We start from the raw sequence: 69,934 nt of genomic DNA, 5'->3' as shown, positions 1-69,934 counted from the left end.
CCCCGTAGCGTCCCTCTCCCTCCACCCGCCCCATCGCTCTCCCTTCCCTCCCAATCCACCCACAGCTCTGCCCCTCCCCAGCGGGCAGCACCACCAGACCACTACCCGCTGTTATAGTCAAAAATTCACCTAGGACCCTTCCCGCGCAGATCCCAGTCAGCACCACCAGCAGCAGCGGCAGCTCCATCACAGCAGAGGACAGCCTGGGTGTGTCTTGGCCTGATCTGGAGCATGCAGCTGGGACAGCGAGGTCCCCTGTGCCTCGCTCTCTGTCCTGGGCACTACTGTGAAGAGCATGGCAGAGGGGAAAGATCTCCCCCCACCACTTCCCCGCCCCCCCCAGTTCCGATATGTCCCTGCCCCCAGGGTCTCTGCTGTGCCCTCCGCCCTCCAGTTCCCAGCCACCTGCATTCCTCGCTGGGGGATCGAGGCCCAGATAGCAAACAGGTCGGGCCGGTTCTTCCGCAAAGCTCCAGGGCCCCGAAGGCTGGCAATGAAAATGCAGTAGCGGAGCTGGGAATGAGGACAATTCCCTCTGACCGGGGCGGAGAGAGCCCAAGACTCGCGGCCGTGCCCCTCTGAAGGCTGGGCCGGGCTCGCCCAGGGCCTGCAACCTTCCGTTCAAGCCCAGTCAGGCTCGCAAGAGTGGAGTGAACGTCCCCATGGCCGGGTTTCCTTGCGCGTTGCCTTGCTCCACCCGGCCCTCAGCTGCTGAGCTGACTCCCAGGGCCTTGTTGTTGCTCCCCAGGGGCCTGGAGCTGAACCCCACTCACCTGGGAAGGCAAGAGGCCGAGCTCCGGGCAAGGATCCCTGGCCTTTGTTCTGCGGGAGCATCACAATGGCCCCGTCTGGTCTTAAAAGCCCTGAAGTTGAGGGGGGGTTTGGCAGTGTCTTCATAGCCCCCCGTCCGCTCACACCCATTAAATGACCCTCGGCGATAGGAGGGTATCGCTGGTGGAGACACAGGGAGGTGTAGGACCAGCATGGTCAGAAGGACTCAGCACCCACCCCCGGGCCAGATTTTCAGCCCATCGGCTGCTCAGACCTTTCCGACATCTGTCCCCTCGTTAGGTGCCTGCAGTGGAGCGGGGCTCTTTGAACCCCTAGCCCATTGCGGGGGCGTGAACGTCTGCGCCCAGGTGCATTGTCCTCCGTCACCCAGCAGGGCGGCTGCGGAGGTAGACGTTGAACGCGCATCTCCCGAGTCCCAGTCCAACGTCTGGGCTGCCAGGCCACCTGTCCTGAACCCACTCCAGCTTCAGCCTTATTCGATTGGGGTTAATCTCTAGAGTGGACAGACCCAAACCCACCCATCCTTCCACGCCAGGTCCGGTTCAACTCCAGCTCCGAGCGTTATGCCTCAGGCCTCTGATTACAAACAGAACCGGGGTGATTAGTGGATGGAGAGCGCTCTTCATTCATGCATTTCACAGTGTTTTACACAGATGGGTCAACAGCGTTATGCCCATTTTATAGATGGGGAAACTGAGGCACAGAGCCTTCCAGAGCTGACGTTCCCAAAGTGGGCTCTAACTCTGAGTGGCTCAGTATTTGAGCCTCATGGCTTCGAGTGGGCACCTCTGCAAGCCAGGCCCTCTACGTGTCCAACACTGGGACCCCAAATTGGAGGCACCTACATTTAAAGGCCACTTTTGAAAACTTTGGCCCCCCCATGACTTACCCAAGGTCACACAGTGAGCAAGTAGCAGAGCCTAGGTGGTGCCTTTATCCACTGCATCGTGCTGCCTTATGGGCTTTAGAGCTGTACTGTGCCCGCGTCGGCGACAGGCTGATTCCTATCTTGTCCCACTCCCTTCTGGGCGTGTTTGCCTTCCCCCTCAGCTTCCACACAGCATTCCTGCCATTCCAGAGAGCGCAGAAATCACTCCTCCAGAACGCGGTGTGAGGGCCACTGCCCCCAGTTCCGGCACTGAGGTGATTACCTAGAGACAGGTGGATCTGTTTGAAGGGTAATTAGGAGCGAGGAGTGTACAAATCACCAGGGAAAGGAAGCTCTCTGGGCCAGACTGCATTTTCAGTGACTGGAGAGTAAAGCGGGGCTGGGGGCGGGGTTTCCGATGACATCAAAATGTTCCCTAAGGAAAATCCTGCCCCACAGAGATCTTTGGGAATTTTGCCCCTGACTTCAGTGGGGCCAGGATTTCACCCTAGATGTATAAATTGGGGCCACTCATTTAATCCCAGATATTTTGGGTGGGGTTTTTGGGGAGCATTTTTGTCAGAGAGAGGGATTTATGGGGCCAAAGGAACCAGTATCTGCTCCTCTCTTTAGAAGGCCCCGTCCTTGCACTGTTCATTCAATAACTACCGTGGCTAGAAGCCAGGCCTTGCCCCTTGTGCGCAGAACCCGGGCAGATGCACACTGCCCATGCAATAAGACATGAATGCACTCAATATAGACAGCAGGTTTCCAGACAGCAAAGCCAGATCTCTTGACACGTCTCTATTTCCACTGAAACGTCATTTCAACACGCTAAACCACTTAGTCCTTAATTCCAATAAGCAACTTTAAGATCTCCGGCGGGTTTCCATTTTTTGTCCCCCGAATTCACCTTTCTTGCCATTAGATTTGCCTCCAGCTTACAAACTGTACCTCGTTCTTTGCTGTTCCTCGTTACGGGACTGCAGGGCCCAATTGGCAATGGGCTCTGCCCCCATTGACTTCCGCTGTAAAATGGGGCTAATGCTACCGCCCGCCTTTGGAAGGTGCTTTGGGCTTTACTGATGGAAAGTGCTAGCTGAGAGCGCGGTGCTATTATCACAATCAGGCAGTGGGACTCTGTGCAGGAGGAAGGTGAAAATCAGCATAGCTTCAATATGGCGATTTACACCAAGTGATCATCTGGCCCCTTGCCTCCGTTTGGGATCTAGGGGTAACTTGGATTCCTGTTACCTTAGCCCCAGGAGAAGCACATAGGCTAGCAGACCCATGCAGTGTGCATGAGGCCAGCTCCCACTCTACAGCTCCCACACTGGTTGTCTAGGACCAGTTGTTTTCCTAACAGAACGCTGGGTCCCGTCTGCTCTCTATAGTAATGGTTGCTGGGTTAGCTCCAGCCTCAGACCACAGGCTGGTGTCCACCTAGAAACATCTGATAGCAGTCTTCAACTACCTGAAGGGGGGTTCCAAAGAGGATGGATCTAGACTGTTCTCAGTGGTGGCAGATGACAGAACAAGGAGCAATGGTCTCAAGTTGCAGTGGGGGAGGTCTAGGTTGGATATTAGGAAACACTTTCACTAGGAGGGTGGTGAGGCACTGGAACGGGTTCCCTAGGGAGGTGGTGGAATCTCCTTCCTTAGAGGTTTTTAAGGTCAGGCTTGACAAAGCCCTGGCTGGGATGATTTAGTTGGTGTTTGTCCTGCTTCGAGCAGGGGGTTGGACTAGATACCTCCTGAGGTCCCTTCCAACCCTGATAGTCTATGATTCTATGTACATGCTGGGCTCCCCCATTCACATTCACAACCATAACCCCCTCAGCCAACACCCCCCCACCCCAAGCACTAACCAGGCGGGGGCAGCCAGGCAGAGCTAAGCAGCAAGGTGATGGCAAGAGATGTAGGGAAGAATCAGCTCTACCAGCAGCTCTAAGACCCATTTCCCATAGGAAACAATAAAGAGCCGTGGGTCGTACACAGCCTGGTTGGGGACACAGCTAGGGCATGCCAGACGGCTGCACGGGGCGACCATGGTGTCCTCTGCTACTCATCATCACAGCGCAGCAGAAGGACCCTCCGGCAAGGAGCACCGCGGACTTGGTGGGACTCAGCAGCGCAGTGTCCTGCTGCCAAGGGCTGCTCCCAGGCAAGGCCGGGGGAGCTCTGCCAGTGAGCTTGCTGGCATTGGGCAGTGGCCCGCCTTTGCCACGTGATACATTTGTGTGCCACGAGTCACTGCTTGAAGGACCCCTGAGCGCCGTTCAGAGGCTTGGCTGACATATATACAGGGTCAGTCCCCAGCTAATAACAAACCATCGGCCCTGGCCTGGGCACTATAGATAATTGGAGAGAACCTGGATTCTCTGCCGCACGGCCAATCCAGCTAATACCAGGCTCACCCCAAAGGGCTCCCAGCGCCGGCCGGGTCCAGCTGCAAGCTGTACAGGCGTCCAACCCCCCTTTCCCTGCCAGTGGTGCTGCTCCAGTCCTGGGCCCCCATCCAGGCCTGCCACTGCACCATGCTAATGACTTGCATCATTCCCTGCTCTCATCAGTCTCCCCGGCTTTGCAGGGAAGGTTTGGGGTCAGTTCTTATTGTATTCAAGCCGCCTCTTGCCCCCTCGGGTGGGATCGGGATGCACAGGGCTCAGAAAGGCTGCCGCGGCTGTAGGAGGAGATCGCATTGTATTTGAAAACACGGCCTGTGCTGTTATAAATTGGCCCCTCACTGCCCAAGGCTCAGATCCCTCAGCTTCAGCAGGGGTCTGGCTGGTCTTTTCGACTGTAAGCGCCTCAGGGCAGAGACTGTCCTCGGTTCTGGGTACGTACAGCACGTGGCCCAAGGGGGCCGAGGCCTGAGGCGCTGCCGCTACACCAATCATCAATAAAAACGAGTCACCTCCAGCATTAAAGAAACAAAATCTCTCCTCCGCCGGTTCCGCCCCCTTGTAACCAGCATCATAAGGCCTCTGGGCTCTAGCATTGGGCCCCGATTCCCAGCAGGCACTGCAGAACCGCTCCCGCCACTAACCCCCACGTGTTCCGTTCAAAGACACCGCGAGTGACGTGCAAAGGAGGAAGCTCAGGGCAACAGGAAATGCAGCGGGTGGGGGTGAGCAAGAGGGACTCTGCTAGGGCCAGACAAAAGACAATGGAGGTTTCGGTCAGGCCTGTCCTGCCACATTACAAGAGCTCCTCCGCTCTCCTCACCCCTTGTCTGCTTTCAGCTCAGACAGGTACTGCAGCATTGGAGGAGTTTCTCTGCTTTGCCCCCCCTCCAGCTCAGACCTATACTGTCACTGTGGGAGTTAATCTATCTTATCTCCCCCACGTTGGGCTCCCCAGCTCAGACCTGTCCTGCGGCATTACACGAGTGCCTGGCCGTCTTCATCTCCCATTCGGCGGCAGGGCAGGGCCCCCATTTTACAGACAGGGGAAACCGGAGCATCAGGCTAAGCAGTGATTTGCCCAAAGACCTCCCAGCTAATCCGGGGCAGGGCAGGGCTGGGGAGAGCTGCCATGGTGGCTGATTGCCCGGTGCCGGGATCTAACCGCAAACCCATCCCCGAGCGAAGGCTGCTGTAGCATCGGTGCTCAGCACCTGAGCCTTTCACACGGGCTCCCCCCACCCTCCAGCCCGCAGCCCTCGGTGGTTTGCAGCCTAGTGCTGGTCACTAGCGTCTGGCTGCACAATGTCCAGTGGAGGCCAGCCCCACGCTGAGCGGGTGGGGGAGAGCCCCCAGGCTGTTCCACACACGCTAAATACCGTCGCATTCATGCACAATAGCCCAGAGCACGGCTGGAAGCGCAAGATGCCGTCCCCACGGTAATTATTGACCCAGCTGGTCTCACAACCCAGTGCGTCAGGAAAGCATCATCTACGGGGATTGTCACCTTGCCCGGAGGCGCTGCGGCTGGATGAACTCTGCCCGGGTTTCCGTTCTTTAGCGTGCTGGGGGCTATTCCCCTGCGGCCACGGACCTGCTCTGCGACCGTGGGCAAGTCGCTCTCCCTGGTCCGTGCCTCAGTTTCCCCAGCTGTAAAGCAGAGAGGACGCTAGCACCCTCCTCTGTAAAGCGCTTTGAGATCTACGGGTGAGAAATGCCACATAGTGTCACTGTCCTCTGCTGTGCTGTTCTGTTCCCCCTCCCTCTTCCAGCTGAGGACTTCCACCCCTTGAGAAAGATTTTACCCTGGCCTTAGCCCATCTCAGCAGACTTGTCAGAGCTCAGAACGGACTCCAGTCGCTCTCCTCCCTTGACTCGGTCCCTAGCAGCTGCCCCTCAACCCCTGGGGCAAGCTTCAGGAGTCCCACTGCTAAGTCAACTCCTCCCCCTAGTCTCTGCTGCCAGCGATCTCTCCAGCACAGAGGTGGAGCGTGTGCCAGGGAATAACACTGGTTTCATCTCTGTTCTGCCCGTCCCATACTGGTCCCCAGAGCAGGGCAGGGAGCCAGGAAGGAGGAACGTGGTAGGGGGGGAAGGAGGGACAGGGCTGGCTCCAGCTATCATTCCCTCTTCCCCCCACAAATCCCTTCCCCACAACGCCCCCCTAGCAGCTCCCTCATAATCCAGTCGTGGTGGTGCAAGGACAGGGCAGGGCTCTGAGGGTTAACATAGGTTCTCTCACCCAGTTAACCCAAGAACGAGGCAGGATGTGAGCAAGACCCTTAGCCTCAGTAAATCTAAAGCCCCGGTCCTGCAACCACTTACACACATGCTCAGCCGAGCTCAGGAGTTGTCCCGTAACTGGCTCAGACCAGTGGTCCATCTCGCCCGCTCTCCCGTCTGGGATCACTCCAGGGTAAGCACAGGCACGGCGGCAGGCGTGGGGTACTCGCCAAGCCAGGAGGAAACAGGTTAAGAGCTGGATTACCTCTGAGCTGAGCTGCCCTGGGCCTATCCCCAACTCTCATGGAATCTAGGAGCCATCAGCTGGGAGGAGACGTCAGTTGCATTGCGGTAGCAGTGAGGAGGCCCAGTTGTGGACGGTGCTAGGCCCTGTACAAACACGGAGCAAAGAGCTTATCGTCCCCTGCATCATTTGTGCAAACAATTGCCTGGAGCTGCGCAGAGCCTGCTGCTCTCAGAGGACGTACGCCAGCCCTCACTTGGCTGCACCCTGACCCCCCTACGGGGACAGGAGGTTGGAACAACACACACAGTACTTGGTGAACTTGCTGCTTGGTTAGTTCCTTGTTCCCTCGCACTGACCTTTTAAAACGCCCCCAGCGTGTTTATACCGAAACGGGCCACCCTGGTGCCTGGCCCTGGTTTACCTTTAGCCACCAGGCCGTTGCTGGTTTGCTGCTTCTCTCTCCCTGGCGTCCTTTCGCCACATTCCTCCAAACTGGTCTCTGATGAAATTCAAACCGAGCTAAGACCGATGGCCCAGCTCCCCAGAGGTAGTTAGACGCCTGGCCCCATTGATTGCAACGAGAGCGAGGCATCTAAATCTCTTTGAGTATCTGGGCCATCTGCACTAGGGGGTGGCCTGGATTTAGTTACATTGGTACAACTTTTGGGTGTGGACGAGGCTGTGCACAGGCTCCCGCCCAGACACGAGGCCGTAACTTTAGGTCAGTTACAACCATGGTCTGAACTCAACCCAGCTCCCCAAAAGCCAGGCAGTGTGTATCCTACTGAGCCACCCACTGCTTCTTCCAAGCTCGTGAAGTATTGAATCGATGTCTCCAACGGATTCATGATTCAGCAGCTTGGACAAGCACCAGCCCAGCTCCCTACGAGTGAGAAATCAGACTTGTTCACACTTGATTCAATGCCCAGTCACAACTCTACTTCTCGCAGCACCAGAGAGAGCAATGCCAGGCAGCCTTCTCAGTGGGGAGCCGCTCTGAAGGCCCACGCTGTGTAAGGACGTCACCAGTGCCCACGCAGTTTCAAGGAGAAGCAAACCCAAGTGCCTGGTCCCAGAGCAGGCTTAATTTCCTGCAGCTTTACTGCTCTTCTTGGGTGAACATCCTGGAGGAGGCTTCATAGTAGTTGGAGTCTTCTCTGCTCCAGCTAGAGCAGGGCTAATGGCCGAGAGGGAAGGGGCGTCCAAGTTAGGACATGAGCTTGCTTGGATGCTTAAGAACGAGGAAGTGCTCCAGCTCTCTTCAGGGCATTCGGGACTTTTGAGGGTTGAAGAAACAATTCAACCATCTGCATTTTTCTGCGCTTGTCCGAACAGTTCATCTGGGAGCCTGCTACACTGAAGACCTGGGCACCACTACAGGTGCTGACCTAAGACAAACTATTCCCATGGTGCTTAGGGAACTGCAGCGACAGGGTTGATGGCCACCGGCTGCACAGATGGGGCCTTTCATGCTCGACAAGACCCTGAGCCCCTGGGTTACATAAGGCACAATTAGAGCTTTGGTCTACACTGGAAACGTACAGCGGCACAGCTGTGTCTGTGGAAAAATCCACACCTCTGCCGACCGAACCCCCAGTGGAGACAGACGAATTCTTCCATAGACCTAGTTACTGCCTCTGGGGGAGGGGGGTTAAGTATAGCACCGGGTAGCAGCTGAAGTGTAGACATAGGGCACGTCAACACCACTACAAAATTAAGTCGACCTAACATACAGCCGCCGCAGTAATTACATCGCTTCTGAGCGTCCACACTTCGCCCCTCGTGTTGGCCACGTGTGTCCTTGCACCGACTGAACTATGTGGGACGGCATCTGAAAGCTAGCACCAGTCAACGTAAGCAAGGCCGTGTCCACACGGACACTGCATCGACCTTGTCTCCATGCCTCTCGGGGAAGTGGAGTTATTAAGGGGGCAAGTGACATTTTAGTGTAGACATAGTTAGGTTGATGTAAGCTGCCTTGTGTAGCCCAGAGCTTAGCCTTACTAACTTGACTAAGCCCTGGCTGGGATGATTTAGTTGGTGTTTGTCCTGCTTTGAGCAGGGGGTTGGACTAGATGACCTCCTGAGGTCCCTTCCAATCCTAATCTTCTATGGGCTGGTCTACACCCAGCCGCTAGTTTGGCGGCTGGGGATCGAAGTTCTGGGTTCGACTTATCGCGTCTGGTCTGGACGCGATAAGTCGAACCAGGAAGTGCTCGCCGTCGACTGCGGTACTCCAGCTCGGCGAGAGGAGTACCGCGGAGTCAACGGGGAGCCTGCCTGGCGCGTGTGGACCGCGTCTGAACCGCGGTAAGTTCGAACTAAGGTATGTCGACTTCAGCTACGTTATTCACGTAGCTGAAGTTGCGTACCTTACTTCGACTTGGAGGGTTAGTGTAGACCAGGCCTATGATTCTAACTTACTCCTGCCTGGAAGGGAAGACACTTACTCCTCCTCAATTAACACGTTAATGCCTGCCCGGCCCCATTGCTGGAGTTGAAGGGAGGATGCTGGGAGGACTAAGTACAGGAGAGCATGCTGTAGTAATACCACCTAGGCGCCAGCACTTCCCTTCTTTTGATCACTGTTGAGTGTTTCACCTAGTCTGGTGGGCCAAACCACTTCAAGCCAGCGTTCAGGTCACTACATCACTCCCTGAAGGCTCAAGCTGTGTTTCGCTTCATACCTCCCTTCCTACCCAACTTTAGAGCCTGCTATGTTCCTTATGCAGGGGCAGGGCCCCTGGTTTTGTTCAACCAGAAGCTGCAGGTGGGGAGGGGTTTTCTGGCTGTCACGTGCTACCCTGTCTCACCTGGGGACTGCTGCCGCTCCTGTTGGACAGCTCTGTAATGCTGTAGGACGGCACAAATCTAAACAGATCCGAGGAGGGTGGGGAATTGACCACAGCTCCTAGACTCTGCTGCTGGGGAATGACACGCCCCTCTCTTTCCTCGAGACCTGCGGCACTATCTGCAAAGCCTCCACCAGGAAAGGCACAGCTTGCATTGTGCAGCAGACAACCTCGCTACTCCGAATTAGACAACAGCACCATGAAAGGGAGGTCCCAATGACCAGAGCCCATCCACGGACTCCAGGAACTGTCCTTCCCCTTGGCAGGATTGCTTCTGCGGTATCCCTGCCACACTGGCTCGCAGCTGGCCCTGCTGTGGCAGGACAGGTAGCCACCACCATCTTTAGCAGAAGAACAGTAGGCTTGGCTCTCTCCAGCGTTAGCCAAGCTCCAGTGAAGGACCACGTATCAGAACAAAAAAAGACTAAAGCATCAGACACAAGAGATTCCTTCAAGGCTAATGACAACTCTCCATAGCAATGCAGCGTTTATTAGGAGCACAGCACATGTATTAAATCAGCTACCCGGGGACGTGGGGGAGAAAGGACGCACTCGGAAGTGTCTGAGCAGAGCCTCGGTGGATTAGCCAGAGGAGGACAGACATTTCTGGCCACTCGTTGCTGATCCAGAGCCAGCAAGCCGTCCCTCTACGCAGCGAGGGAGCAGGACTGGGACTGCCCCAGTGCTTCGAAAGCGAGTTGATCAGCCACCTAGGGAACACATCCCGAGCATGCCCTGGCTGCAGCAGGAGCGCTCCGGCGTCACGCCCGAGACCCCAGCATCAGGACCCTTTGCTTATACAAAAATAACCTGCTCTCCAGAAAACAGACTGTACAGAGCACGTGACCCCCAAATCCAATGTTATTGCTCAGAACACGACAAGTGATTAGAGACAGGAACTTAAGGCAACAGGAATAAGTGCACTAGCCGCCCGCCAGAGGCCTGAGTGGGCATTCGCCGTGCATTGCACAGCCGGAACGCGGAGCCGGGACCGAGGCGAGTTACTGTCTCAAGCAGGCCTCGGTGACGCCCTGAGCCGCCAGCTCCGCCAGCACGTTGTCCAGGTAGTTGGGGTCGGGGTAGCCGTGGCCGCTGAGGTTGGTGTCCATCTCCGTCTTGTGGTGGATCTCGTTCCACACCACCGTGTTGCTCTCGCCGGTCGTGCTGGAAGTGCCCACGGTGAAAATCAGCCGCCTCTTCCAGGCCACCCTCAATAGATCCAGGACCTAGAGACGGCAAAGAGGAAAGCTCGATTATCTACCCAAGTCCAGGGCCCATTTCCCTCCCTGCAGTTCCCTCCTTTCCCAGGCTCTACGGCCACATGGTGGGAGCGCTGCCCAAGTGGTGAAGGCAGCATGGCCTAGTGGTTGGGGCACCAGGTTGTGAGTCGGGAGCCCTGGGCTCTATTCCTGACCTAGCTGGCGCAGATCACGTCCCCTCTCTGGTCCCGAGTTTCCTGGCTGTACAATGCGGGGAAATGACACTTAACCCCTTTCGCCTGAGGATCTCAAAGCACTCTGCAAAGGTGGGTAAGTATCAGTATTAATGACCCGCAGCACCAGCAGGCCGACTTCCTTCCCTCCCAGAGAGGCAGGAGACGCAAGCCCTGCTCCCTCTGGATCTATGCAATATCCTCCATTTCTAGACAGGTGTCAATCCTCAACAGTTACCCGTAGAGGAGACAAGGAGGGGGCGGCGTCTGGATGAACTCCAGGGGGCAGATTTCTCCAGTGACATAGCCGGTTAAAATCTAACTGGCTGGAGCCCTGCAGTCCCACGAGGGAACCCCGGGTATTCAGGTTGGAAGGAATGCTCCTAGTCCATCCCCGGTATGGGTACAAGCTAGCACCAGGGTATTAACCAAGGAGACATGGAGATTCCAGCGCCTCCCTTATCAAACTGCTCCCTTTACCCAACTGTCCTTGCAGTTACCAATGGGACCCACCCTGCCAGATACTGTGTGCCAACACCCATTTAACTCAGTGGAAGTCCAAGGCACTCAGCCCCTTGCAGAAAACACTTCATGCCTCCTACGATCAGGACTAGCCACGGACTAAGATTGCAAGTCGCTTGTGGTTTGCAAACTTAAGAGCCACCACATGAATTCAGTTACTGCACCGACAGGGAGTGAGGGCATGGCTCTTGTAAGACTTGAATTAAGTCCATTCAGCCCCACTGGAAAAAGGCCAGACTCCGGTCAAGTGCCGGTTACTGGCAAGTCCTGATCCAAGCGGTGTCTTGGCATTACCTTTCTGCCCTTCTCGTTATCGGGAAGGTAACAGTACCGGGGAAAGCCTCTGGCAGTGTATGGCATCCCTGGGTTGGGGTGCTCCGGCCCCTGCAACAGATAAAGGCAATCAATCAATTCTGTACCAATGCCGGCTCCTTTCACAGGCTGACGGCACTGACTGATTTTTCCAACAAGGTGTGTGCAGGAGAACAGAACTGTGTAGACCTGCCCCCTCCCTGCTGCACCAAGTCCTGGGGGGGGGGGTTACCCCCACCACGATCCTCCTCCTGTTGCACCCCCAAGACTTGGGGAAAATGGGGCATAACCCCCACCCCCCCACCTGATCCTCCAAGTCCCTCTTGCTGCTCTGAGTCCTGGGATGAATGGGGCTGTTTTCCCGCATCCACCCTCTTCCCAGGCTTGGAGGAGAATGGGGCACGAGCCCCTCCCTGACATACTGACCTGTGCCTGTCCCCCATCTCCACCTGCCTTATGCTACCCTGCCATCTCGGCCCTGCACTTCAAATCTACACCCGCACCCTGCCGTTGGCTGCCGACCGGCCAGCCGCACCGCTCTGGCACTCCCACTGACAGAGCAGAGGGCAACTACATTCCCAGGATCTGTGCGCCAGCCACACGTCGGGCTCACTCGGCGACTCACAGCGAGAGAGGGGTGGATTCTGGGCACTGCCGTTTTCAGGCAGGATAGTATTATGAAATCAGGGGCTGGAGTTATTGGAGTTGGAAACAGGAGTCTCCCTGACATACCAGGAGACGTGGGTCACTCTGACCTCAACACACCGCTGCTTGGGGAAAAATAGGGGCTTGGCTACATTTTGGACGATTCCGGGAGTGGGATTTCTAATGCCCGATAACGTGTTGCGCATTAGTCCATGCAGACCCCGCTGGAGTGCACTACAAAGTTCCCGTAGCTTGTAGCGCGCACCAGCAGGATCTACATGGACCAGCTAACGTGCAACGTGCTTTAGAGATCACATCCCTGTAGTCCGCATTAGGGACCGGTGAAGACAAGCCCTAAGGATCTGAATCCAACCGTTGCAGCTCGGCCAGGTCTGGTTTACAAACCGAACCACCTGAAGTGTGCGCAGGGATCGATTCTCCCCAGCATGACCCTTGGGAGAGCAGTCACACCTGTGGAGAGTGGGAGGAAAGCCTATTTTGCACAGACGTTAATGGCTACATAAGGGGAAAGGCAGTTGGGGAAGTGCGGGGGGGGGGAAGGGGAGGGCCTGCCTGGAGATCCATTTTTGGGGGGGGGGAAAATTTAAGTCCAAGATAGGCAGCTTACGAAGCCGCCCCACAATGCCGTTTGCATGACATTAAGAGTTTCCATTGTCCACCTGGTTATTCAGGCCCGCCAGCCAAAACACCGGTTTGCGGGTGTCTCATCTGTACAGCGTCAACGGCTCAGCACACCAGGTGGCCTCTCTGCTGCGAGTGAGAGCACAGGCTGACCACCTGGGAGACCTGGGTCCAGCCAAGCTTGGTTACTTGCTCAGCTATGTGACCTCGGGCAAGCCGTGCCTCAGTTTCCCCATCTGGGAAAGAAGGGTTCATCTCTTCTCAACATCCTTCCATTGAGGGTTTTTCTATTCTCACTCGTCACCGTAATATCTGAGCACCTAAATTAGCAGCGATGGCTAAGTCTCCGGTGGACTTCCTGGAATCTCCGGTGTTTCTCCCTTTTCAAGGTGAAAAAGCCCAACGCTGCTGCTTAGGGCAGGACGCAAGACAGGTGAAAATAGTTCCTGGCTACACAAATGCCACATGTCAACCAGGCTAAGCAGCCCCCACAAGGTATAGTCTCTCAACGGATCATTATGGGAGTCCGAGTGATGAAGGGAGCCTTGTCAGTGCATTCTTAACCGTAAGTGTATGAATCGAATGCCCCACACAGCACAGAGGTAGTTAGTACATAGATGGATTTACAAGTGTGTTAACAAGCTCTTTGGAAAAAATGTAGCGCCCAGATCCCCTGGGATCTTCCATTAGATAAACCCAAAATTGGGGTAGGTAAGAGGAGTTAAGGACATAGGACTAGAAGGGACCTCCTGGGTCAGAGGCTAGTCTCCTGCTATCAACCCCCATCATATAATCCCAGGCAGAAATTTATCAAGATCCAGCTTAAAATAAGTTCTGTTTCTGGCCTCCACTAATCCTACGGGGAGGCTGTTCCGGAACCTCACTCCTCCGATGGTTCAAAACCTCCTAATTTCCACCCTAAGCTTAGTCATGTTCAGTTTATCCCCATTTGCTCCTCTAGCTTCAATCTCTCTCCTCCTCCCTCCCTGTGGTCCATGAGGATCTGAAGTGGTCTAATCCAGGGGTGGGCAAACTTTTTGGCCTGAGGGCCACATCGGGGTTCCAAAACTGTATGGAGGACCGGGTAGGGAAGGCTGTGTCTCCCCAAACAGCCTGGCTTCCGCCCCCTATCCACCCCCTCCCACGTTCCACCCCCTGAATGCCCCCCTCAGAACCTCGGACCCATCCAACTCCCCTGCTCCTTGTCCCCTGATCGCCCCCTCCTGGGACCCCTGGCCCCTAACCGCCCCCCCGGGACCCCACCCCCATCCAACCCCCCCTTCTCCCTGTCCCCTGACTGCCCCGCCCCCTGACAGGCGCCCCGGGACCTCCTACCCCATATCCAATACCCCCTGCTCCCCACCCCCTTACCATGCCGCTCAGAGCGCCAGGGCTGGCAGCCGCGCCACCTGGCTGGAGCCAGCCACGCTGCCGCGTAGTCTAGAGCACTGGAGCGGGCCGGCGGCTCTCGCAGCCTCACTGCCCGGTAGGAGCTCGCAGCCCGGCTGCCCAGAGTGCTGGCGGCACGGCGAGCTGAGGCTGCAGGGGAGGGGGGACAGCAAGGGAGGGGCTGGGGCTAGCCTCCCTGGCCGGGAGCTCAAAGACCGGGCAGGATGGTCCCGTTGGCCGGATGTGGCCCACGGGCTGTAGTTTGCCCACCTCTGGTCTAATCCTTTGGAGCCCAATCCAATCTCTCTCTCTCTTTTTTTTTATTACCACAAGCGTTGTGACACGAGTTCCACCGCGGCAGACATTAGCTTTAGCTCATGGTTCTGTTTGTTAGGCGCATGACGACAGAACCTAGGTGTCTCAGCCAAGGAGCAGGGCCTGTACAGACAGAACCGGAGCTGACAGCCGCCCACGTACCTGAATTCCCCTGCTAATGGAGTACACGATCTGTATCGTCCCACAGTCCTGGTGGCCGGGAAGGGACTGAGTGAAAGTTGAAACCTCCATCTTCCCTTTCGGCTGAGTGCCGGTCTTTTCGCCATAGATGGTTTTACAGGAGGGGCACTGCAGACTGCCATCCTGTGGGTGAAAAAGGGCCCCCGTGAGCGGGATTTCATGACAGCCGTGAGGACACTGGCATTAGTATCTGTATTGCCGTCCCGGGCCCTACTCATGGGTCAGGACCCCGCCGTGCTAGGTCTCGTAGGGAAGAGTGGGCCGGGCCGGCGCAGTACCTTGTTCCCGTTGGCGTACATGGCCAGCACACAGAGCAGGTGGAAAGCGTGCTGGCATTTGGTCAGTTGCCCCACCGCTTCCGGCTTGATTGTCTTGCACTCACAGGCATCGCTGTAGCCAGAGGGCGACGCCAGCTTTTCCATACAGATGATACAGTCCTTGAAACAGAGCAAGAGGAGACGCCATTTACCGTCAGCATCGAACATTAGCTTTGTTGATGCATCAGCTTGCCAGAGAGAGACCATTTAGAAATTATCTTCAGTGGCATTAAAACCCCACTTTGAAGTCTGAGGAAGTCTCTGCTCCCCCCACCCCCCGAGCTTTTACCTGTTGTGAAAACACTGATTCTTCTAGTTTATTTGACTTGTCTATCAGTGTGATCTCTAGAGGCCTGTCCCTATAATCTAATAATAAAAGTATTTCTACAACTCCTCCCATCCTGAAGGATCCCAAAGTCCTATACAGTAACTCCCCACTTAACGTCCTCTCGCTTAACGTTGTTTCGATGTTACGTCCCTGCTCCATTACAGAACATGCTTGTTGAAAGTTGTGCTTTGTCCACGGCTGGCAGCCACCCCCCCACCCCACCCCCATCAGCTCCCCTACGCCCTCGACCCCCAGCACCTCCCGCCTGCCAGCAGACTCCGTGGATCAGCGCCTTCCCCCTCCTCCCCCCGCCTCCTGCCCGCGGCAATCAGCTGGTTTGCGGTGTTCAGGAGGCAGGGGAGGGAGGGGGGAGGCTGCGCACCGCATCCTTGCTCCTCCCCCCAGCCTCCTGAATGCCACCAGACAGCTGAGTGCTGCATGCAGGAGGTGGGGGGAGGAGGGGGAAGGCGCTGATCTGCGGGGTCCGCTGGCAGGCGGGAGGTGCTGGGGGGGGGGGGGGGAGGGGGGACATAGGGGGGCTGGTAGGGGGAGCTGCCAGCCGGTTTAATACTGGTTTTAAATTGCATGTTTAAAATGTATATAATGCCTTTTGTCTGACCAAAAAAATGTCCCTGGAACCTACCGCCCCCCGCCATATTTACATTAATTCTTATGGGGAAATTGGATTCACTTAACATCGTTTTGCTTAAAGTCGCATTTTCAGGAACAGAACTACAACGTTAAGTGCGGGGTTACCGTACATACACCCTGAAATCCTACCAACTAACGAGTGCCCAGCCCAAGCGGGGCTAGCATCGAAAGGTTACACCCTGGAGTTGTTGGTGAAAGGTGGAAGTGGGGGGACGAGACAGTTTTTGTAGCTACGGGATGAGAGCGCCCTGGAAAGCTGGGCCAGCCCAATCTGAGAGCGGGGTTTGCTAGTTGGTCTCTGTCCATGAGCAGCCTACTCCTTTACAGATTAGAAGAAGCCAAACCTCTTCGTACTTGAGTATTAGGCTAAATAAGGAGGCAGCCTTGTATAAACTTCCTATCTCAAGAAGCAGCGTGTATCCCTCCTCAGAGCTCCTGGAGCCAAAGCGGACTCGGGGGCACTGAAATGTATTTTGTTAGCTGCTGAGCAAGGCAGTTTTCCCCGTGAGATCTCTGCAGGCAACATGCATTTGAGATGCAAATATTCTGCAGAGAGGTCCTATTGCAGCTGTCTCCTCCGAGCATTAGAGTCTGCACATGGGACCCTCTAAATAAATGTCCCAGCCTTTTGGGGCACTTTTACCAGCCTAAGGTCCCAAAGTCAGCACCCACCACTGCCTCCCATTCGTTTGGGTGCTTCCTAACAGACAGGGAGGTTTGGGCTGCTTCAAACTCTGGCTGTGGTGGAGTCTCGCTCCAGTTCTCTCTCTCTCTCTCTCTCTCTCACACACACCCCGTGGTGTCCCAGGGTAGGAACAGGGACCCTGGAGTGTCACTCACATGCATTTTTTGGTACTGTCTGAGAGCTCAAGGCAGCTTACAGGCCTTGCAGATACAAGATATTCCAACCAACAGGCCTTTATTGTTGACAAGACTGTTAACAGGGGGTCCATTGGGAAGTCATCTATGGGCCAGTTCCTCAGCTGGTGTGTGTGTGTGAGCGTAGTGTCCGTGACGTGACCAGCTGAGGATCTGGCGAACAGTCTAAAGAACTGTGTAGGTTTCACACGAGCCTTTCCCAATATGCAGTAAGGTGGCCTCTTATCCAGCCCACAACTGCTTTCGTTTCTTCCGTTCTTCCCCCCTTTGGGGGAAAACGCTGTGGTCAGAGACTCCTGTGATTCCTCGCACTCACCTCATCAGCGGGGGCTCCTCTCAGCTCTTCCAAGTATTTCCTCACCACCTGCTCAGGCTCGCTGGGGGTCACTGAAGAAGGGGAGGGAAAAAAAAAAAAAAAAGCCCATAGGGAAATAAAGATTCCAGAAGGTACAACATGAGCGAGAGACGGCTGAGGAGGGAGGAAAGCGAAGCAGTGGCAGGCCGGCCTGCCGAGGAAAACGGTTAAGGGTTAGAGTTGGAGCAAGTTAGTTCAGCAGGGGCCATTCTGACTGGTCAGCGCTACTCTACTGAGGGCTCAGATGCTACGGGTGCAGGAAATGTGTCGATCTTAAGGCCAAAACAAGGGACCAGTGCTCACATAGTCAGACGTCCTGCAAAACACAGGCCAGAAAATGTCACCCGGTAAATGCCAAAGAGATAAAGAATCGGGTTGTAAAAGCTACCACTGCACGGGGCGAACAGCCGCTGCTCCATCTGAAGTCAATGGGAGCTGCGGATGCTCAGTCAATCTGAAGCAGACCTCAGGATCCTCTCTAGTCTGCCGATACTTTGCTGTCCTATGCTCTCCCCTCATACTAGACACTGGCTCCTTTCAAATACCAGTATTTTGCTGCCCGGTGTCTCAAGGACCATACACACTGCAATGGTGGAAGAGTGTCATGGATCCTACATCATTAAAAAAAAGCAGCACACGGACACATACTATATAGATCGTACATATTTAGTCTGAAAACCATTATCTATATGCACTAGGGCTCTCATACCAAAGAGAGCCAGGCAAAAATCTTAAGTGAAGACACAACCAAGGTCAGATCCAGCAATTGTCAAGGTGTTCTCCTTATGCCACGAAGCAGCACAAGAGTGTAATAAGCGTCACTGCTGGAGATTGCATTCCTAGCAGGAAAGCAAACCCTTCTTCGGAAAGGAAAGGGCCTTTTCTTGTGAACGTCTCATGGCTGATCTTGGCCAGCACCTCCCATGGAACACAAGTCACTGGGGTTTCTAAAATAAGCGGGTTTCTGAATAAAATGAACGCAAGTCTCCAGAATTATTAACTGGGCAGAGGCCCAGATCCACAAAGGTACTGAGGCATCCCACTGATTCCATGTAAGTTGTGCCCAGGTACCTTTGAGGATCAGGGCCTGAAATCCTTATATTGACCGGAGTTCTCCTCAAGCCAAGAGCCGGTGCAAGCGCGTATGCCCCACTGCTGCCCAGGGCTTGCCCTTCAGCACAGGAATGGATTTCCTCCCTGCTGGTACCTCAGGGCATCCCTCCCTCCCCACCCACCGCCCTACCCGGACTTTGGTCTGGGACCACCCCGGGGCTGGGGCGGTCCAGCGCTCTTCACTGAGCTCACCTACGTGGCAAAGAACACATAGTGCCACAATGGTGGGCACTGGTCCATGAGGCTCTGAATGGAGACTTCTAGCCCCCCTCAGGTAGGACATCAAACAGCTGTCAAAGACCAGCTTCTTGCCATTCCCGGCATGGGCCGTGGGGCCAGCCACTCCAGACCAGCATGGTTATGGTGGCATTTCACCACACTCCTTCCCACAGGTGAAAACCCCCCGGGAGGCTCCCCCACCCGCCCTGAACATCATAATAAAATAAAATAATAATAATATATGGAGATATATCTATCTCCTAGAACTGGAAGGGACCCTGAAAGGTCATCGAGTCCAGCCCCCTGCCTTCACTAGCAGGACCAAGTACTGATTTTGCCCCAGATCCCTAAGTGGCCCCCTCAAGGATTGAACTCACAACCCTAGGTTTAGCAGGCCAATGCTCAAACCACTGAGCTATCCCTCCCCATGGGGAGAAGGAGGAGGAATCCCAAGTCATGGTCCTGACCCAGCCCATGTGTAGGAAGAGAATGAACTCCTCCCTTTGAACCCAGGAGATGGGATGAACCACCCTCTCCCCCAACGGCAATGTCCCCCCCAAACACGCACACAAAGCTCAGGTGGCATTTCGCAGACCACCCCGTGAGCTGCCTGCTGAATCGGTTTGGCAGAGGGACCTAGGGGCATCCACTGAAATGCAGCTCAAGGGGTCACCTGCTCTAGCAGACACCTTGACCCTGCGATGCAGCACTCAGGGGGCCATAAAGGACAAGGGGGCTCCATTAAGCAGCTCACTTGTCACCCAAATGAGTTAGACTGGGATTGCTCCTTGCGGGACGGGGGCGCTCAGGAAGCCCCCACCACACAGCTGGGAGCCAAGAACCTGTGACGGGTCCCACAAGCCAGGGGAACGTGGGCCGGTGCCCCTCGCGCTATCACCAGGTGCCACGCGACCCGACGGCAGGGCGACAAAGCTCCTTACCAGTAACCGTGTCCATCATAGACGCGATCAGGCTCTTCCACCAGCCTGTAAAGGGAAACATTTGCACAATCGACGTTATGACTCCACCTAGCAGAGGGCAAAAGAGAGGGCTAGTCACTCAGCTGGTCTAGAGCCCTCGGCCACTCCCTCCCCACTCAGCCCTTCTGTAAAGCCGAACAGACCTACGGACGAGAGAGGGGCCGGAGGGGTGCAGGGTGGGGGAAGAGGAGTGCCATGACAAATGCTATTACCAGTAAGTAATTCTTCCTTGCCCCTTCTCCTCTTCCTCCATCCCAGCCAGCAAAGCTAGAGGGGCCCACAGGACCGGGCAAAGGCAGCCTTCAGTGAGGAACTCAGGCCTACCACCAGGCAGAGGAGTTTCAGTGGCTGACGCTCCAGGCCCCTCCACCCAAGAGGACACCACGTTCTCAGTGTCCCTGGAAGGGGAGTCTGGGGATCTACGTTGGCTGGCTCGGAGCGTCCCGGGGTCAGGTTTCCTCAGTTTACCACTCCAAAAGGCATTTCCCTAAGCACCGCAAACATGCCCTGTGCACCTCCTGCAGGGTCCCCAAGAGTGAAGGCTCAATACGGCAGTTCCACCTGGGTGACCCTGTCTTCTTCCAATTCTACCACCCTGTTAACCCCACCACTGTGGAGCGGGATGCCGGCTCTTGGGCTCAGGTGTGGCCAAGAGCAGTATCTCTAAAGGCAACTCAAACGACCCTACCGCCGATGAACAGGCCAGACTAGGTTCCAGCACTCTCCCCGACAGCTCGGAAACGCTCGCAGGAAAACACAGGAGATACAACTTATTTTGGTCACTGAGGAGAGCAGTTGTGGTTACACAGGGATTGGGTCTGACGGGCACCATTCCTGCAGAGTCACTTTCAGAGTAGAAAGTAGTTTTAGGAAGCGGACAGAAAGGACCATCCACTTTTATGCAAAGGTGACATTCCTTGATCAAGTGGGCAAAGGTTCTGCTGCCTCAGGTCCCTCCCTTCGCTCCGGATGTCAGACAAATTGGTCTCTTCAGTTCTTGAAGACCTGGTTTTGGGTCACAAAGAACTCCAGGGGCGCTCGACAGCCAGGACAGCTTTCACCCAGAAGACGTGGCCAGATTCAAGGCTACATACTGACGAATAGGAAAGCGTGAATGAATAACCCTTCTGGACAGTGAGAGGGGAGATGAAAAGCTACCTTGTCCGGTAAGAAAGATCAACGTGTAACGATTCCATTGCATCTGCCTTCCGGGATTAAGAAAGAGCAATTGAAAGGCTGCTTTGAGGGCTAATTCTGACTTGCATTGAAGTCAATGGCTAAACTCCCACTAATATCAAAGGGACCAAGATAAAGCCCAAGGCCTGTAGCTCCAGGGAAACCAGCCCCATCAAGACAAGAGACCCCCCACCCCTGCAGCAGAGTTATGCTAGCAACAAAGAGTTTCTAGCGGATGGTCTGGAACAGAGATTCCTAGATTTTAAAGGCCACAAGGGGCCATGATGACCCTCTCGTCTGACCTCCTGAAGAGCACAGCACGGAGAACCTCACCCAGTGATCACTGCAGCAAGCCCATAACTTCGGACATGAAGGAATAAGCACAAGAAACTAAGGTCCAGCCAGGCTCAGGATCCCCACTAGCACGAATGGCTGCTGTTAACACCCCCACAAGGCTAGTCCATGAGGAGCCTGGTCTTAAGGAAACCCCACTGCACGTTGTGAGACGGGATTGGGGACCAGGAGCTCGGGCCTGTGCCAAGAAATCCCATCCTCACGCTGCCAGCCATCAGATTCCCTGAAGTGGAATGCTTGGGGGGGGGGGGGGGGGGGGGGGGGGGGGGGGGGGGGAGAGAAGAAGTGGGGGAGATCTTCCTGACTGACCTGACAAGTAGGCTCAGGGCCAGAAAATAGGGTTACCATATTTCAACAATCAAAAAAGAGGACACGGGGGGAGCCCCACCCTAGCCCCCATCCACTCCCTCCCACTTCCCACCCCCTGACTTCCCCCCTCAGAATCCCCAACCCACCCCGCTTCTTGTCCCCTGACTGCCCCCTCCTGAGAACCCCCCACCCTAACTGCCCCCCTAGGACCCTACCTGTCCCCTGACTGCCCATGGGTGGCAGGTTTGTAGAAATTTTGGTGGTGCCCAGAACCCCCCCCCCCCCACCTGCCTAAGGCTCTGGGAGGGGGGTTGGGTGGGGGGAGGAAGTCTGGGGTGCAGGTCCTGGGCTGGGGATTAGGGTGCAGGAGGGGTGCAGGGTGCAGGCTCTGGGATAGAGTTTGGGTGCTGTGTGCAGGCTCCAGGCTGGGGCAGGGGGTGGGTGTGCAGGAGGGGGTGAGGGGTGCAGGCTCTGCGATGGAGTTTGGGGGTGGGAGGCAGTGCAAAGGGAGGGAGTGCAGGCTTTGGGAGGGAGCTTGAGGGCAGGAGGGGTGTGTGGGAAGGGGGAGGGGGTTTGGGACGGAGTTTGGGGATAGGAGAGGGTGCAGGGGTGAGGGCTGTGGGTCTGAGGATGAGGGGTTCATGATGCAGGAGGGGGCTCAGGGATGGAGCAGAGGATTAGGGTGTGGGGGGATGAGGGCTGGGGCTGAGGGGTTTGGGGCATTGGAGAGGCTCAGGGCTAGGGTGGAAGGGCAGGGTAAGGGCAGCCTGTCTTCCCATTAGTGGATGGGGGGCACTAGAACCCGGGGGCAGCAGACAGCAGTTGCTGCATGGAGCAGGGTAGAAATGTGCACAAGCAGGCAGGGGAGAGGGGCCCACTGCTTTCTTTCGGCCAGAGACAGGGGGAGACCCGCGGGGGCGGGGGGTGGCAGGTGGAGGCCGGGGCCCACTCCAGGCAGGGCTGGGGGAGAGACCCAGCTCCAAATATTGCTGGAGCAGAGCCCCCGGCCCTGAATATTGCTGGAGCTCGGGCACCACAAAAGAATATAACCTGCCGCCCCCCCACCCCATATTCACCCCCCGACCCTCAGACAGGCCCATCCAACCCTCCCGCTGCTCCCTGACTGCCCCCGGGACTCCCCTTCCCATGCCCATGCCGGTTCCACGTGTAGGCAAAACACACGGCAGGTGGGGCTGTTTGTGTAGTTGCATGGCAGGTGGGGGGGGCAGGGGAGGGACTCTGGCTGCTGGAGGCCAATGGGAGCGGCGCAACCAGGCCCAGCCGCCCAATCACCACGCCGCACTCTGCACGGAAGGGAGGGAGGGAGAAAAATCCCGGACCTTTTAACCTTGTTACCAATTGCTCCCGGACGGCTATTTAAAGACACAAAAGCCGGACATGTCCAGGGAAATACGGACGGATGGTAACCCTACAGAAAACCATGATGGCCAGAGCCAGCCTGGGACTGAGCAGATGGCAAGGGCCCTGCCTCAGTTTGCTTCTTACCCTCAGAACAGTAGGAGGTAGCAGGAGGCTGTTCCCAAGGACCCCACTCAGAGAATGGCTTAAAGGGTCTGGCGAAGATGCTTAAAGCATCTCTGCTTGGCCAGTACAGATGCGATCTAGCTGGGCAGTTTCTGGGCTCATCCCAGAATTAGACCTTGACAAACTTCGCACCCCTCTCCAGGGGAGCACAGACAGTCCCATGGACAGGAAGTAGCGGCTTGGCACAGCCACAAGAACTGGGGAATCCCAGGAATTCCCCCCTCCAGCTGTGGGGCTAACTGCCTGTCTCAACAAGCCAAGCCACCATGACCACATAGGGAAGCCTCGGTGGCCAGGCTAAAGCTCACGCTCCTAGAAGGCTGAGACACCCCACAGAACCCTCAAAGATCCTCATTGAGGAAAGCAGCTCTAGGAGCTCGCACTTATCAGCTGGGCCTAGAGGAACCAGAAACCCACCGCAGCACAAACTGATACCAAGGTCCCCTCTCTAGGCAAGTCCATACCTGAGATGGCATCAGGAGCCTGTGAAACAGACACTTCAGATGATTTCAATACAAATAGCTCAGAGGCACCTCCCCAGAAGCCTGCCTGCGTTAAGGAGCCCTTTTGAAAGAAGGCTCTGCCCCCTCCCGTAGATCGCAGCTGGACCCAATTTCTGAAAGGAAGCTGCTTGCACCGCCCTTTGAGGGAGCTATTAAGAGGAAGAAGCTTCACCTGTGGGAGAGGCCATCCCTGATTGGGGAGGAGCCATGGGAGATTATAGGGAGGAGTGTGTTTGGGGGAGCAGACCAGGGTTACTCAGAGAGTAAACACTCTCCTTGTCTTAACTGATAACGCCACTCTTGTATTCAGCTTTGCTGAGGGGAGCCAGGGGCTGGACTGGCTCAGCGAGGGTTGTGTGGTGGAGGAAAGATGTGTTCCTTCTTCATGGAGTTGGTCAGTCGGGATCTTCATGAAGCTCCTAAAGATGCCAACCCAAAGGTGGGGGATACAAGTGACCAGCTGCCAATCACTTGGCTAGGTGGAGAGGGGCGAATACACATCCTTCAAATGAAGCAAACAAAAGTAATCCTTAGGGTACCGACCTTGTGTCTATTCCCAGCTCCACCATAGGCTCATCTGTGTGACTCTAGGCAAGTTCCTAGCTCATTCTCTGAGTCCCTAACTCCTCCCCCCTCCCACGGACCTTTGGGCTCTCCGGGCTGAACGGCTCTCTCGGTATGAAGGATCACTGTTCAGGGTCTGGATATTCCTGTGCAGGACGGCCCTGACCCCAAGTGTTGGTGGACTGTGAGGTTTATCCTGGCCGTGTCCTGGGACAGAGCATGGCAAGAGAGAGAGAGGAGACAGAGATGCAGGCAAGGACGAGACCCTGACGTTTCTCAGTCTTCTCCACTACAGCTCGGTTCTTTAGGGACGGGCCGTGCCTTGGCTCTTCCGGTGGGCCTGAGCTCCAGCCCTTTAACCGTAGGTGGGGTGACATACACAGCAAGTGTGAGCCCAGGGGACTCGGAAGGGGTCAGCGAGAGGATCTACCCCATGCCCAACGGACTGGTAAAGCAGCGCGTGTATCTTCAGGTCTCTCTTTCCAGCCCGCTGAGATTAGATTCGGCTGCCTGTGCTTCTGCTGTCCTAGAGAGGGCATAGTTGCCTCTATGGCAGCTGAGACTCTCCTTTACTTTCTAGCTCCCACCAAACGTGAGAGCAAGACGGCACCATTCATGGAGCCTTCACTGCGATTCTGCTGCCCTCTGAACGTTCGTAGCCTTGCGCTTGTCCAGAGGAGATAGAGGTAGGGGGTGCTGGGCTCCTGGCACCAGGAGCACTGTGAAAATCTTACCCAGCAGCTTATTTGATGGCTGTAGACTTGGGTTCTTCCCCCAACCAAGCGACACCTCGCCAGGGCTAAGACAAGCTCCCAGCAGGACTGATGGGATGGGGCAGGGGAAGGAACTCTGCCCAGCCATGCTGTCAAAACCATCCCCCTGCACATCTGGACTGGTCTAGCCCCAGGGACATGATGGAGTCTAGCCTCTCGGAGCCAAAGGGAGGTCCGTGGGCCCTCGGGCGGCAGGAAAATCTCAGCTTCAGCCATGGGGGAGACGCTGGGGGTGGGGGGGGCGTGTTTCCAGCTGCTTGGTACCAGCTGGCAGGAGCGGGAAGGTTGAGTTACCCTGCGTGGGTCCAGGAGTGTTTCCAAGCAACTCCCCCCCCCCCCCAATTCACAGGGGCAGCGCCTGCACCCGGAACAGGCTGACTCTCTTTGGTGCCAGAAGGGGGAGACCCGGAGCCGAGCAGCGCTCGCTACGGCATGTGCTGTCAGTCCCCTCTGCCAGTCCCAGGGTGAAGGGAGGGGTCCCAGTTCCCCCTGCCCAGCACTTACCCTGCCAGAAGATCCCCGGGGGGGGGGGGGGAGGGGGGAGAGGAGGATCTTAGAAGGCAACTGCCACTTTAGCCTAACAGCTGTAGAATGCAGGGGCTGGAGGAGCTGGGGAGGGGATTGGGTTCCATGCACGGCTGGCAGGTGGGACCAGCCGAGCAAGGGCAGTAAATCTCTCAGGTGGTTGTGGTCGCTGCGAAGACAGCGACTCCAGCTTTCCTTGCAGGGAAACAAGCCTGCTCTGCAGGTTCTGGGCCGGCCTGGAGGCAGACAACCGGCCCACAGGCTTGGGAAGCGCTTTGAGATCTATGGCTGGAGAGCACAGGCTGAGCCCTAAGCAGTAGATCAGCTACGTGCCTGGCTGCAGGCGATGTCAACACTGCCCACTTCTTCCAAGGTGGCCCAGTCTGATAGCACGTCAACGCCAGTCTCAGGCCCGTGGCTGGGATCTTGAGCTCTGACTGCGGGATCAGGCACCAGATACCTCACCCTGGAACGTTTCCTTCTGGGCTGTTCCTTTTTAAGATTCTTCTTGTCCTCTGGGCTGGGAGCTGGAGAGGGAAAGGAGGCCGACACGGAGGAGGCGGCAAAAGGACAGAGGGAAGCAGATGGCTGGAGTTATGCCAGCAGCGAGGTCTGCTTAGGAGGCAGCATAACACCATCGCCCCGTGTGTCCCTTTCTACAGCACAAGACAAACGAAAGCTGTTTGTGAGATTCACCCACGTGCAGAAATACTGAGGACGCTCCTTGCTCAAACCTTCCGCTGCCCAGACGCATAAACCCTGGGTTCTCCCGAATGATTTATGGAGCACCACACCGGAGAGTGGGCTTTTACAGAGCAAATAAGGAGAGATTCCCCGCCCAGAAGAACCCCCAGTCTCTGTTAAAACGAGGACAGGAAGAGGAGGCAAACGCTACGGAGAGGGGCTAGGACAATGGGGTCATGCAGAGACTTCGATAGCTAGGATGTGTCTTGCTGGTTACAGTGGCTGGAACCCCCACCTCAGAATACTGATGGTTTTGCCATCTCACAAGCTGAAGGCTAGTTCCTACGGTGACTCCTCTGAGCCTGGGGTATAAAATGATCATACACTCCTGTGCTGCTGGCCCTCTGACGCCTGTTGCTACAAATGACACCAGCTGAATTCGTAGCCTCCCGCCGGCTCTTTTCGCTTTGCAGCTCTGCGCCAATGGAGGGGAGCAGGGTTTTTGCTGGCCACAATGCTGCACAGACCTGAGGGCCCCGTAGGAACGGGTATGTATAAAGGCATCACAATTTGGCAGGATGTAACCTAGTGTCCATAGGGAGGAGCGGCTTGGGTCACCCTAGGCAATCCCCTCGGGCACTGCGCCAACCCACAGCACCAAGAGGAAGATGCCAACAGGGGAGTGTTTGAGAGCAAGGGGCCCCCCATAGGTTCTGTCTCCTGCTCTGAGCAGGATGGATTCATTCACTAGAGGACTGGCTGGTTTTCTACCAAAGAGGCACCAGATTTTGGCACAATATCCCCATCCATTAGTAGTATGCCAGTAATTCCCATGAGACGCTACAAGAGCCCTGTCAAGCCCTGAGAAGCTCCCTGCAAAGCTAGAGCATCGGGTTCAAGGCAGCTGGAGACAGGTTTTCAAAGCTCTCTGCCCCCATAGAGGCACCACGGTAGGTGACCAGGTTCTCCAGGAGATATTAGTGTGCCAATGCAGGCCAGCTGCTCAGCGCTTTTGAAAATTCAGCCCCAATAGTGGGTGCTGAGCATTTGGGAATTTGGGAATTTTGAAAGAGAGCGAAAAGCAGAGACCTAGGCAATGATGATACCTACCAAGAGGTCGAGACACAAGCGGAGAACAACCACATTTGATTCAATAGATGTACCACCTTATATTACCCCAATCTGTACCTTAAGGATATTTGCTTCGAGGCCTTTGTCCAAATCTTCTTTAATCTATCCCCACCCTAGTTCATAGAATCACAGAATATCAGGGTTGGAAGGAACCTTAGGAGGTCATCTAGTCCAACCCCCTGCTCAAAGCAGGACCAACCCCAGAACAGTTTTTTGCCCCAGATCCCTAAGTGGCCCCCTCAAGGATTGAACTCACAACCCTGGGTTTAGCAGGGCAATGCTCAAACCACTGAGCTATCCCTCCCCCTAAACACTCTTCCATGGCTCTTTGGAGTCAACACTGGGTTGAAAAATACTACAGCATAATCTAATAATGTTGTCTGTCTCCCACCGGTCCTTTGTTACTTTACTGATCATTTGGGAAGGGAAGAAAGGTTCATTGTTCCTTCGTTTAGAGACGTGAGGATAAATTATTTTCCTAACGCTGCCCAGTTGCTGGCGCGAGTAGGAGGTTTATAAGATGAGGACTTTCCAGGGATAACATTTAGCAGCTGTGTTTTGGAGGCTTACAGCAATAACGCACCTCCTTCTGGAGATTAAAAGGAGCCATATGGTCTGCAGCAGCTATTATTTCACACACGACACATGGAGACGTTATTTCTAATTAAAGTCAGGGAAAGTGATTTCTCCCCTCCCCCAAATATTTTTGCACAGCGTTCTCCTGTTTTTGAAGCCAGGGGATTTAAGCTTCAGCTACACTGAGGGCTTGCACACGTCACTCGGGTGTGAATAAGCCCCCTCCCTGAGTGAGGTCACTTACACCGACCTAAGCGCAGGTGGGGACAGCGCTATGGTGGCAGAAGAGCTTCTCCTGCCGCCACCCGCCCCTCGCGGAGGTGGATTTGTTGCGCTGATGGGACAGCTCTCTCTCCCGGCGCCATCGAGCGTCTGCACTACAGCTGCGCTGATGGAGCGTTTCTAGCGTAGACTCGCCCTCCACCGAAGAACCCGGCTGGGCCTGACGTTTCCTGAAGTGTTGGACGTGCTTTAGGGCAGTCGGTTTTTCCTGTTCTTTGGCATGGATGATTCCTTGAGTGAAGTTTTTATTTTATTTTCCTCTTGCTAATCCCATGTCTCTAGTGACCTCAGAGGAAGGACCTCCCTTGAGGCAATCGGGAGAAGCTAGAAGACCAACGAGGCATGGGACCCTTGGTGGAGGAATCCTTCCCCATTGTAACAGGGTGCTCGGTCCCTTTAAGAAGGAGTTTTGAGCCCCCGCACCCCCATTCAGTGGCGTGAGTGTGAAATGAACCACGTACAGAAGGAAGTACACTTTCCTTTAGTTCATCACTGCCACGGTCTGCAGCTTTCTGCCCACCGAAGGACAACAGGCAAATGCTTACACCCGCCTGAGAGCTGGCGTGGGTGAGTTGCTGGACTATGACAGGCGATGGATTAGCCACGCCCCCATGGAAACACAGGCCAGCAACTGGGAACATGAGGCATAGAGATAGTGCAACCCCACCCTGCTCCTGCCCCCCAAAAACCCTCCTCAAGAGAAGGGGGACAAGCAGGGAAGCTATGGCTGAGTGCTAGCTAGCGAACCTTGTGCTACAAGACGTTTTGGTTGTGCTGTACTCTACCATAACCTTGGCTGTGTCCTCTTGTCTCTTCCCCCAGGGAAGGATGAGCATTCAATTTAATCTACCCTATGTGGGCTGCTGCACCGGTTTTCTCCATTGAGTCAACCTAGGTGGTTGGTTCTGAGACAACCAGGAACAAGAAATGCTGGGGTGGACCTAATCTCGAGGTACTCACTGTATTACTTTCCCCTTTGCATGGATGGATTCAGATTCTCTTGCAGAATTAGTGCTGTAGCTTTATACCAAGGTAAAAATGTTGTGTTCTCTGTTTTACATAAGGTAGAAATGCTGAGGCAACTTGAAATGCACTAGCTGTATGATTCACCTCTACCAGAAAATCAGCTGCAGAACTGAGAGAACAACAGGGTATCCACTAATTATCTTCCTCAGTCAATACAGGCTGGGCATTTGCAGAAGAGCACCATAATCCAGTTTGGGTTTCTTCAACTCTTTCTTTTAAACAGCATGTAGCTTGGAATTGCTGATGCACAGACCTGATCTCTTCATTAAAACGCTCTGTGTGATCAGCTGTGAAATCCCGCAGTGCTGCTATGGAAACAAACTGCCACAACACAGGCATTCGGAGTGGCTGATGTAGGACTTAAAACCAGCCATCAGAGAAATTGACAAAGTTCAGCCTCCTGGGTTCTAGGATGCTAGAAGCGACTGATGTTTAGGTTCAGAAAGCATCCCACTACCACGCCTCTAGGCGCCTCAACAGAGAGATTCGAATTATTTACACGGTTTACTGATGCCTTCACGCAAGGATGCATCGGTTTACAAATCTCTCCGGGATACAAGAATGTGTGTGTTTGTGATACAGCAACTTATGAAGCATAACAGGACCAACGGGATAAAACTGTCATGTCTGAGCTTTACAGCTACCAGGTCTACAAAGAATGACTGGGCAAAAGAATAATTACAATGAAACACACCCTTCAAGTAGCCCTTGTTTATTTCCATGGCCGTAATGGCTAAGGATCTCCAGCAGGGACAGAGGCCTTTAATACTAGCAGGGACAGAATACTTTAGAGGGCCTGATCGTGGGAGGTGCTGAGTACCCTTTACTCCCAGGCAGCTGAATGCTCAGAACCTCGCAGGGTTGGGCCCACACCACATAAAGCAAACGAACCTCTATGAGCAAACAAAACGGTTAATGGAATAAGTCATTCTCCTCTTCCAGTGGGGAGACACCCAACCGTTGTGGATTAATATGGGACAACTGTGCTGGAAAAGGCCTGGCTAGGGAAGTATGTCCATGTGCGAGCCACTAAAATAACAATGAAAAAAAACAATGGGCGGGCAGGCACAGTCCGGCGGGCAGGCAATTGGCAAGTCCCAGCAGGCAGACTGGGGCAGGAGGATTCAGCTGAGCGGGTGTAGTCTCCATGCAATGTCAGAAAGCCCCCAGCTATTCCCCGGACCTCTCCACTCTCCCGGGGACCGACACCCTCCTCCCCCTTCCTCTGGCCCTTCTGTCGGCTTCCTGGCTCATTCCCCATCACCTTGAAACTCCCGGGCCCTTTTCCGAGTCTGGCACAGCACTGTCTCCAGCCCACTGTCCTGGCCCCATTACCACCCCTCCCGTCCTGCAGCGTGACGTCCAGCGAGCTCCTGCTTCACAACCAGTCAGTCACTCATAGTGCGATGTGCTTAGAGGCTCCCCTTGCGCTAGGCGCTGTACAAACCTACCATCGCTGCCCCACAGAACTTACAATTGGACCGAGCTAGGAGGATCTGTCTAGGGCCGGATCCTCAGCTGGAGTAAAGGGAGAACAGCTCCATTGAAGTCAATGGGGCTATGACCAGAGTCTAGACCTAATCACCCATTACACCCGCCACACCCGTTCATTGTGCTCGCCTGTTTCAGCCCCGCCTGGAGCTCTCCTCCACCCTGTTCCTTCATGCTGCTCCCTGTCTGTGGGAAAGCTCCAGCAGGCCAAGCAACCTCACTCCCTCTTCAATTCCTCCAGCTGCAACTTGCCCTCCTTGGCCTTTAATGCAGCTCGAACTGCAGCAGAATAATTCAGAGTCCTAAACAAGTCAATCTGGGACCCAGGGAGCCCAATTTAAGCTTGTGGGCCCAGATCCTCACAGGAATTTCGGCCCCCAACTCCCATTGAAATCAATTCGGTGCCTAAATACCTGTGAGGATCTGGTCCTCAGTCACTTTGAGGGCATCTTCCCGCCCCCCAATTAGATCAGAAGCACGTTGGCACAGGCCCCCCTCTCTGTATATGGGTGAGAAGTGCCAGGCACCTGTTTCAATCATCCACATTCTGTAATAATTAATGCCAGGAGCTCAGTGCCCACACTGCCAGGGCGGAGCTCTTCACCCAGCTCGGCCCTTCGTCACTGCTCTCCATTTCCACGCTACGTCTCTTCTCCACCTCTTCTCTCTTGTTCCTCCTGTCCATTCCGAAGTCTGGTGTCCCTCACTCCTTGCTCACCCTCCCTTCCGTCCTCTCCTCTTCTGCTTCGCAGCCTGGTCTCTCTGTCCCCTTTCCCTTCTCTTCTGTTGCCCTCCTTTCATTACTCCCCCAGCATCACTCTCCTCCTGGGGTGGTGTATGCCCATTCCATCTCCTTCTCTAGTCCTCCCTCTAGGGTCCCCTGATCTTCACCTTTCTCTCCCCACTTCCTCCTTCCCTCCATTGACTGCCAAGATCTCCAGTATCTCCCCCCCGCCCCAACGTATTCATAGAACCTTTTCCCTCTGCCCCTTTAGTGACCCCATTTGGGTTTCCACATAGGAGGGGTCGCCAGTGGCACATGGTTGGACAAACACCTGTCAGGGAAGGTCTAGGTGTACTTGGCCCCGCCTCAGCGCAGGGGGCTGGACTAGATGACCTCTCCAGGTCCCCTCCAGTCTGACATTTCTATGAGTCTATGCTGCTTAAACCTACTGTGTTGCCTCTCTCAGCCCTCCTCCCCCATTTGCAAACAGCCCAAGTGCAGAATGGGGGGGGGGCACTCTGATGGGAGGCGTGGCCAGGCAGAAGTGGCCCATCCCTATGGCACTCCCTTGCAGCTCAGGCTGCAGCTTTGGGTACAAGACCTGTTCTTTCTGGTAGTGTAGTTCCATGCCAAGTGCCCTCTTGAGGCAGAAACCTGGGCCCAGCAGCTTCACCCAGGCCGAGTGGCTTAGCTTGGGCCGGGAAGGGAAACTATCCCAGTGGCTGGGCTGGCAAGCAGAGTCAGCACACTACTGCCAGGATGGAATAACCGAGCTTTCCACCTTAGCTCTGCCGTTGGCCTTTCCCCATGGTAGAGCCCGGGGCTGGGCTGGCACACACAAACACGCAGGCCCGGCTCTCCGGTGGCTTGTGAAACAATGACCTCCACAAAGCTGCGGCTGCACGGCTTGGGAGATGGGGAAGAGCAGGAAGCGGAGAAACCACTGGGGAGATGACTAAGCCTTGCAACAGGGCCCCGGTAGCTGCTACTGCTGGGTAGAGATACGGGAAACCAACATGCAGCCGGCCCCGTTCCACCCGCTCAACCCAATGCTGAGCTGTAGGAAGTGGGTTTAACACATTTCATCCGACAAAGCCCTAAATGGCCAGGGACTGAGTTGTCTGAAAGGCACCTCTTTCCCTGTGCTCAGGGATGACCAGCAGGGCCACCCAAGCTGAATTCCCACTGGAGAGCAGCTGAAGGATGTATTCCACAAGGGGCCCCCAACTCTGGAACTCACCAGCTCCCTGATCAGCAAGGGACCCCAGCACACGGAGTCCTGGGCCATGACTCTCTTTGGTGCTACAGTAATACAAATAATAGATAGTAATCACTGACCTTCAGAGTGCCCAGCAAGCCCTGGCTGTCAGGGATAGAGGATCCCGGTGGGACAGGTCTGAACGAAGTGTCTGGCTGCCGGGTTATTCAATATGTTAATTACCGGTTGAAAGGGGCCGGGTTAGTTAGAGGCATGGTCTATTTTTACAAGCTTATTTTCCGACGTGTCAAGGAGCGTTTAGCGCAAGGGAGACGAGCCCTGCTCCTCTTTATGAAATGAGTGCACCAATCACGGCAATTTAGACAGGCAGGCCAAGGGGGGGAAACGAACAGTGAGCGCAGAGATAAAGAGAAGGAGATTGAAGCAAATACCAGAGAGTTTGAGCAGCAACTACCTTTCTTGGACACTTTCCTCCCTTCCTTAACTGAGCTGTTTTTTTTAGTGGCTCTACGGGTGCTGGCAGGTTGCGGCGCACAGGTCAGACGCACAGGAAGTCCAGTGGCTGACATCAGCATAGCCGTCATGCCTACAGGGGACACGAGGTCAACATGCAGGAAGGAAACAATGCGGAAATAAATTTATTTAAAGGGGGGAAAAAAAAAAGGAATAAATTTTTCAAAGAAAATAAAAAAAACCTTGATTCAAAGAACACAAAGTATTTGTAAAGCAAATAAATGGGAAAGGTGATTCAGTTTGATTTCAGTGCAAGGACAGGAACTGGAGACTCCAGAGGAGGAACGGCTTGGATGGCAAATTAAAGCGGAGGAATATGTTCATGAATCTGATAAATGCTACCTGAAGCCGCTGCTTTAACAGAAGGCCTGTCTTCACCTCGGACTTGAAGCCTATGGATTAGCATAGACGTAGGACTCCGCTAGTTAGATGGTAAGTGCCTCTAAGGCTCAGCTCTGCAAGGTGGGGAGTACTTTTGACTCCACATTAAGACGTTCAGCACTTTCCAAATCTGTTCCTTAGGCCTGGTCCACACTAACCCCCCACTTCGAACTAAGATACGCAACTTCAGCTACGTTAATAACATTAGCTGAAGTCGAAGTACCTTAGTTCGAACTTACTGCGGGTCCAGACACGGCAGGCAGGCTCCCCCGTCGACTCCGCGTACTCCTCTCGCGGAGCAGGAGTACCGGCGTCGACGGCGAGCACTTCCGGGATCGATTTATCGCGTCTAGACAAGACGCGATAAATCGATCCCAGAAGATCGATTGCTTACCGCCGGACCCGGAGGTAAGTATAGACGTACCCTTAGATTGTAAACTCCTTGGGGCTGAGACTGAGGGCCCTGCTTTCATTTATGCTGGTGTAAACCTGGAGTGGCTCAACTGGTTTCAATGGAGTTACACTGGATTCACACCAGTGCAACAGCAGAATTGGGCTCACTCTCATGTTCTAGGCCTCATACAGCCCGGGACACGTCGTCTGCACATTGACCCCGATTCATTAAAACACTTAAGCACATGCTTAGCTTCAAGCATTACGGCACCCCATTGACTTCAGCCGGATCTCTTCGGGGCTTTGCTAATCAAAGCCACAGGAAAGCACTGTCCTACGACGGATTTGTTGAATTCGGTTAATTATTCCTCTTAAAAGGACACCTGTTCCCTAAAGGGAAATTGGCACAGACAGAACTTCAGGGTTGACTCTATTGATCTAATGCTGCAACATTCACTACTGAAATACAGGCCAGTTGCAATCCTGTAATGCAATCTAATGTAATAAAACTGCCCGAATGCGGATATATTCAAGGAACCGCCTGCCTGCCTCACTCCCCAACAGAAGAGTATTCTACCCTGACAGACACCAGGATATTTAGAAAATCCCTTTTAAATGCAGCTCTTGACAGTGGTCAACATTTAGCAAGAGTTACCCACCAGGGTAGTACATGAGATGTAGCGATGTGTATTTCCCTATTAGGGTTTCCCCTACATGGGGAGTGTTGGTAACCAATGGCTTATAACTCTGTTAGCTGATATTTTAAGTATTTTGTTTTTCAAACCCTTGTTCGGTTGGGGAAGGAAAGGCAGCATAAAAGATGCACAAAATGAAATCATTCTTTAACTAGTACAATAAAATATCAGATACATGCACACGAGCTATAAGCAACTGAAAACAGGGTATTAGCATGGGACCTCTCAAGAAACCTTAAGTACAGGGGGACACTATCAGCTCGGCCTAAAATATAAAACTCACTAAGAGCATCTATGGACTTTGCAGAGTCAAACACCCCTGTGCAAGGTCAGGGCGAAATGCTGTCCAATAAGAATTCTCCACTCACACCAAGGACCGCATTCTGTACACACTTTACAACACCTTACAGTAACTCCTAGGGTTCCTTCTTATACAGCTACGGACAGCCCCTGACTAAGACCTGACAACCTTAGGGTCTGATCCAAAGCCCATGGAAGGTGGGAGACAGGAAAGATTAATAGCCCCTTTTACAGATGGGGAAGTGGGGCACAGAGATTAAGTGACTTGCCCAAGGTCACCTGCAACACCTATGGCAGAGCTGGGAATTAAACTGAGATCTCCCAAGCCACAGTCCATCATCTTAACAACAAGATCATCCTTCCTCTCTAACAAGTGACTACCAGAGGTGCAAGGCAGTGAAGAACTGGGCCTGATATTTGTATCCTTTCTACAGCATTGCAAAAGCTATCACAAATTGTTACTCTGACAGGCAAGTATTATGGTGATGGGCATTTTAGAACTGCATGTCAGACTAAAACAGAGATGATTTCAAAGGCAACCCCTTTGAAATGGAAGATTGAAGGGGGGAAAATGAGAGAAAAATAAAGGGAAGAGGAAAAAAGGATAGAAGAGAAGAGAGAGAAGGGAGAGGATTGTAGGAGATGAATGAAGTTCTATCGAAGAGATCTAGACACAGAGTACATGGATAAACTACAAGCCACACTCCAACAGACATGAAAGATCATTTTTAACGAAATCTCTGAGGAATGTCAATCTCTGGGTTTCCTTTCACATCACTCCTGCTTACCAAGAGACATGAGAAAACGGAAGCTCTCTGCTTTCTCACCAGCTAAGGGCCTCTGCCACACACCGTGCTGGAGGCCAGCACTCCGGATCTCCAAACAGCTTCCACCATGGTGGACTGTGACACCACAACACACACGCACTCCTTACGCAGCAGCCGTGGGACAGGAAATGCAGAGAGTCCCCAGCAGCTGTGGGATGTTGACAAAGGGAGAGACTCTTGATTTTTAGTGGGTGAAAACATTAAGCTATTAACCTATTGTCTTGGTAACGATACCAGAGCTAGGTTCTCAGCGGTTAGAAATCAATGTAACAGTCACAGCTATGTCAGTTTACATAAAGCTAAGAATCAGGCCCATAAGCTCACCAATGAAAAATGCCAGTCAGAACCGAGTTTCTTTTTAATCCTGGACTAAAAACCTGGTTCCTGCAAGACTGCTGTGAACCTTTGATTTCAAGTGCAAGCTGAGGGTACTCCTCAATTTCCAGGAAGCACCGAGCGGGACTAGACCTGAAATCCTTTTGCAACATCTTAAGCATTTCCGCAGCAATAGGACACGGCCTTCTTTTCGTTAATGGCGAATATGTGGATCATTTTTATTCCAGCCTCCTTAACCTCAGCCATTGCAACCACGCTGTTACTGACTGGCTGCACATACGTTCCACAGGCCACTTTTCATTGGCTGAAGGGCGAACAAATTCATCCTTCGCACTGGTGGGTACGGACCCGCTGAGCTTGGAGTCAGAACACCATTCAATTTGCTTTACCGCGTTTATTAAGGATTTTGGCTACAAAAACTAAAGTGTTTTGTGCCTCTCTAGACTGTCAAAATGGTACTAAGGCAGGAAGATTCACAAATCCACACTGGCGTATTAGCCCTAGGAATAATACACTTTCGTATTCAGAAGGAGACAAGATATTTTGTTCTCTGTAGTACCAAGGCATCTACTGGTTACATTTTCGAACAAGCCCTTCGCACCGTCTCCCATGCTGCCCCTGGCTCTTGGGAGGAGCTCCCTGTAAAGGTCTGCAAAGCTACCTCATTAGCCTCCTTCAAATCCCTCCTCAAAACTCCCCTTTGCCATGAAGCCTACACTTGACAACCGTTGGAGTGCTGGTGTGCTGAGTCCACTGCCTGTCACCAAGAGCGCTTCATTGCTTCCCTGCACATCCCTATTGTCTGAATCCATTTGCCTCTCGTCATATTTAGATTGTAAGCTCTTTGGGGCAGGGACTATCTTTTTGTTCTGTGTTCGTACAGCTCCTAGCGCAATGGGATCCTGATCCATAACTAGGGTCCTAGGTGCTATGGTAATTATACTAGCTCTCAATACAGAGCTTTTCATCTGTAGATCTCAGAGCACTTTATAAAGGAGATCAGTGTCATTATCCCCATTTTACAGATGGCGAAACTGAGGCAAGGTGTGGGGAAATGACTTGTCCAGGGCTACTCTGCAGGCCAGTGGCAGAGCCAGGAATAGAACCCAGGTCTTTTGAGCCCTAGTCCAGTGTTCTAGCCACTAGGCAAAATTGCTTCTGATAAATAATAAATCAGCCTACAAGTTTCTGATCAGGCAGGGATGTAAACACCGTTCTTCCGCTTGCCACAGAAGGAGAAATGATAAAGCTCCTCTTAACTGGGCAATTTGATTATGTTAATCAGCTAAAGTTTGTAAGGAACTTTGAACAAAGTGCTACACAGGATCATCTTCAAATGTACACAACTGATACGTAACTAAGAAGTGAATTAATGATCTAAGCTTAACTGCTCTAGAGAAGATCACGGAAATATTGTGCGTATGCCATTAGAAAGCACAGGAGCTGCAGAACTGAGCATCTGAAAAAACGGAGTTAACAGATTTTTACGGCCACAAGGGACCATTAGGATAATCTAGTCTGACCTCCTGTAGAAACCAGGCCATAGAATATCTCAGTTTCATTAGTTAATCTTTACCAGTGCAATATCGATCCCAGTGTGCATCTGGGACAATACACTAACAACGCATATTAGAGGTGATGAATCATCATAAATAAAATAGAAATGTATGACATGAACTTTATACCCACACAGCACGTCTGGAGGTGAAACCATATCTACTATTCAACATAGACAGCGATGATCACATGACAACACGAGCGATTCCTCCTCGGAGCATCTATAATGAAGGCAGGAAGATGAACTATGGGGCTGTCCTTCTCCTCTACTGTCTGTTGTCTTTGGGGAAGACACGTGGAAGAGGAATCAAACGCAGCACGAACTGAAGTGCGCAACAGTGACAAAGCACATCCTTCCTGAAACCAAGGAATCACTGAGCAAGGGGCCAGTCACTTGGTGCACCACTGTCTGGGCTCACTCACATTTGAATCATTTGCGTAGCCAGCAGCTGTTTTTCCCTTAAGCTTCTAATGTAACACAGGAAATCTCAGCACTCAGCAATCAACCCTTGTGGAGCCTGACGGTAAAAATGACTTGTGATGCTTCCTTATGCAGATAAGCCGGCTTTGCTGTTGAAACTGTGGCTTATCATGCTTGACTCCTCTTCAGCACCCGGAAATCACTGGGTACGTCCACACTGCAATCAGAGGTGTGACTGCAGGTTGAGTAGACAAACCCACGCTAGCTTAAATTTAGCTTGCACAGCTCAAAATAGCAGGGAAGCAGCAGCAGCCCAGACTGTACCAACCCACCTGGAACCCAGGGTACGTAACCACGTTCCTAGCTCAAGTCCATGCCGCGGTGGGCTCCTGCCTATTTTTAGCTGTGCTGGGCGGATTAAAGCGAGCGCAAGTACGCCTACCCGAGCAGCCCTCTGATTGCAACACCGGTCAACCCAGTGCATTAACTCTGTCTCATCACTGGGGCTCTTGGCATCAATTTAACAAGACGAGGGAGCCAATTACGTTTGTATCCATTAATGACAAGTATTTATAGGCATGTGCTCAGCACCTTAGAACCAGGGCACATATTACAAGGCTCAAAGAAGATATTTCTGACTCTTTCTATGACCACGATGATCTACGTGGGGATGAAACAGAAGAAACAGCACAAAAGGATGTCTCGTGATTTAAACTACGTCTTCCTTAAAGTTGGCTAGTGAGTGGCAAGAGCTTTTTAAGGAATGCAGATTTCCCACTGCAGGAGAGCGACAAATGAGGACTAAGCTTTTGTCTAGGGACAGGACGGGTTTGTATTTTCAGAGCTACGTAGCGGGTTAGCCATGCAACACATACAGCACTGCAGCGGAACCAATGCATGTACTCCCCCGCCCGGAGAGGGAGTGGCTATGTCCCAACATAGACTCTGTAGCTTAGCCCAACCCTTAGGGTACGTCCAGACTACCCGCCGTATTGGTGGGTAGCGATCGATTTATCGGGGATCGATATATCGCGTCTCATTAAGACGCGATATATCGATCCCCGAACATGCTCCCCGTCGACTCCGGAACTCCACCAGAGCGAGCGGCGATAGCGGAGTCGACGGGGGAGCCACGGCCGTCGATCCCGCGCCGTGAGGACCCAAGGTAAGTCGATTTAAGATACTTCGACTTCAGCTACGCTATTCACGTAGCTGAAGTTGCGTATCTTAGATCGATCCCCCCCCAGTGTAGACCAGCCCAAAGTGTCAGAGCCAAACTGACATAACTCCACTGACTCCAGCAGAGAATTTGGCTGCTGTTATTGGATCTGTGTTGGAATTTGAAAATCTACCTCCAGTGCAGTGCAGATCTTAGCATGTTGTTTGTGCATACAAACTACACGAGTGTTGTAAGCCAAGTTAGTCTTACTCTGGCAATGGTCACAGCAATCAAGGATCTAACTGGTCTCCCATTCAAAGAAATTCTTACTGTTCTGTGCTGTGCAAGGACTGAGGATGGGGAGCACCCATAAATAAAATGGAGTGTGGCAGGGTGTGTGCATACAGGCTGGATACGCGAGCAAGCTATAACACGTCATTTTGTCCGGCTGCCAGTTTTTGTTCAAATGTACTTTAGAGTTAAGACTTGCACGGGGACCAGAACTTTCCTTTGAATAACAATGGAGATCCTATGCAGTATTGCCAACTCTCACAATGTTAGACTGATATTGATCTTGTGATATTGAGGGTTTTTTTTTTCAAAGCCCCAGCCCCTGGAATCATGTGAATACATGAGACTCTCAGCTTGCATTTTAAAAAAAGATAACTCCTGACCTCCATGGTTATGGGGATTTAAAGTTGGAAACCAGGGGCCATGTGCACCTTGACGTATCAAAAACCAGAAGGTAAATACAAAGACCCCCAAAGTGTACTTTTAGTTACAAGGCCCGTTTCAAACATGTTGAGGAGCATCTCTGACTGGTAGCCAAAGCTCCTGAGACACCAGTCCATTCGTCCCAGAATAGAACTAGTTTCCTAATGAATGGACAAAACGAGAGAGAATCCAGCACAGCAATAGATTTATTACTCTACAGCTTAGTTTTGTGCCTGTTTGTTTCCCCCAGAAGGGCCTCTCTCTGCACAGCCAATGATGAGCAGACTATTAAGATTGGTGGTATAGACCACCACTGAACTGCCTCGGTGAGGTTCTCACATGGCTCTATGGAGCTCCAGTGACCCGCACAGCCCTTCCCGCTGATCCACAGAACAAAATAGTTTGAGAACTGTGCAGTGGAGCTCAGAAGGTGTCCAAGGAGGGGATCTTTGCCTTATTAAGTCATCTGAAGCATGAAAAGTTGGGGAATCAAGATCAACAGAGGCTTTTCAAGTTTCCAAAGAGAGGTCCTGAAGTTACCAAAGACACAGTAGCCAAATAAGATGGGAAAGAGAGGTCACCAATTAAAGGCTGTGCCAAGTAAAGCCTTGATGAAATTCAGTATTCTTGTCCCCAAAACTCCACTGCCTGCTGTTCTTCATAGATGTTCCCGGGCATTTCCTTTCCTTACACAGACTAGTTAAGCTACCCACACCTTTCCTCTGTGACTTCTTTTACAGTCACGTTCGAATATAGATTTTCTGCTGAAAAAGAAAAATTGTGTCCTGTTGTAGCTCCCTCAGACCTTTTAAAGGCTGCTACCCTGAACAAAAGGCAACATGGTGCTTCCGTTAAAGATGACCACCCTCCGCTCCAGTCAAAGGCAGGCCCTGTAAAGATTCAGATCTAAACAAGAAGAGCGTTTGCCTTTTAGAAGCTAGCATTTGCCCATCGATCACGCCCTAGTCTGAGCATTTCTGGACTCCAGTCGTGCAGAGTGCATCTTGTCAGCTGGTTTACATATGATCTCACAGACCTTGGCCTCATTTTTAAACTAAAGAGATTTAAAAAGTTTTTAAATTCTCGTTCCTGCATCCCCTGCCTCCAACAAGAGTAGAAGAATTGATTGCAAAAGTGACTTTTTAAACCCGGGGGTGGTAAAAGGCTGGTGGTATTGACTGGTTACCTCCTGGAGTTCCTCTATATTAAAGCATGCCATCAGATGAACAATTTGATCAAGTCCAATTGCCTCTTCCAAACTGAGACTGGATGACCCGTATATGGAACATACCAGCAGCCGGTTATAAATATAGCTCCGATTCAGATTGGTTGAATCTAGACCGATATGGTTAACCCAGGCGTTTCCTTTGTAACGGTGCCTATAGAATGGGTCCATTTGACATGTCACTGCATATAGTAATGAGCCAAATTCAGAGCATGTATAAAAGGTGAAACGCCACTGAGGTCAGCCACTCACACCAGGTCTGAGTCTGGCCCAATGGCTCATGTCCATTAAGTAGGTTTGAGAATTTTTAGCAGAGGGAGGGATCGGATTGGCTGAACATTTCGAGGATTTCCAATATGTAATTGCTACGACTAATTGGACAGCACCAATCGTGCACTAGGCGCTTTCTAGATGTACAAGACAAGGACACGACTGCAAACATGCCCCCAGTGCTGGAGGACGGACACACCCAGGTTGTGGAGTATTCACCTCGGTACGCTGCAGAAGAGCTTACAGTCCAAACAGACAGAATACAAAGGATGGGAGTCGGGGAGAGGAACGGAGGATGTTCTGTTATGTCTCAAAGATGTCCTGCCATGCAAGGGCAATATTGGACAACACCATATGGGCCTTGTGGCCGTTCTGTCCCGGGACAGTGACACGGTATTGTGCTACTATTAAAGTGCATGGACTGCATTAGTATGCAGAAGACATCATGTGATCAGCAGAGCATCCAGTTTCAGAAGATGCCACCAAACTAGAATCCCAGTTGCTGTGCACTAGCTGAATTAAGAGATGGCAAACATACCGGCAAGCTTCCCACCCTCTGGGACACGGACTAGCAGTTACATTGCAAACCACACGGGTGTGGGATCATTATCCAGACAATGCCATAGAGTCGCAAGGTGCAATTCTACTCTGAAAAGCAACTATGTACAAATGGATTCCTCCTTCCCTAACAGATTGGCTCCCTGGGAGTATTCAGAGTCAGAGCTGCAGACTTCAACGGCAAACGTAAGCTCCTCCTACGTACTCCCGCAGTTACAGGAGAACTCATGCTTCATCCACAGAATTGCTAACCAAGTTCCAAATGCTTGACTCCACCCCCTAGGCTACGGTGCCTGCCTTCCCCTCTCTGTCGGCCTTTGCCCTTATAGGCAACAAGTCTACACACTGTGGCACTGTAGAAAGACAAGGGTGGGACCGTTCCCACCCTATTACCAAAGCAAGGACAGCAATACAAAACCAAGTAGGTACTTACCGCAATGTGGTTGAGAAAAGCCAACCAGCTGCTGGTGTGTGCACTTTCTATACATTTTCAAACACACTAGCTTTATTCTCTATCCCGCGCCGGGCCCTGTCTACATGACAGGACACTCTAGATTCTTATCAGAGGCTACATGAGGAAGCAAGTTACAAAGGAAAGGAAAAAACCTAGGGAGAAAACAAGTAATCAAGGAGGAGTCATTACCTGCCAAAGCTTGGTTCACTTTACTGGGCTTGGGCATCTCGACCGGCAGATTTGGGACACTGGGGAGAAAAAACAACAACAAAACAAAATGTTTAACATCACCGCACGGATGACAGACAAGATGGGGCAATTCAGCGGCACGTGGCAGTCTGTCCAACGGCCACTGAGAGTACTGTGCTTGTGTTCGTTACATTTTCCCATCATACCTAGCCAAGTCAATCACTGCAGAATTAGGTCTCGAGTACATACCAAAGTACATACCAAAGATACAGCAAAGGCAGAAAGGCATTAGACTTTCCAGGTGACTTGCTGCACTGGTTGTTGATGCTAGTGAAAATAAAAGCAATCTCACTGCATAACACCACCACCACCACCTCTCATATAGTGACTTGCAGCCGTAGATCTCAAAGCACTTTGTAATGGAGATGAGCCCCACTTTACAGATGGGGGAAAATGAAACACAGGGAGGTGAAAGTCGCAGCAGAAGTCTGGTGGGAATCCCAGTCCAAGCGCCCTATCCACTGGACCGCACTGGGACATGGGAATGGGAACGCAATGGGAGGCCTGAGACACCTAAAGGAGTGAGGTGTCCAATTTCCCTTGAGTCTGACCACCCCGCTTGGAAATCCCAGCCTAGCTTCTTTAGGAATTTGGTGGGGGAGGGGGGGTTCCAGTGGCCTGCAAGGGGATGGAATTTCAAACCAAGGTGAATTTGGAATACCTGGGCATGGGCCGCAGAAGCGTGTTCTGCCGACAACAACGATTAGTAAGGAGAGGGAGGGCAGCAGATTGAAAACACACCGAGACAAGAGGTCACAGCAGGAGGAAGAGGGTCCGGGTTATGTGGAGCGGGGAAAGGAGACCAAGGGCTTGTCTACAAGGACAGCAAGCCAGGGTGTGAATCTACAGCACGCTAGCTGGCCACGTAGTCACGTCCGTGTGAACCCTGCTATAGCACTGTAGATTCACACCCTGGCTTGCTGCGTAGTAGCATCCCATGTAGACAAGGCCCGTATAAATGGAAAGGGAACATCCAACTCTGATGTTTCAGGTACTGGGGTTGTGAGACCACTTCAGTCTAGGATGGAGCATTAGCCAAGGAGGATAGGCAGCCATGCTCTGCATCAGTGAGATAGTCAGTCAATCCCAATTCACTCAATGTAAGATAGGAATAATCATGTTTTACACTTACCCAGTGCCTGTCACCTCAAAAGAACCTGATAGGGCATCACAAACTATACACATACAAGACTACTGAAATGCAGCCATCTCTGGGGTGGAGGGAAGAAAGCAACAGGCACAAACACACAGCACAATGGAGGGGAGGGGCAATTTTGCACAGGCTATTAGAGCAAGAGAAGCGGCAGCACCACTTTTACAAAAAGCAAAGGCCATGGGGTCTTTGGGCTCAGATTATTAAAGTGGTCTATAGGCTCTGGGACGGACGGACCGATCCCTCCCCCCCCACAGGCCAAGAGAAGCTTCTGTTTCTAGGCCAAAAGAAATGCGATGGACCGGCATTAAAAATCAGATTCCAAATATTGCACAAAGCAGGTTCTCTATTAAATAACTTTCAAAACCCACTTTCCTGTTTTCTCCCCCCATTGCTCCTCCTCCCTTACATGCCTTGAGACGTAACCACTGTAACTCAAACAGAGGTTATGGGCTCGAGGCAGGAATCCACGGGCTGAGGTGCTATAGCTGGTGTTTTGCGGGCAGTCAGAGGAGAGGATTATAATGGTTTCTTCTGGCCCTACAAATCTGCATCATGGTGGTTTTCCCATCCGGCTATTTCAGGGGCTGGGTTTTCCCCCTCACACTAAGCTGTCCGGAAAGTCGCAATCTTTTCAAGTGACACATCACTTCGCTGCTCTCGCTAAGGGCGTGATCCAAAGCCCACCCAAGTCCCTGGAAAGGCCCCAAGGGATTGCCAAGGGCTTGGATTAGACCCTAAAATCCATTTCATTCTTCACAATATTTCTCTTCTGATTTGGCCTCTTCCCAGCAGTTCTCTTCTTGGTGTTTTTTTCCTCCCTTTCCTCTCTAGCCCGATCTCTTCCCACGCCTCATTTCTACCCTCCACCTCCACCCTCCTCGGTCACCTCTCAGGAGCAAAGCCACAGCGTGAATGCGTCTTGCCCTCCAAACGCGGACAATGAATGTTTTTTGAGGCTCAATGAGCGAAGGCGAATTTGAGGATCGCTCTACCAACGTCAATGAGCTGACAACCCTGAACCAAAACGGCTCGCCTCCTCCCTCCCGAACACCGCACAGGACAGAGGGACGTCCCACCCGGAAGAGCTGTTCTCTCAAGTTCTAAGCTTTGGGTCCGTGATCCTATCACGTGACTGCCCGCTCCACCGCACCTCCATGTCATCACACACACACCCCTAGCCTGGTTCATCCCCCGTGCTGAGTGGAGAGTTGCAGACTCTAGTGTTATCACTTCCCTTTTTTTCCTTCTTGTGGATGGCAGAAAAGATTAAAGAATGCAACCAAATCCTGGGCTCAGCAGGGAAGGTGGGTGGATAAGTGAGGCTTTTACAAGGTGCGTCTCCAGAGAATGACACAAGAACGGCATAGGTCTCCTCCCCGTTTGCAAGAGTACTAAAAAGCTCCAGAGAGGCCTCTACAGAGGAGAGAGAGCAGCAGAGGTGCCTCATCTGTAATTCAATGATGGTAACAACACTGGAAGCTCAAGAGTAGCAGGGTTCAGGTGTTTTTACCATCCTGCACTCGTGGGCACTGGCGGTGAACTGCACGCCCCATTTTTGCCAGCTAAGGAAAGATCAAGTAATGCAGATACCAGGCATCCACTAAGTACTTGTACGCCCGCATCGCCGGAGTAGCTGAACTGGCGAAAGCACCACTGCCCCCTGCAAAGCAGAAGCAAAATCCCTCAAGTGGAACAAACATATCGAGGTTTCCTGTCACTGCTACAGTACATAGAAGGGTGGAACATTGGGTAATCTGGGCTCAAAACGTGTGCTGGACGCCCACCAGGGCAAGCCAGGAGCCTAGACAAACCAGGCTTTGTGAGAGTAGGCAGGGACGTTTCTCGTACTGCTCAACCACTGCAGGAGTCAGGGCCCTCGGGAAACGACAAGTGGCCTTGGGATTTCACCGCGGGAAGAACACAATCTCCTGTGCCTAGTACGTATTTTTTCGTTAGGGTCACAGACCCAGGCCTGGTGAAATGGAGGGAAGTGATGGGTTCCTCTTGCTGGGGAGACTCCTCACCATATGGTTTTGCGGGTATATTCAAAGCCACAGTACTGGGTATAAAGTTTTGTTATGCCAATGAGTCACTCACCAAAGATGGACCCTAGATCTGCGAACCACAGGGCAGGCCAGCGGACCAAGCTGCCAGGGTGCAGTGAAATGAATTGGGAGCAGTGTGTCATTCGGCTACACAAGATGTTAAGGAGTTGGGCAAAGGGGAGCGGGATAGATCTGCCCGGAGCAGAGCCTGAGACGCCTGCCGTTGCTACAGCAGAAGTAATATTTTGGGGGGCAGAAAAGGCCCCTCAAAGACTCCTCTCATCTGCTGATATAGTCAAGCCCACGGAGCAGTATTTCCCTCGGTCCATGTCTCCGACAGATGCCCGCTCACCGATACGTCTCCCCAGACACTTGTCTGAAGCTGCACGAGAAAGAGAGGCCTTGGCGTGAGATTACTCATGGTTACGTCAGCAGCATCTTTGTTTTAAGAGCCCTTATGTTAAAGCCTCTCTCTCTACCCTGGCACGGGAAGAGCTGACTGGGTTTGACCCAAACTAAGTAGTTCTGAACGAGTAAAGCACCTGCCATACATACATGCTCAAAGAGAAAAAGGCAGACATGACAACACTGCTTCTCCTTCCTTGCAGGGACAGAGGCACCGGGAAGAAATCAGATGGTCTTTGACATCCATTTCTAAATAGAAAGGTCTGCAGTTGCCTGTTTAGGACAGAGTGGATTTTACTCCCATGACACCAGAGTGGAAAGGACTCTGGGCAAAAGGCTACATGCAAAAGTTGGGCAACTCCCACTAACACGCCTAAAGCTCAGGGTTTGTATCACCCCCTATCCAGCCAAAGTACCGCAGCCCCCATCACCACAGCAGCTGAGCCTCTCCCGGTCTTTAACGCAGCAATCCTCATAGTATCCCTGGGAAACAGGGCACGTTCCCAGGGAGGGGAAAAGGTGGCTCAACTCCCCTCACTGAGGCAGCCCTTGCTAAGGTTCAGGACACAGACACTTCCCTAAAGAGCATTAGGGAAGCAGAGCGTAGCAATACCCCTCTGAAGGATAATTAAACCGACCTAAGTCCCCATAGGGACAGCGCTAGGTCGGTGACAGAACTGTTCCATGAACCCAGCTATCGCTTCTCCGGGAGGGGATTACTGACGCCAATGGGAGACCCCCTCCTGTCGGCGTAGGCAAGGTCTACACTCCACTGGAATTTGACCCACATGTTTCTAACCAAAACAGTGCCAAGCTGGGGAACAATAAAGTTGAAAGCTTGGATTCAAACCCCAAAGTCAAATAACTCCAAGGCCTTCGAAGTACAATAGTTCTCTTATGTTTTGCAGATGCACGATCATTTTGTACCACCTGCCCGAACAAACAGCTGCTCATAGAGTGATGGTGGAGGCCTGTCAAGCAGACGCCTGAACAGCTGCAGAACTGTTTTCACTGGGGCACAAACAGGAAGGATTCACTGCAACAATTTACCTTAAAGTGCCTTGGCTATAATGGGGACATGACATGAAGCATGGTTTTAATGGTAACCGTAATACCTAGCTCTTTTCAGCAGTACATCTCCAAGCACTATTCAGAGGAGGTCAGTAGCATTATCCCCATTTTACAGATGGGGAAACTGAGGCACGGAGCAGCAAAGTGATTTGCCCAAGGTCACCCAGCAGGCCAGTAGCAGAGCCAGGAATAGAACCAAGGTCTCCTGTGTCCTAGTCCAGTGCTCCATCCACTAGGCCACACTGCTATGCTGTAAGTACACTGAAGCTGGGGGAGGTTTGACTCACTCAAGCTAGCCACCTGAGCTCAAACCCCGGGGGCTGAGCAAGCTTTGAGTTGTGTGGCTAGCAAGGTGGTGCAGTGGCTATAATTTATCAATGGACTCTAATGAAAACTCTTCCCACCCACCCCTTAGTAGCCTGAGAAAACTCCTCATGTACCCACCCAGTTGGTCTTCCATCCATGCTCTGAATAACTAGAGCTAAAGCTGCCGATGTGAATAAGGAAGTAACAGCAGGACAGAATCACAGCCTTAAACACTGAGCTTGGGAAAACTCTGTTTCTACAGAAGATCTGTTCCTCTTTCCACCAATGTTTTAAAGGTTGCCCAGGCTCTCTCTGCAGCACTCTGTATTGATCTATTAGGATGCAAATGGCCATGCCTGACCTGATTCTGAACTTGCACTTCCTCAAAGAACAAAAGAAGCCAGACGGAGCACTACAAACCCAGGCCCAAAAATACATTTCCTGCTTCAGACTGGCCCAAACTCGCCGTTACTTGTGTTTTTACAGAGGACACAGCAGTCTAAATCAGATCTCACTCAAGAGAGACATTTTGCGTTGTGATACCCGGCCGCATGGGGATGTGTACACTCCAGCTGGGAGGCGTGCGCCCCAGCCCGGAGAGACAGATTCGCACTAGCTGCGCTCAAACTAGCGCCCTGAAAACAGCAGCGTGGATCGCCGCCCAAGTCAAAGCCTGCCCAGCCCCCTGGGTCTGAGCGCAGGTGGCTAGCCCGAGACTGCGCATGCCGCAACGGCCACACTGCTGTTTTCGGCAGGCGAGCTTGAGCGAATCAAACCTCCCAGCTGCACCCCTGGATTGTGAGCAGTTAATCCTGAGCAACATCAGGAGTAAAATCACCTGCCCGTGTGAGGCCCCACGGCTGGGTATGTTGAAAATTCTGGACTCCCATTTCACCGAGTTAACATCACACTAGCTAGATTTCTTTAGGGTTTTTTTTTAACAAAATGGGAAACAACAGAAAGTGGTTTGTTATTCGTTGCATCTCAGCTGAGCTCAGGGCTTCACCGTGCTATACAAAAACAGCGAGAAAGAGTTTACCTCCTTGTCTACAGAAAAGACAGGTGAATGGTGGGAGGGGAAAAAAGAGGACGTTGCAGAGCAGGACTAGAACTCAGCCCTCATTCCCTCCTCCTTGCCCTAGCCACTTCTCACATAGTGCTCCATCCTGACAAATGCTGAACATCTGCCCACTTCCAGGGAAGTCAATGCAAATTGTGGGTATTCGGCACCACACCCATAATCTGCAAATACGGTGTATGTCAAACCACTGTAAACTCACCCCCCTTTGATTTTTAAACACACAGAAACTAGCTTACAGCTATGAAAGCCTCCTGCCACCACATGCGGCTGAACTGAACATTTGGGGCCAGAGCTATCCTTGGTTTAATTTCAGTCACGTTAATGGAGTTACACCAGGGATTACGTTGGTCCGCTTTATAATTATTACATTGTCGAGCGGCTTCCGGCCGCAGTGTTAGATCTGCCTTTATTACATCAAAGACACTTCTTACCAAACTTCAGCGATTTATCCCTCTCTGTAATTAACTAGAGTGATGCAAAGAGCATTACTACGCTGCGGTTCCCATCGCTTTAGAAATCCACCCCTTCCCACTCCTGGTGTTATCTTCAGAAAGCAGCTAAGCTCACAACAGGCCCATGGCACCAGCAATGGTAAGGTGCTGACTGCACTGTAGTTTCTCTCTGCTACACATCCAGCTGGCAGTGGGAATAATAAATACACCATTCTTACGGAGAGTGCTTTGCAAAAGAAGGTTGGCGTCCCCACCCCCATGTTACAGATGGAAAATAAGGCACAGAGAAACGAAATGACTCCCAAAGGCAACCCAGTGGGGTAGTGGCAGGGCCAAGAATCGACTCCCCCCCCCACCCCCTGAATTCCAATTCAGTGCCCTACCCATTGGGCCACACTGTTTCCTGCTCCTCTCTGTAATTACCTTGATCTATCAATGATTCAAGGGAATCCGGAATTTAACCGACCTTTGAAAAATGTGTTGAACCCCCCTGCCCTGCCCGGGATAAATGTAAAATTAATGCATTTCGTTCAACTGCTTCCGCTGCTGCAAAAGAGCAGACCCCATGTTCAAACCATATTATAACCTGGCATGTTCTTGCCAGTGTAGAGCGAAATACACGTTATAATTGTGTTTCAGACCTAGGTATCCTCCAGGGGTGACGCACGGTTGCAGCTCTGCCTATTCCTTAATTCAGTTACATTCAATTAAAGCTACACTGATCTGCGGCCACTTTAATTCTGAATATGAGCATCCACACAGGGGTTTAATGCGATTTAACTAATCCACTTCGTTCACTCGCATTAACTTTCCTGAGGGCCCCCCTCTCCTTGTGTAGACAAGTCTTTGGACAGGAAATACCCAGAGATGAAAGGGGGGCAAACCTGTTCATTGGGTGGCTGCTCTGGAGACCGAAATCTCTTCACTGCCCCTTGTACACACAGGTCAGTGTCACAAAACCCAGCCTCAGAACAGTTGGGGCTCTGAGCCTGGACCACAAAACTGGCAAGGGTACGTCACAACGGAGATGCATCAGAAGAGCTCTGTGTTGGAAGCTCACACAGACACCCAGCTCTTGCCAGGGTAATTAGTCCCTTATGTTCACTGACACTGAATCAGCCACAAACACTAACATTTCCCTGAAATGTACAAGCGACAAAAGGAGGAGACGCATATGGACTGTGAGGGAAGAAAAGAAGAAACATTTTGCAGAAACAAACCCTAGCTGAGGAGGGAAAGGGGAGGAGGGGGAATCTAGTGTATAAAGTAACCCAGGAATGTCACAGCTAGAAGTAAAATGAAACACATTGTGAGAGTCGGCTGCTCAGGTTTCCTCTAATACATGGGTATTAGAATATTTTCTGTTGGAAAATGGAATTTCACAAGCCGGAGAACAGAACCCCAGCCAGGAATAATTAACTGGGCTTCCGACTCAAGTCCATCATGTGGAAAGAAAGGGAAAAGCCATCCAGGGCTGTCTGCTTGGGGTGAAATTGTCCCTTTTCCATTTGCTGCTATTTGAGGCCCAAATTACCCTCACTGTCCCTCTTCCCTCTGAATCCCTGCGTGTAGGGTCAGGCGGGGGAGGGGGAATACAAGAAAACCCCACAGAGCTTCAAAATCCAGAGTTAGGATCCAGAAACATCCTCTGACAAGGAGTTGCACTGCCCATCCTTTCCTGAATCACGGGGTATGAGCTTGCTCCTCCAATGCTACAGTCCTCCCCCCATCAGTGCAAGAGCATGGTCTCTGGACCCCTCCCCAAAGTCTCCCCCAGCTCTACTGATAGACATCTGCCAGCATCAAATAAAGGAATAGCTTTTCACATGGTGTGCACCGGAAACAAATGACAAGGGTCTGGCTAGGATACAGGCTAATATTAGATATTGCCCTCCACACCCCCCAAAAAACCCCCACAGCTAAGGCTGAAACCTCCACAGCCAGACGCTCACAGGGTAAAGGAAGCCGACAAAACTCTCACCTTCCAAACCAAGTTCCAGTCCCCCAGAAAGTTAGTCTGACAATCTCCCCACAGCAATGTCAAGTGGCTCTCTCCTGCGCCATGCACTGACTAACAGCCGGACGGTGATCTGGAATGGAGCTAGCAGCCAGGAGGGTCAAGCCACAAAGGCAGATTTCACAGTCTGCACGTAGGACCACTCCTGTCTCACCATTTGCAGGTGTGCCTAGTCTCTCCCACACCCCTCCAATGACCCTGAGTATAAGCCATATTCCCTGTGGTGTTGCATTGTTCCCAGCAGATGCCTGATCAAGTAACCCCTCCGCAGCCTCTAAAAGGCTTAATGGGCCATGGATTACTGTGAATGTAGTGGGCACCACACTGTCTGCAAGTAAAGTCAGCAAGTTTCATGACTTCACTGATGGGCACCCTCGTCTGCCAAGCTACGGACCAGCTTCCTCCAAAGCCACCTTCAATATACTAACAGCTCACAGCCCTTGGGCCCTCCAGGAATGTGGGACTCTCAGTCCAAATCCTAACCAGGGCCCTATTGAAAACTGCCCACTCGGTCCCAAAAGCGTAGTCCACATGGGCAAGAGAAGGCAATGCAATGGCTCTTAGGACGCTCTGGTACTATGCTGCTAGGTGTGGATTAAGAATCAATCCAGTCCAGCATCAGTGACAAAGCATATTAGTTAGGCGCGAGCTTATCTGAGCATCCCTTAATGCTCCTGAGATGACAGAACAGTTTGGTTCTGTTTGTGAACCAGTGTTTCCAAACCGGCTGTGTGTTTAGTACAGGAAACAGTAGCCCACGAGACATACGAGAGGGGTTGTATTCTTCCAGAGGAATGCCTGTCTTCTGCTTGCACGAATCCACAGAGGTAGCAGAAATGAGGCTGATCTGGAATCAGTTACTCCCCCTCCTTGATTTCACGGCAGCCCTTATCCCACAAAGAGCTCACACCACCCTACTGACTAACAGATTTATCTGGGCGTAAGCTTTTGTGGGTAAAAAACCTCACTTCTTCAGATGCATGGAGTGAAAGTTACAGAACTCCATGCATCTGAAGAAGTGAGGGGTTTTACTCACGAAAGCTTATGCCCAGATAACTCTGTTAGTCTTTAAGGTGCCACCGGACTCCTTGTTGTTTTTGTGGATACAGACTAACATGGCTACCCCCTGATACTTGACCACCCTACTGTTAGTACCTAACCTAGTCTTAGGGAAGGTCTGTCTTGGGGTGATGTCTGCAGTACCTCTCTGGTCATTCCTAAAGCCTCCTTCCACAAGGATCAGTACGCACTTCGCAAACGATATATATATAAATGCACCACTGAAATGCAGCCACCTCTGGGGAGGAAAGTCAGCAGCCAACTAGACCAATAGCCTAGAGCTCTGTGTAGTAGTTTGGAAAGAGAAGGGGAATTTGGGACAGGAAGAATCTTTTCCTCGTATGCAAAATGCTAGAGATATTTAATGTTCAGACAGGGCTTCACCTGTAACTGTCTCGTCTGAATGTAAACTAGAATACTGCACTATTAGAAATCAGAGTAAACGTTTCTTTTTAAAATCAGGACACTGAGGCTCAAAAATAATTTTAAAAAACCATTCATATTCCCCTTACTACCATCCTCTTGTATTAACAATACAAAGCACTTTAAAAGTCCTATAGACTATTCAACCTTCATGTTGTTTATATTTTTACACTGGATCAGCCTGGACAATTAAACTAACAAGTTCATGTTCAGCTTCTCCTGCACACATACGATGTTCCAATGTCTGGGTTATTACAGTGAAACACACCTAGCTCTGTAGACGTACACAGCACTTTACAAACACATGGGCTCAGGCAAACTTTCACTGGATGAAGTTCTCCCACTTTCTTTCCAGGAGGCCACTCACATGAGTAACAGCTACATGAGTAATACTTTGCAGGATCGGGCCCATAGATAAATCACGGGCCCGTAGATAAACCACAAAAAGCTTTGCAAATACTGTTAGGGGAGGTTTAAATCCGCAACAGGGAATTGTTGTCACTGGAAATCAGACAAAAACAGTCACAAAAACATTTCCATTAGTCCTAGTTCTGGTAATGTCCTTTTTAAACCACAAATCTAAGGCCTGGTCTACACTAACCCCCCAAGTCGAAGTAAGGTACGCAACTTCAGCTACGTGAATAACGTAGCTGAAGTCGACATACCTTACTTCGAACTTACCGCGGTTCAGACGCGGTCCACACGCGGCAGGCAGGCTCCCCCGTCGACTCCGCGGTACTCCTCTCGTTGAGCTGGAGTACCGCAGTCGACGGCGAGCACTTCCTGGTTCGATTTATCGCGTCCAGACCAGACGCGATAAATCGAACCAGGAAGTTCGATTTCCAGCCGCCGAACTAGCGGCTAAGTATAGACCAGCCCTAAGAGCCAACAATATTTAGTGCTTTTCATTTCTATATCTCCAAGCGTTTTACAGAGGAAGGTCAATATTATCCCCACCTGGAAAATGGGAAACTGAGGCACGGTGTGGAGCGGTAACTTCCAAGGCCACACAGAAACTCAATGGCAGAACTGGGGAAAGACCTAAAGTCTCTTGACTTCCAACCCAGTCCCAAAGGAGTTCTTTGTATTCTGCTGGGGGCAGGGGAGTTGCAGAGAAAGGAAAGAAAGCACCCAGATAGCCAAAGAGATCCCTTTGGAGTCATTGCCTGGGTCCTGGCATTGTGATCGGCAGACATTGCAGACTGCACCTTTCAAGCATCTGAAACTGACTGAGCAGGCGAAGCAGGTGTCTTCGGTTTTATTGAGCAGAAAGCAAGCAGTGCGGAGAGATGGAATGCAACGGTAACAAACTGGCCTATGAATTGAGGTAGTCCTTGCAGCAAAGTGTACAAACCACGGTCTTTATGTAAAAAATGAATTGTTGGCTATACAATAGATACATGACAACTTGTAAACGGCAAACCTGCAGAGGTTTCTGGGCAATGCCCAAAATAGCTGGACAGATAAGAAACAGCTGAATTTCTGAAACAGTTTTCAGAAATCACTGCCGGCCGTTATTTTGGGATCTCTATTCAGCCGTCCTCTCCGCTACTGGGGAGTGCGCATGATACCACACTGCACTTCTCCGCATGAGGCCCGGCCAAATGATGCATAGTAGGACTGAGAAAATTCAGCTCTTTAGAAAGCAGAGAAACCAGAACAATTCCAAGATCAGAACAGCTGGGAAATGAGCCCCCTGACTTCCGAACGCTTTCCAATGGGACATGAATTCTCTCAATCCGATTTTGCACCACAACAAGGCTGCCGAGACAGCAGTTTCCTCTAGGAGTGTTAATTGCACCTCGGAGACTTTAAAGCAGGAGTAGGCAACCTATGGCACGCGAGCGGATTTTCAGTGGCACTCACGCTGCCCGGGTCAAGACCACCAGTCCGGGGGGCTCTGCATTTTAATTTAATTTTAAATGAAGCTTCTTAAACATTTTAAAAACCTTATTTACTTTACATACAACAATAATTTAGTTATATATTACAGACTTTTAGAAAGAGACCTTCTAAAAACATTAAAATGTATGACTGGCACACGAAACCTTACATTAGAGTGAATAAATGAAGACTCGGCACACCACTTCTGAAAGGTTGTCGACCCCTGCTTTAAAGAAACATTATTTAGTGATCAACTGAGCTCTGCAGTTTGATGCAGTGACCACATTACATGGAGTTTTCCTTTCAACTCAATTTGATTGTCCATCAGGAATAGCTTTGTGTAGAGAATTAGGGAATCATTCCCACTTTCAACGCTTCCTTATTTGTTCTGTAGTTTTAGAGAGGATGGGAAATGTTATTTGTTGATGGACCTGAAGTATCATGAAGCATAAAGGCGGAACACAAGCTACATACAAGAGCAACAGCAGTCAGGAGATCTGGAGTACCTCTACACTGGAAAAATATGCCCCCAGCCAGCGCGTCTCAGGGTTTGTCTACACTGCAAAAAAACAACAACAAAAAAACACGCCAGCCCCCAAACAACACACACAACTGGTGGTACAGTCTCAGAGCCTGGATCCACTGACTAGGGCTTGCTGGGCTAAAAATAGCATTGTAGATATTCAGGCTTGGACTGGAGCCTGGGCTCGGAGACCCACCCTGCTCACCGGGTTTCAGAGCCCGGGGTCCAACGTCTACCCTGTTATTTTTAGCCCGATAGACAACTGGGGCTCTGAGATGAGTCTCGCTACTGCAGGCTTCCCGCCCCCACCCCCTTCTCTTCAAGTGTTGATAAACCCCTAGAGTGTATTCCTGACTCTTGTGGCTGACTCGCTGTGTGACCCTGGAGAAGGCCCATCTGTGCCTCGGTTTCCCCATTTGTAAAATGGAACGTACATCTACCTCCTGGGTGGGAGGGGTTTGCGGTCTTAGCTCTTCGCTGTTTGCAAAACACTTTGAATGAAGGGTGCTTTACAACTAACAATCCACCTGTTACTGCTGCTACCCTTGTGAATATTTGTAAAGGGACAGAATCCTGTGCAAGTTGGAATGGTTTTTGGACATCAGCTTGTTCCACTTGTGGAACTGAGTCAGGTTGACACTTCTGCTGCTGGGAGGGAGCAAAAACGGGATGTGGCACAAAAGATCCGTATCACACTAAAACCCAGAGAGGAAGCAAGCAGGAGAACAGGGCTGAGAGGTGCACATGGGCTTGGCAGTTTACAGAGCCTTATCAGGTCAGGTACACACTGGAGTCTCCTCCCCAGAGCACCTCAGCTTCATTGCTTTCCTGGGGAAGGGGCCATGAACACAGCCAGCTGAGCCACTCCAAGAAATGTAACACCACGACACAGAAGTGGGGCAGCGGTTAAAGGCAGAACAATGAAATGATCCATAAGAACTCCTGCACCCACCTCTGCACCGTTACAACACAGTCGCCCCCTCCCCAACATAGCCGCAACACTCATTGAAACACTTCTCTTGTAGCGTAGGCAGGAACCAAAAACATGTCCCCCACACGGTTCCCTTTGCTCTTTGTCGGGCTGTAGCCCAGTTCAGGAGACACAGCTAAGAGCCCACTTACACCACAAGATGGAAACCTGTCTCACCTGTGTCAGGGAACAGCCAAACAAGTGATGGCTGTAGCATGAACAGAATTCTACAACGGGGTGAAGCAGAATCAAGAGAGGCCAAATCCCTTGATAGAACAAGGGACCAAGTGCAGCACTTCTGCTCCACCTCGGCTACTCCCTTGAAAACATTCGGAAGCTGCCCAAAAGCCCCCACCAGAAAGTGACCTCAGTGGAAAGGGGAGAAACCAGAAGCCCCAAGCAGCCAGCCTTCACGAGGCAAGCCTCCGACTGTGTTTGCCAAAAATGACGTTTTTGCTGTGCTTTCAGTCCTGCCACGTCAGACAGACGCTGCTCGTGGCTAAGGCTAAGATCTTGTCATGGTTATTTTTTAGTAGAAGTCACAGACAGGTCATGGGCAATGACCAAAAATCCACGTGACCTGGTCCTGACTTTTATTAGAAATAACTATAACAAAATGGGAAGTGAGGAGGGTCCAGTACCCACGGCCGCTGGGGCTTCTGGGTCCCCCCGCTGCCACTGCCAGCTGCGGGGTCCCCCTTGCTGCCCAAGGCAGCTGGGAGCGGCAGGGGGACCCCTTGGTGCAAGCCCCAGCCCCTGCCGCTGGTGGTGGCTGGAAGCTGCAGGGAGGGCTCTCTGCTGCCTGCATTGGTTCGGAGCTGCAAGGTCTCCCCGCTACCCACGGCGGCTGGGAGCTGTGGGGTCCCTTGCTTCCTGGCAGCTGAGAGCTGCTGGGCCCCTGCCAGCTGACACCTCCAGCGGAAAATGTCACAGAGGTCTCGAAGTTATGGATTCCGTGACCTCCGTGACAAAATCTTGGCCTTACTCACGGCATGAGAGCACATGGAGAACGAACTGCGTCTCTGATTATCCAGCCACACCTCAGCATTTAACCTTATAAAGCTGGAGGCTCTGTCCAATAGAATGGGTCAAATTCGGCAGTGGCATCACTCCACTGACTTCAGATACGCCAGAGGTGAATCTGGCTCGGTACCTTCAAAGGCGAGCAGCACAAGAAAAACAACGCTGGATTTATGCGGTTTCCGTTTTTTAAAAAATTCTTTGTGCTGATTAAAAAAAATATGGGAAGGTCTTTTGATTCATAAAAACTAAACTTAGAGCTGTCAAGGAGGGACTTTCCTGGATGACTTACTGGCAGTCTCAGACGCATGCCGGGAGCACTCTCGGCCCTTCGTTGAAGGGACGGGGTTCTGAACACGACTCTTTTACAGCTGGCTGGTTTGGGGGGGGCTTCTGTGTTAACTCAGTTTTAAACTGCCTGAATAAAACCCTGTCCCTTCCATTAACCACCTCCCCCTTCCTGGAATGCGCCACATCAGAATCCTACCACGTTCTCCAGGAGCCCATAGAGACTTCTAGAGAAGACCTGGCCTAGATTTCTAATGTGAAAAAACAAGCGGGGAAGGAGAACGCAATAGCTTCCTTCCAGGCTGCCTTTATCCATCACAAAGCAGCCAGACAGGGAACAAACTCCATTTTTTTCTTTCCTTTATCATATCCAACCACTGTTATGTGGGTCTGGATTCAAATGCCTGCTACATGGCAAATTCTAGCAGGTTAGACTATGCTCTCTCGAAGGCCCTAAATGCAATCGGTTTCTGTACCTGACTCCGTTCGATGCCGACAGTCCTGGGCTCGGGGCTCCGGCTCCCACAGGCTGAGGCAGCGCCCATGCACTCTGTGTATTGAGTCTCGGCGCTGACCTGGCTCCAGACAAGGTTGGTTTGTTATAGGGCACAAAGCCGAGACCAGAAGAGCTTAGTGCAGCTGTTCGACTGGAAACCTGTGGCACGGCCGATGAACTGGGGAGGTTTATCATGGAGTGCCGATAGCGCGTGGTGATGGGGCCAGTTCCACTATTCAATAAGCACTGTTGACAAGAACAAGCCACTGCCGTGTGAAGGGGCCCCGTGGCAGTGGTCACCGGATACGGGGTGTCCATGCGCCTCTGAATACCTCGTTGGAACCTGGAGGTCTTGTTGGTCTGGACCAGCGATACAAAATCAATGTCATAGTTGTAGCCCAAGGAGCTCAGGTCTACATGCCGAAGGCCATGCGTGAAGGCTTGCTCCAGGAACACACAGACCTTCATCTCATACGGAGACCACCCGCCTTCGTCATTCTGCCACTCCCACACGATGCCCTGCCCGGCCGCGGAGTCTTGAGCGAAGAGGTGTCTGCGGACGGATCGCATGGTTCCTGGTTCAAGAGAAACAGACACTGGACGTCAGTCAAAACCACGCAAAAACATGGCAATGCAGTATCTATGGAGAAGCGGCACCCTAGGGTGCTTTAAAAGTGCTTAGGGGAGTCAAGCACCCAACTCCCTTTGACTTTCCATAGGAATTCTGCATCCACTTCCTTAGGGCACTGTAGGAAATCACACGCAAAAGGGACAGTGGAACTTTTCTGAAGTGACCACCAAAGGGCCAACCACCCAGGTCTGGTTGCTTAGTAGATGTGGGTCTTTCAGAGATTGAACAATCCTGGGAGATGCTTTGAAATGGCCACTTTGCCAGGTACCGCACCCACACATACACACGTGTGTGCAACAGTCCGGGAGAAAGTCAGAGGCAAACCTGGGAAAGCAGTTTGAAAAGTCTAGAGAGAGCAGCTGTTCATACAGAGGGAAGGGGAACAAAACCACAGCAGAGTTGCTGGTTCAAGGGTTATTCTAGACCAGCAGCGGGAGCTAAAGCCTGCTCACATATCAAAGGCTCTGCTTCCCAGCAGCAAAGTGATCTGAGAAGCACATTTCCCCTGGTTATTTTTATTAAAACCTGCTCAAGGAGGATAGAAACCAACCAATAAAAAAGGGGAAATTAAAAGTCAGCAAAAATGTCTTCCCCCAGCAGGGACTGAACCAGCCCGGGCACCGGCAGCATCAGAGGGGCCCCCAGAACTCCGCTCCTCCATGGTGCTAGTGTCTTTGGGGATGCACACCTAAGGGGGAGGCCCAGGGAGGCATGAGCAAACCTTCACGGAAGGCTTTTCTGCAGCTGCAGAGCTTGTACAGGGGAAAATGTTCAAAAGCACCCAAGTATCAGAGGGGTAGCTGTGTTAGTCTGGATCTGTAAAAGCAGCAAAGAGTCCTGTGGTACCTTATAGACTAACAGACGTATTGGAGCATGAGCTTTCATGGGTGAATACCCACTTCATCAGACGCAGACATCACATGCTTCTTACGAAGTGGGTATTCACCCACGAAAGCTCATGCTCCAATACGTCTGTTAGTCTATAAGGTGCCACAGGACTCTTTGCTGCAAAAGCACCCAAGTGGCTCACAAGCCTAAGTGACTCAGGCACATCGGAGCCTCGGTCCCAATGACTTTCAATGCCTCCTAAGTGCCTATGTCACTTTGGAAAATGGGACTCAGGAGCCTAAGTCACTTAGATGCATTTGAACATTTTAGTCTCCTGGGAACTCCCCTGGAGTCAGCCTCTTCCTACATTACTCTGTGGGTTTGGTTTGGATTCTGGTATAATGTGTTTGGTTAATCATATTTTGCGCTCTTTGGGTACAGCACTGTGACCAGTATTGGGCTGTCGGGATCTGACTTTCAGGTGTCTGACTTCAAGACCCTTTGTAGAGGGGCAGAGCTGTTCTAGTGACTCACTATGGCAACCAGATCAGGAGGGTCTCATTAGCTCCAACTCCGATGCATAATAGGCTGAGAATTCCTTCAAGGTAAAAGAGCCAGAAGGAAGGGACAGGCAGGTCAAGGAACATCTCTAGGAACAGATGGCTCAAGCGAAGGCTTATGTCTGTAAGTGCAGTCCTGCCTCAGGGTTCTATTACATAAGTTAAAAATAAAGAAAGATTATGGAGCATAATCTATTGAGAGTGCTGCAGAGAGTGGGGTGGGGACTTCCCTGATTTACAAGAACCTGTCATCCACGAATGCCCAGACGCTTTGCAAACACTAAGCCTCATGACCCTGTGAGGTACCCATTTTATGATGGGGAAACTAAGGCACGGTGTCAAAGTGACTTGCCCAAAGCCATCCAGTGAGTCAATGACAGGACTAGACAGGAAAAGAACCCAGGAGTCCTCACTCAACCACTGGACAACATGGCCCCTCACATACCCCATGACATGGGTCCACATGAAAAAAAGAGTTTCATAATTACTGTAAAGCACCATCTCCAATTAATACGACCACAGTATCTCATATAATGGCTGTTTTGTGGTCCTCCAGCATATTACGGAAATTGGTTATGTGGCTCTGGGGGCTTAGAAAGTTACAGATCATTGCTTTAGAGATTAGCTCGGCAAGTGACCTGCTCCGTACAAGAGCACTGACTGCTCTTGGTTTACTCTGCTGTAGCAGCAGAATACTGACCCATGACAAGAGAAAACACGTGACCAACGCTACTTAAGAGCTACTGAAAGCAAAGGAGCTCTAGTATCTTCCCCAGGGCTATCCTCAGATCCAGGCTGAGTCCTTGTAGCTCAAACATCAGGCTTGGAAATCCTAGTGCAGTGGTCCCCAACCTTTTTTGTCTGGCGGGTGCCAGACGAGCCACGGAGGACCGTGGCGGTGGACGAGCATCCGCTGAAATGTCGCCGACAAGCGGCGTCATCCAGAGGCGTCGCCGCCGAAATGCCACCGCAGCATTTCGGCGGATGCTCATCTGCCGGCCAGTACGCGGGCGCACTTAGATGCCATGGCGCCCGCGGGCATTGTGTTGGGGACCCCTGTCCTAGTGGGTCAGATTCTCAGTCGGTGTAAATCAGTGTATCGCTGACATCAAGGGATAGGCTGACGTCCTCGAGTTGAGGAGCCGGCTCTGGGATGGAAAATCAGAGTACGTGCCCCAAAGCAAGTTCCAGGAACTGCTCCCTGAAAACGAAGCGAAGGAGGGGGTGTTAGCTTACAGCACACCTGGATCCGCAGCGAGACACACAGGTGAAGGAATGCGTGGGGGGGACATGGACACGGTGGGAAAACGATGGTGGGAGACAGATGCTCAGCTGGGGGCTAGCGTTCAAAGCCAGCAGGGACATCCTACTGTCCTAGCAGACTGCAGGATAAAAGCAGCACAAGGGTCTCAGAGCACGCAACCGCAGCACCCACTACCCCCAGCCGTGGGAAGAGGTGGCTTTTGGGACTCAACATACAGTGTGAGGTGGTACCGCCCTGGGATACCCAGCGGGCGGGGCATTGGCCATTCTTATCTTGGCCACACAGACAGTGGTAGCTTTAGGACAGTTCCTGAAGCCGCCCGATATTTACTTCTAGCTACGCTGCGCTGACCAGCAGCTGAGGCTCGCTTCTAATCCAGCGCCTGAGATCCGCCTTTGCAGCTGTCGCTCCTCTTCTATGGGGATGTTAGACCTGTTAACACTGGCTTCCTGTTATTCTTCCTCGCTTCCTTTGAAGAGCCTACTTGTCTGTCTAATAGCAGCAGGGAGAACGCAGTGGCCTCTTTTTCACTCTGTTTAAAGATTTTCATAGGAACGTTTCCTGTGGCGTTTATTTTATCTCTAGCGCATTACAAAGGTTAGCTGGCTGATCATTTACAAAACGTTCATGTCTACAGGCAGGGAGCCTTGCTCAAACGGGGGAGCTTTGAATATAACTGCACCAGCAGAAGAGGAGGGAGTAGGGACAAGAGAGTTTTAAAGGATCATACTGAAATGCAAACCGAACAGGTGGCAACGTGTCTGCGGTCCCTGCAGCAACAGATCCAAATCCCAGCCAGGCCATCTCGGTCCATCACCCCTTCAAGATCAATTTACTGAGCCCCATGCACTCACGGGGAGGGGACTTTCAGATAAGATCCTCAAAACTGAGTCAGCAGCCCCAACATTAAAGGTTCCATTATAGTTTCATATGAGTAGAGGTTTGACCCCAGGGTCCTTTGCCAAAACGTTCACTCCGCCACCCTAGCAGCTCCCCTCCCTCCACCCCAGAGCTGGCTGCATTTCAGCAGTCCCTGCATGAATATAATTTGTGAAGCGCTGTGGAACCTTTTCCAGTGAAAGGGACTAAAGAGACACAAGATAATATAGAGCATCAGTAGCTGCTTTCAGAGAGATTGCCCCTCTCCTGGGGGAGGATATTCCATTCACAGTTTGGCCATTAGGACAGAATGGTGCTCCCTAGGTGGTCCTCCACCCCAGCTGCTCACAAGATTCCAACTACACTAAGAACCAGATCCACTGCTGAGTGCCGAGACCATTCTAACTCATCACATAGCTGGGACAAAGCCCATCACTTTTACTGATTCAATCACCCTGCTGTAGCCCTCGTCAGAAAAAGGGCCAATTTCCGAGAGTAAATGGGGGGGCCTAGAGAGAGGGGACCACTGGCTATTGCGGAGAGCCAGGCCTGAGAGTTAGGACTTCTGGGTTCTACTCACAGCCTGGTCACTGAGCAGGATGGAAAGAGGCAGTCCTGGTGCCTGCTTGGTGATCTCCACGGCAGTTTTCAGAGAATTATGAGCCCCATCCAAACAAGGCTGCTGGGTGCCTAAAGAATATTCAAAGCTACTAGTGCTAAGCCAGTGACAAACGCTCCCAAACACACTCATCTTGCTGATGAAATCTCTCACCCGGGACACCTTCCTAGCCACGTTTCAAAGCTCCAGGTACTTCCCAGAGCGGTGCCCAGCCCAGCTGTGTGCTACTCACCCTAACATTAGAGCAAGAAAGTAGGAATATGAGCCGGGAACATGATCAAGAAGGCCATGTCCGTCCTTGCTTACAGGCCTGTCATTTAGGAATCATCTCATCACCCCTTACGCTCTGCGAACACAGCTGATTTACTGTATTCAAGAAATCTGAACACTTCTGCCCTTCTCTAAGGCCCTCAGAGCGAACCAAGCCTTGCCACATCTCGGGAGGCAGGTGTTCGCTCCATTTTACAGATGGGTAAACTGAGGCACAGATAGGCTTGTGCTTTCAGAAGGCGCCACTAATGTTGGCTGTCCACTTTGAGACACCCAGGCCTGATTGTCCAGAGGTGATGAGCACACAAAAACCCCATCGAAGCTGTAGGTGCTCACTACTTCCAGTGGGGAAAAAAAAAGTCAGCCCCTAGGTGCTAAAGGTGATCATCCAGATGTAATGGCCACTAAACTGTTGGCCGTGGGTTGTGCAGTGAGTCAGGAGCAAAGGCGGGAACAGAACCCAGATTTCCTGGCAACTAATCCTGCACCTTGCTCTCAAAAGCCAAACTCCCTCCTCCCTGGAAGAAAGGGGGGAAAAAAGCAGGAAAGGAAAATCAATGTGAAGGGGCAGTCATTCTGTGGGGATTGCAGGCATTAGCTCAGCAGCGTCCACAGGGCGCTAGGCCAAGCCAGAGCGGCTGGTGCTGCAGCCGGGGAAGGGGGGGGGACAAGGGAATCAAACATGAGTGTTTTAATCACAAAAAGGCCTTTTTATGCAACTCCTCTGAAGGGATGTGCACGGGGGGGGGGGGGGGGGTAGGGTGACCAAATGACAAGTTCAGCCAGCCCCTCCAACCGCACCGCAGGTGTCAGGGGAGCCCAGCAAGGGACAGGCATGACGGGGACCACAGCCGAGCAAGTGCAAAGAGGAGCAGAAACGGGGTCCCAGTGGCGGAGCTGCGCCCATGGAATTCTCCAGCGGTGGCTGCAGTGGGTGGGAGCCGGGCTGGGGGGAGCCGAGCTGGGCCGGGGGAGCAGTGGCAGCTCCCTGCAGCCCAGCTAGACCCCCTGCAGCACTAGACCCCCTGCAGCACTGCAGGGCAGAGTCTTTTTGTGACGGCCACCGCCAGGCGGCAAAGCCCCTCTCCACCCAACTCTATGGTGGCCGCAACAGCTGAGCGCGCCCCGGCCTGGAGCTGCCAAGCCCACGTGCTGCACTAGATCCCCGGGGCAGCCTGGCTCGCTTCCCGGACGCCCTCCCGCCCGAGCCGGGCCGCTTCGTGAGCCATGGGCGCGGCGCAGGAGGCCCAGGCCTGCCTCGCCTTCTACCGGGGGCTCGGGTGGAGGGAGCCGCTGCGGGATCTCTGCCGGGCCGTGCTCACCTTCCTGGAGAAGCTGGAGCAGTTCACAGGGTGAGTGCTGGGTGCCCCTCCCTCCAGCACTTGCGCTGCCATACAGCTGATCAGCGCAAGCCTGGGAGGGAGGAGGAATGCAGCGTGCTTGGGGAAGAGGCAGGGCCAGGGCGGGGATTTGGGGAGGGATCCAATGGGGCAGTGAGGGGGCGGGGCTTGAGGCGGGCCAGGGCGGGGATTTGGGGAGGGATCCAATGGGGGAAGGAGGGGGCGGAGTCGGGGTGGGTGGGTGGGGGGGGCGCGTGAGCCCCTCCGGGCTCTGCCTGTGCACCGGAGCAGAGGGCAAAATTGCTTGTTTGTCTGGTCATCCTGGGGGGGTGGGGGGGGGAGGGAGGGAGGGAGAAGAGGGCATACGGTTCTAAGATCCCAACCTTGCAAAGCATTAAAATTGCACGTGTGCTTAAAGCACGAGTGATCCCAGTGAAGCTTTAAGTGCACAGTGATCTGAATACAGCCGGGAAAGAGGGTTCTTACCTGTGTCCTGTCGGAACTGCATCAGGCTTGGTATGTCGATGACATAAGGGGCGAGCGTGGCATCTGCCTGCCCTAACGGGATACTGCTGCTGGCCAGCCCGGTTCCCGATCGTCTCCCCTTCTGCGCAGGGGTCTGGAGAGCCTGTTCGATAAAGCTGCATACGCTCCCTCTGTATGGCCTCCACCTGCCGAACTCGTCCTGCCATTCCCATACAGCCACTGCGGGCAGGGCGGCATGCCCTGGCACGGAATTGGGGAGCCCAGGTGGCCCAGCAGAACTGCTTCCGGCACCCAGCGCTGCTGCCATTTTCCACGGTCTGAAAGCGAGCCAAGTCAGAGCGCGTTGTTCACCCACCTTCAAACCATCCTCTTCAAGGGCGGATGTCAGGCCTGCAAAGAGAGAGAGAGACAAGACATACAGAGCTAATAAATACATTTGTTGGTCTCTAAGGTGCCACCAGGACTCCTCGTTGTTAGAGCGAAGAATGACAGCCCTGAGCTAACAGCAGGCAATCCTGCAGGTAGGTGGCAAAGTCTACACACCCGGGGGGAGGAAGTGCATGTGTCTCTCCATGAAAGATAACTGGGAGGTGAAATCGCTGAACAATTCACGGGGCAGTGGTAACTCAGAAGCGAATCAATTTCAAAACCAGCAGGTTAAATGTAGTTTGGGGGTCCTACCCAGGCCTGAATCCTGCTGCCAACGTTGGGGGGTTTACAATCAAACCGACAGCGTAAGCGTTTGGGGGCAAAGACTCTCAGTGTTAGACCCCAAGCACGTCGTCAGCACTGACAAGCAGGCCAACATGGGGCGTAACAGGAACCCAGGAGTTCCAGTGTTATTCGTTATGGGTGTTGCAATAGATCTCGAGGCCCTGGATCTGGGATCAGACCCCCGTTAGCCAGGCTCTGCACGTGCGCGCACACAACCAAAAACCAATCGCTACCCTCCCCCCAGTGCCGCAGTCAAAGGGTCAATCTGTGTATCACACGGTATGCTAACAGCCTTCTTAAAACAACATGGGACCTGAAGAGCAGGGCACAATGTAACCAACAGAGCAGCCATCAGTCGGCTGGCAGGTTTCTTTCATCACAATCAGAGGCATGTATCCGGTGAGATGCAGGTAGCAACGGAGCGTCCACTGGTGTACACAGGCTCTGCAGAGCTCTTTGGGATGTAGGGCAGCCCAGGCTCCCGTGGGCGCAGCACCCACCCCTGAGGGGTGGGTGCTGTGGTTTGTTATCCAACTCATCCATATGGAATAAAGCATGGACACCCAGATGGCTGCGTTCACAAGAGGAGAGCGATGCATTATAAAGAAAACGATAGCTAATGAGTCATTCCTGTGCAGTTCTACTCAACGCCCCCGGGCTTACGAGCCGCCACCGGCAAATGAGACCCCCCGCCCCCCAGATCATTTGATTAAAAAAGAAGAAGAATCTTGAGACATTTGCTGCTATCACTTAGCACCCCCCAATGCCCCAGGGGTGGTTATTTTACAGCTTGGAATTACAAGTCACTTCAACAAACCCCAGGTGCAAAATCTCGACACCTGCCTCGTGCGCTATTTTTACGTTGGATTTCACACACTACTACTCAGCATTGCCGAGCTCAGCTTGGATCATCTCAGTTCAGAGCTCTGCTGCAGAGTTTTCTATCCCATCGGGTGCACAACGTTTGCAAGCAGGGGGTATGCTGCACCCCACGGGAAAGGGACCCCCGTACATAAAGGGCTCCTGCCTTTCCAAATATACAGTGGCCTGGATGCCCATCAGCAAAGCAGGCCATCAGGGGGAGGCGCTGCTTTGGAGGGGGGTCACACCATTGGTTTGTGCTCCTTTTAAAATGTAGTGGCAGCAGAAACAGATCTATTAACACTTTCTCTTACGTGGTAGCTTTCCCCCAAAGCACTCCAGCCTCAAAACCCAGGTGGGGGCAGACGTCCTCCTTACCTACTGTACAATGAAATCCTGGGTCATGATTGGCTGAAAAGGGTCATGTAACAAACAGTCTACTGTTGACCTCCAAGGAGGTCAACAATGCTTAGCTATCCGGAGGAGCAGCAGCTGCCAATCAACACTAAATATGCAAATCGGGACATCCTGATTGGCTGCAAGTGAGTTCAGTCTAAATGAAAATTCACTTCCTAGTAGGTAAGTGATACTGTTTCCTGGATCAGAAAACTGACAATCTAAAGGGGTGGGGGCTTCCCAGTTTATGCACCTAAATGGAATTCTGGCCTACAGCTGTTTGCAAGGATTGTGAAATAACAAACGCAAGTTCCACGTCTTGGGCAAAGCGCTTTGGCAACTTGAAGTTAAGGCTGTATGTTTCTATTAGTTACTGAAGGGTATCGGGGTAGGGGATTCCTAAGAGAAATCTGTAGTTTCCTTTTCGTTTTCATTAAAACAAAACACTCAATCCATCCTTCCCCCTCCGCCCAAACAGTGACACACAAATTTTAGAAAGCCTGGAAATCCAAAGTTAAGGTCACCCACACCCTGAACTGTGATCCTCACCCCTTGCATATCTACCGTTATTGCGTGTAAGATGGAAACAGTTTGAGGTAAATTGTGATAAGGACTTTATGAACTTCTCAGTCTGGTATCTAACATCCACTGCATGTGTGTCACTGACCTGTAGAGTCATGGAACAGTGAAGAATACGGCTGTGGTTTTGTATGAACATATCTACCACAGATCTCCCACGAACCCACATGCCTATTGTGTCAGCTACTAAATTCAATGGTCCAGCTCTTCAGAGATCTGCAGGCCCAAATCTAGTAGCTACATGTTCTGCTGTGAGATTTAGCACCGACAAGTTTGCTTTTAGTTTTAAAAAATACCTTCTCCCCTGTTAACAGCACTCTAGATTGTAAGTTTCTAGTTTATTTTTCACCATTTATACTACTTGATTATTAACTTGGGCTCCCATCCAGCAATCTGACCCGTACGGGTGGATCTCTGCCTCTGGGGCAGAGCCCCATGTAAGGATCCACCCACCTGGATTTGACTGGAGGACTGGGGACTCTGACAACAAAAGAAGTTTGGTAAATTTCCATTTTTTTCTTCTTCACAGTCACTTCCTGCTTCTCAAGCCCTAGCAGAGAGCAGCAGAGCTGGGTTCACAGCATTACCATGCAACCTTCAAGCCAAAAGTCTGTTTCCACTGAAATTTAAAACAAAAGCTGGAGAAAAACAAACAAACTCAACAACTATTCAGTTGTGTAAAAGCCTTTTTAAATACATAAAAATCTGAACTTTGGCTCTACAATCCAGCTGACAATGTCCCTTTAAAATGTCTGAATTGAACTCATCAGTGGTAATAAAACCTCAATGACAATGTAGCCTGCCTCACAAGTGGAAAAGAAAAGGCCAGGGAGCCCTAGATCCGTGCTGTGGACGTAGGCAGTTTTCAAGTGCCGACAGAGTGGGATTCTTTTAAAGCACAGGGCTCTTCAGCATGTTATTCGAACAGGACAATGCCCAGGAAAGATTTGCAAGGATCACTAACACCACACTTAGGAAACGCGAGGTCTGCAAACAAGCGACTACATATCGTCACAGTGAATGGATTATATTTGAATTAAAAGATTCCTAGGTGTCTAGGTTACACTAAGCCAGGGGTCTGCAACGGGCTTACAACTCAGCATCAGGAGGGCGCGTTTGTTACAGGACTGCAGGCGGCCCATACCCTCTGCCATTCGGAAACCCCAAAGGGAAGATCAAACTAACAGCCTGGCTGCTACGTGTGGTGCTTGCCAAGCCCCACAGCAAATCAACTGAAATTTTAGTTTCATTCTGCTGTGAATTTACAGAAGCAAGAGAGGCACTACCATGACCATCAGCCATTGTTCAGGGCTCTCTGTGGGTGCCGGGGGAGATACCGGGAAAGAAACAGGAGTCTCCACAGCTGTAGAGAAATCTCAGGTACTTGCGCTGTTCCTGGGCACTGCAGGCCAAATCCGGCCCAGCCTGATCCCACCTGGAGCAGCCAGGTGAAATTTACTAGGATCATATCCGTTTTATTCATAGAGTTTAAGGCCAGAATTCTGATCACCTGGTCTGACCTCCTGCATAACACACGCCAGGGACCCTCATCCGGCGATTTTTGCATCAAACCCTTAACTTCTATGTGGGCTACGGTATATCTTGCAGAAAGATATCCAACCCGGGCTCTGGAGTTCAGGGAATGCTATGGCCTGTACCCCCAACTTGACCTGGGATTCATGGGCGAGAAATGACCACAGCTCTTGCTTAGGAATCAGGAGACCTGGGTTCTATTCCCAGCTCTGCCACTGACCTCTAGTGTGACCTTGATCAACTCGTTACCTCTCTGTGCCTCTGTTTCCCCTCCCACCCTTTGTCTGCTTAGACTATAAGCGCCTTATTGTTTCTGTCCAGTACCTAGCACAACAGGCAAACAGAACCAGTAAAATGATTAGCCAGAACGAGGGGTGAGAGACCCTGAGCAAAGAGGATAGAAGACGAGATAGAAGGATTTTGGTCAATTCTAGGGTAGCATTTGTGTCTGCATTTCTCTTGGCCATCAGCGACACTCACGCATCGGAAGAGATGAACACCGCATTGCTCATATCCACTTGCATAAATACCACTGGGCATTTACAATCATCCGTCGATAATTCGCTACCCTCAAGGTTCCTTTCAGAGCTAATCTCCGGCTGTAATACCAAAGGGAGTTTCCGAGGTAGAAATGCAGACCCACCTGGATACTAGAGAAAGTATTATTAGCGAACGTAGAGAAGGAAATCAGACAAGAGAGAACTGAACTGTACGCTAGTTCTCCACGCTATGCAATGATAGCGCTTTCACAACAATTACAAAATGAAGACTGCAACCTGATTCAAGGACATCGGAATGACTTTCCAGCTCCAGAGCCTTTTCACCATCATCATGAATTGTTAGTATTTACAGAAGAGGCCTCCACCAAGCTCAAGAGACACTAAGGCTACACACACTGCGAGCTGGGGTTTGAGTCCCGTGCTCATGTGCCCATTGTACCCCATAGTCTTCAGAGTGATATTATTATATGATTACGGCATAATTATGATGCATTTTGTACAAGGAGGTGTCACTGGAAACGTTATGATTTTGCAGAATACGATTATGTTATTTGTATGCATGTATCATTTTTGTATCTGAAGTTACGACTATTGACTATGTATCTGTAGGCACACCTGGTAAGTAATGGCTGCTATAATCCAGCAAGGTATGTGGCC

At 51.9% G+C, this 69,934-nt stretch overlaps 2 protein-coding genes across 5 annotated transcripts in view; both read right to left on the bottom strand.

Moving 5' to 3' along the window:
* Positions 1 to 187, bottom strand: part of LOC112112011 (uroplakin-3b) — a gene marked incomplete at its 3' end in the record, with an annotated part of 8,866 nt that extends 8,679 nt beyond the window's left edge. The window contains exon 1 of the mRNA XM_026656585.1: positions 130 to 187. Coding sequence (XP_026512370.1) covers positions 130 to 187 — 58 coding nt within the window. The remainder of the gene's footprint in view (positions 1 to 129) is intronic.
* Positions 188 to 9,875: 9,688 nt separating this feature from the next.
* DTX2 (deltex E3 ubiquitin ligase 2) lies at positions 9,876 to 65,081 on the bottom strand. Of its 4 annotated transcripts, none has more exons than XM_026656531.1 (9): positions 64,695 to 65,081; positions 57,798 to 58,392; positions 42,562 to 42,620; positions 33,024 to 33,155; positions 17,337 to 17,407; positions 15,124 to 15,282; positions 14,807 to 14,968; positions 11,636 to 11,725; positions 9,876 to 10,613 (listed from the first exon to the last, which is right to left on the bottom strand). In XM_026656531.1, exons 1-9 carry the CDS (start codon positions 64,999 to 65,001, stop codon positions 10,389 to 10,391), a joined length of 1,800 nt encoding a protein of 599 aa, XP_026512316.1. In that variant the 5' UTR covers positions 65,002 to 65,081; the 3' UTR covers positions 9,876 to 10,388. The 4 variants fall into 4 exon arrangements, with proteins under 4 accessions (XP_026512316.1, XP_026512317.1, XP_026512318.1 ...); XM_026656532.1 differs by lacking the exon at positions 33,024 to 33,155 and adding an exon at positions 19,649 to 19,735; XM_026656533.1 differs by lacking the exon at positions 33,024 to 33,155 and adding an exon at positions 19,649 to 19,693.
* Between the last annotated feature and the right edge of the window lie 4,853 nt (positions 65,082 to 69,934).

The sequence above is a fragment of the Terrapene carolina genome, unplaced genomic scaffold (genome assembly GCF_002925995.2).
Source record: "Terrapene carolina triunguis isolate 2854851 unplaced genomic scaffold, T_m_triunguis-2.0 Scaffold231, whole genome shotgun sequence".
Classification (NCBI taxonomy): domain Eukaryota; kingdom Metazoa; phylum Chordata; order Testudines; family Emydidae; genus Terrapene; species Terrapene triunguis.
The sequence above is the reverse complement of the archived record's forward strand: the minus strand, read 5'-3'. Positions and strand labels throughout refer to the sequence as shown.

Bases quoted from the DNA above. Each gene is read 5' to 3' on its own strand.
- DTX2 (XM_026656531.1), bottom strand. From the start codon at position 65,001: ATGGCAGCAGCGCTGGGTGCCGGAAGCAGTTCTGCTGGGCCACCTGGG. The intron at 42,621-57,797 runs GTACAGAAACCG...TTTTCTCCCCAG, and splicing joins TCGGCATCGAACGGAGTCAG to TGTCCCAAATCTGCCGGTCG. The intron at 17,408-33,023 runs GTAGTTGCTGCT...CCCCTTCTTCAG, and splicing joins GAGGAAAGTGTCCAAGAAAG to TGACCCCCAGCGAGCCTGAG.